Source organism: Elephas maximus, chromosome 7, assembly GCF_024166365.1.
Source record: "Elephas maximus indicus isolate mEleMax1 chromosome 7, mEleMax1 primary haplotype, whole genome shotgun sequence".
Classification (NCBI taxonomy): domain Eukaryota; kingdom Metazoa; phylum Chordata; class Mammalia; order Proboscidea; family Elephantidae; genus Elephas; species Elephas maximus.
Window position 1 is genome coordinate 110,579,594 of NC_064825.1, and position 72,089 is coordinate 110,651,682.

Genomic DNA, 72,089 nt, shown 5'->3' on the forward strand with positions numbered 1-72,089 from the left:
ACAGTTCTACTCTGTTTTATAGGGTCGCTATACTTCTGAATTGACTAGGTGGCAATTTTTTTTTAATGTTTATTATATATTCTCATGTGTATTTGTTTCTTCCATTTACATCATCAGATCTCACTATTTATGCACAATATCAAAAACAAACAAACAAAAAACAAAACAAATCCTTGAAACTCATAGCGACCCTACAGGAAAAAGTAGAACTGCCCCATAGGGTTTCCAAGGAGCAGCTGGTAAATTTGAACAGCTGAAATTTGTGACTAACAGCTGCAGTCTTAACCATTGGCCACCAAGGCTCCACATGCACAATAAAATCCTGTGCAAATTATGGGACTTTAGAATTCCCTTTTAGTTTAATTACTTCTGGGAAGGGCACCTACTGTAGCTCAGGCCTGACTGGGATTTCACCCCACTGTTGTGCTCTGTCACACCTTATTCCCATGGGAGGCCTTGCTCACCACTCACTCTTCCCACTCTCCATGTATTCAAGGTTGTAATTCCTAACACCTTCCAATTAACTTCCCTAATCACCATTTGTGATTATAATATTATAAAGTTTCCCTCTCTTGGAGACAGAAAGATAGATAGGTGATAGATAGATAGATAGATAGATGATGATAGATAGATAGATGATAGATGGATGGATAGATAGATAGATGATAGATGATAGATAGATAGATAGATAGATAGATAGATAGATAGATAGATAGATAGATAGATAGATAGATAGATAGATAGATAGATAGATAGATAGATAGATAGATAGATAGATAGATAGATAGATAGATAGATAGATAGATAGACAGATAGACAGATAGATAGATAGATAGATAGATAGATAGATTAGACAGACAGACAGATAATAGGTTTATAGGTAGGTAGGTAGATAGATAGGTAGATAGATGAATGGATAGATGGAGAGATAGATAGATGGTAGATAGATACTATATACAACTTTCAGGTTAGTGTTGGGAACATATATATATTTCATTACTAATCTCAAATTCTTGCTCTAAGTTTAGAGGATGTAAAGTTTTTATTAATGAAGATCAGAGACTAAAGTCTCCAGTATGGATTATACCTCAACATTAGGAAACAAAAATCCTCACAACTAGACAAATGAGCAACAGCACAATAAACGGAGAAAAGAACGAATTTGTCAAAGACTTCATTTTACATGGATCTAAAATCAACACGGGAACCCTGGTGGCGTAGTGGTTAAGTGCTATGGCTGCTAACCAAATCCACCAGGCACTCCTTGGAAGCTATGTTGGGCAGGTCTACTCTGACCTATAGGGTTGCTATGAGTCAGAATTAACGGCAACGGGTGTGTGTGTGTGAAAATCAACACCCATTAAAGCAGCAGCCCAGAAATCAAAAAACGTATTCCATTGAGCAAACCTGCTGTGAAAGACCTCTTCCAGTTAAAAAAGCAAAGATGTCACTTTGAAGACTAATGTGCACCTGACCCAACCCATGGTGTTTTTAATCACCTCACATGCATGCGAAAGCTGGACAATGAATAAGGAGTCAAAGAAGAATTGACACTTTTGAATTACGGTATTGATGAAGAACACTGAATATCCTATGGACTGCCAAAAGAACGAACAAATCTGTCTTGGAAGATGTACAAACAGAATGCTCCTTAGAAGCTAGGATGCCAAGAATATGTCTCACATACTTTGGACATGTTATCAGGAACAATCAGTCTCTGGAGAAGGACATCATGCTTGGTAGAGGGTCAGTGAAAAAGAGGAAGACACTCAACAAGATTGATTGGCTCAGTGACTGCAACAATGGGCTCAAGTATAACTACTGTGAGGATGGCGCAGGGCAGGGCAGTGTTTTGTTCTGTTGTACACAGTGTTGCTATGAGTTGGAACTGACTCGATGGCACCTAACAACAACAACAAAAACATCTAACCTCAAGGATGGAGGGAATTATAATCTCTTGAAATAACTACTTACTAAATGATAGTAGGAAACTCTGGTGGTGTAGTGGTTAAATGCTGTGGCTGCTAACCAAAAGGCCGGCAGTTGGAACCCAACAGTTTGTTAGTTGTTAGGTGCCGTTGAGTTGGTTTCGACTCATAGTAACCCTATGCACAACAGAATGAAACACTGCCCGGTCATGAGCCATCCTTAAAATCATTGTTATGCTTGAACTCATTGTTGCAGCCACTGTGTCAATATACCTCGTTGAGGGTCTTCCTCTTTTCTGCTGACCCTGTACTTTGCCAAGCATTATGTCCTTCTCCAGGGATTGATCTCTTCTGACAACATGTCCAAAGTATATAAGACGCAGTCTCCCCATCCTTGCTTCTAAGGAGCATTCTGGTTGTACTTCTTCCAAGACAGGTTTATTCATTATTTTGGGAGTCCATAGTATACTCAATAATCTTTGTCAACACCAAAATTCAAAGGAGTCAATTCTTCTTCTGTCTTCCTTATTCATTGTCCACCTTTCACATGCATAAAATGCAATTGAAAATACCATGGGTTGTGTCAGGTTCACCTTAGTCTTCAGGGTGACATCTTTGCTCTTCAACACTTTAAAGAGGTCATTTGCACTAGACTTACCGAATGTAATGGATCTTTTGATTTCTTGACTGCTGCTTCCATAGCTGTTGATTGTGGATCCAAGTAAAATGAAATCCTTGACAACTTCAATCTTTTCTCCATTTATCATGATGTTGCTCATTGGTCCAGTTGTGAGGATTTTTTTCTTTATATTGAGGTGCAATCTGTACTGAAGGCTATGGTCCTTGATCTTAATTAGCAAGTGCTACAAGTCCTTTTCACTTTCAGCAAGTAAGGTTGTGTCGTCTGCATAACACAGGTTGTTAATGAGTCTTCCTCCAATCCTGATCCCCCGTTCTTCTTCATATAGCCCAGCTTTTCAGACTATTTGCTCAGCATACAGATTGAATAGGTATGGTGAAAAAGTACAACCCTGACACACGCATTTCCTGACTTTAAACCAATCAATATCCCCTTGTTCTGTCCGAACAACTGCCTCTTGCTCTATGTAAAGGTTTCACATGAGTGCAATTAAGTGTCCTGGAATTCCCGTTCTTGGCAATATTATCCATAATTTGTTATGATCCACACAGTCGAATGTCTTTGCATAGTCAATAAAACACAGGTAAACATCTTTCTGGTATCCTCTGCTTTCAGCCAAGATCCATCTGACATCAGCAATGATATCCCTGGCTCCACGTCCTCTTCTGAAATAGGCCTAAATTTCTGGCAGTTCCTGTGGATACACTGGTGGAGCCATTTTTGAATGATCTTCAGCAGAATTTTGCTTGTGTGTGATATTAATGATATTGTTCTATAATGTCTACATTCAGTTGGATCACCTATCTTGGGAATAGACATAAATTATGTATCTCTTCCTGTCATTTGTCAAGGGAGCTGTCTTCCATATTTCTTGGCATAGACGAGTTAGTACCTCCAGAGCTGCATCTGTTTGTTGAAACATCTCAATTGATATTCTGTCAATTCCTTGAGTCTTGTTTTTCACCAATGCCTTCAGAGAAGCTTGGACTTCTTCCTCCAGTACCATCGGTTCCTAATCATATGCTCCCTCTTGAAATGGTTGAACATTAACTAATCCTCTTTGGTGTAACGGCTCTGTATATTCCTTCCATCCTCTTTTGATGCTCCCAGCGTTGTTTAATATTTTCTCCATAGAATCCTTCACTATTGCAACTCGAGGCTTGAATTTTTTCTTTAGTTCTTTCAGTTTGAGTAACACCGAGCGTGTTCCTCCCTTTTGGGTTTCTATCTCTAGCTCTTTGCAAATGTTGTTATAATACTTTGTCTTCTCGAGCCACCCTTTGAAATCTTCTGCTCAGTTTGTTTACTTCATCAATTCTTCCTTTTGCTTTAGCTGCTCGATGTTCGAGAGCAAGTTTCAGAGTCTCCTCTGACATCCATCTTGGTCTTTTCTTTCTTTACTGTGTTTTCAATGACCTCTTCTTGCTTTCTTCATGTCTGATGTCCTTGATGGCACTCCGGAATTCGTCTGGTCTTAAGACACTAGTGTTCTTTGCATCAAATGTATTCTTCAGATGGTCTCTAAAATCAGGTGGGGTATACTCAAGGCGATATTTTGGTTCCCATGGACTTGCTTTGATTTTCTTCAATTTCAGCTTGAACTTGCATATGAGCTATTGATGGTCTGTTCCACTGTCAGCCCCTGGCCTTGTACTGACTGATGATATTGAGCTTTTCATCGTCTCTTTCCACAGATGTAGTAGATTTGATTTCTGTGTGTTCCATCTGGCGAGGTCCATTTGTATAGTCACCGTTTACGTTGGTGAAAGAAGATATTTGCAATGAAGAAGTTGTTGGTCTTGAAAAATTCTATCATTCAGTCTCTGGCATTGTTTCTGTCACCAAGGCCATATTTCCAACTACTGACTCTTCTTCTTTGTTTCCAACTTTCACATTCCGATCACCAGTAATTATAAATGCATCTTGATTGCATTTTGGATCAATTTCAGACTCCAGCAGCTGATGAAAATCTTCTGTTTCTTATTCTTTGGCCCTAGTGATTGGTGCATAAATCTGAGTAATAGTCGTATTAACTGGTCTTCCTTGTAGGCATGTGGATATTATCCTATCACTGACAGCATTGTACTTCAGGCTAGATCTTGAAATATTCTTTTTGACGATGAATGCAACACCAATCCTCTTCAAGTTGTCTTTCCCAGAGCAGTAAACTATATGATTGTCCGATTCAAAACGGCCAATACCGGTCCATTTCAGCTCACTAATGCCTAAGGCATCAATGTTTATGAGTTCCATTTCATTTTTGATGATTTCCAATTTTCCTAGTTTCATACTTCGTAAATTCCAGGTTCTGATTATTAATGGATGTTTGCAGCTGTTTCTTCTCATTTTGAGTCAAGCCACATCAGGAAATGAAGATCCTGAAAGCTTTACTCCATCCACGTCATTAAGTTGACTCTACTTTGAGGAGGCAGTTCTTCCCCAGCCATCCTTTGAGTGCCTTCCAACCTGGGGACTCATTTTCCAGCACTATATCAGACAATATTCCCCTGCTATTCATAGGATGTGTGTCAGTTTGTCGTACTGTGGGGGCTTGCATGTTGCTGTGATTCAGGAAGCTATGCCCCCGTATTCAAATACCAGCAGTGTCATCCATGGAGGTCAGGTTTCAGGTGTGCTTTCAGACTAAGGCAGACTAGGAAGAAGGACCCAGCAGTCTACTTCTGAAGAGCAGAGCATTAGCCAGTGAAAAATCCACCAAGAGCTCCTTGCAAACCAAATGGGGCATTTCTACTCTGCCCTATAAGGTCACCATGAATCAGAATTGACTTGACGGCAATGGGTTTGGTTTTGGTTTTAAATCTTAGTAAGTAACATCCCATTTTCACAAAGGGAAATTTAGCTTCAAGCCAATATTCTTAAACTACCTGCCTTAGGATGAATTCTCTAGAAAAGCAAAAACAGAGAAGCATTTTGTCTTAGTCATTGATTACTGCTATAAAATAAATGCCACAAGTGGATGGCTTTAACAAAGAGAAATTTATTCTCTCATAGTCTAGTAGGTTACAAGTCCAAATTCAGGGTCTCAGCTCCAAGGGAATCTTTCTCTCCCTGGCAGCTCTGGAGGAAGGTCCTTGTCATCAATCTTTCCCTGGTTGAGGACTGTCTCAGGCACAGGAACCCCAGGCCCAAAGGACGTGCTCTGCTCCCGTCCTGCTTTCTTGGTGGTATGAAGTCCCCAACTCTGCTTGCTTCCCTTTCCTTTTATCTTTTGAGAGACAAAAGGTGGTACAGGCCACACCTCAGGCAAAATCCTGGGATGTGGCCTGAGCAAGGGTGTTGTATCCGACCCTAATCCTATTTAGCCACAGGCAGAGATTATGATTTCTAATACATAGGAAAATCACATAATGGAGGACAACCACACGTGGCCTAACCAAGTTGACACATATTTTTGGAGGACACAATTCAATCCATTATACATTTATTTTATATATATATACAGAGAGAGGTTTATCTCAAAAAAATGGTACACGAAGTTGTAGAGGCTAGCAAGTCCCAAGTTCATGGGTCAGACATTAGGGGCTGATAAACCCAAAATATGCAGGTCAGATGGCAGGCTGCTAGCTCACAGCTGTGAAGGCTGATGAATCTAAGATCAGCCGGTGAGACAGCAGGCTGCTGGCTCAAGTCCCAAGAGGAGAAGGTCAGATGCTGATGAGCCAAATGTAGGATCCAGGGCAGAGTAAAAGCCAGCCAGCTTTGCCAGGAAGTCTACATATATTGGATTCAGGCCACATCCCAACAAAACTCCCTTTAACCTGATTGGCTACTTACAGCAGATCCCATCATGGAGGTAATCACATTATACTAGATCTCATCATTATACCATTATACCATTATACCACTGCCAAAATAGAGTATAACTGCCAAACCACTGAAAATTATGATCCAGCCAAACCAACATGAAATCTTAATGATCACACTTCCTAGATGTGTCACTCAGATTTGAGGTCTTCAAGGGGAAATATTTTATAACAGTAGACTGACTAGTGTCCTGAAATCTTGCTTCTCTTCTCAGCTGGAATTATATCAGAATCATATTTTCTTTAAATGAAGTTCAATAGGATTCACACCTTAAAACTAGGCTCACAGATGGAATGAAGTTGAGGAAAGATGGTAGAATGCTGCAAGGAATAGAAAAAGTCCTCCTGTTGGGATTAATCTTGGGACACAAAACAAAACAAACCCTTTTGAACTATACTTAATATACCCAAAAGTCAGTTTTCCAAGGTAGTCTTGAGGAAATAAATTATATACTTTAAGATTTTTAAGGAAAAAAAATATTCTTTGTTATAAGAACATTTATTACAACCCTTATAGAGGCCAGCCCCAGAATTTGGATTAAGGCACCCATTTCAGAGGAGAAAATATGCAAAAAACTTCAGGGAAATGTGACAAGGGCTCAGTCTAACAGGAACAGTTGGTCCATATGAAGCAGTCATGATAGATAAGCTGAGAATTGGATTTGTGTCAGTTTTGGATGGCATCCAATGGCATTGCTCAGTTAAGGGCAATTCAGGACCCTATTCAAGTCTAAGAATTAAAACTGTCTGTTCATTCTATTCCATTGAGAGGCTGCAGGGGAAGAGTATTCTGGGTAAAGTGAGAGCTATCTGGGAAGATAATTAAATAAACCAAATCAGAGAGTGCCAAAGCGATTTAATTACAATTTTAACTGTGTTAGGTGGAAAAAGTCCCCGGGGGAGAGATAACTCTTTTGTATTTAGAGAGCATTCTATGTTCAAAATGAACATGCTGTTTTAAAGGTGGATTGACTAGCATTGATGCGACAAGTTGTTTCAGCCGAAGTAAATTAAATACTTAAATATGTAAGGCCTCTCCAGTGAGGAAGAAACAAGATTATCACAAACAAACCAAAACTCAAACCCACTGCTGTCACGTTGATTCGAACCAACAATGAGCCTTCAGGACAGGCCAGAGCTGTCCCATTGGGTTTCCAAGGCAATAAATCTTTAAGGAAGCTGACTGCCACAACTTTCTCACACGAAGCACATGGTAGGTTCTAACTACAGACCTTTTTGGATAGCAGCCGAGCACTTTAACCACTGAGCCACCAGGGATCCTATTTTCCAAAATAACAAAGGTAAATATGAAATGTTTTATATTAATACTCAAAGTTAGTACATATTAAACTTAACATTTCATAGGGAGTAGCAAGTCTGCTGTTTATTAAAGCAGCTCCTTTATATTTCTGACTCTATTAAATATACTTTACCCTAAACAATGAATTTCAATAGTGATTTAAATTACTTTGAAACAATGCAAATTTGAAAAACTTGTTTTTTAAGAATGCTAAATAATATTATAGGAAAACTTCATTTCTAGCAAAGGTTTTGTAGCAAAAAAGCATTATATTTATATTACTTCTGATATTTTAAAAAGATATTTAAAGTAAAATAATTCATGAAATAAGTTTATAATCACTGAGCAATCCAAGAGGCATTTACATAAAAAAAAGTACTTTCACTTTAGAGAATTTACAAGATAATATAAAATTTTAAGTTCATGTTGTTTCTCAAGTTAATTTCAGAGATTATGTTTTCAATTTTTATCAAAAATACAAGCATAGCTGAGGTTTAGCTAGATTGGGGACATTGACCATGAGTAATATCTATCTGAATCAGAATACTGTTAACCAAAAGCAAACTCATTGCCCTCCAGTGGATTCTGACTCATAATTACCCTGCAGGATAGGGTAGAACTGCCTCATAGAGTTTCCAAGTCTGTAAATCCTTATCGAAGCCACCTTTCATATCTTCCTCCCACAGAGTGGTTGATGGGTTTGATCCACTGACCTTTTGGTTAGCATCTATGCACTCAACCACTGTACCCACCAAGACTCCTTCAGAATATTATTGCACATTCTTTAATCATTTGAATTTTTTCCAGGGAATGGATGCTTAGATTTGAAATAAAAGTATGATAACATTAAGTTTTATATATCTAAAGGTAATAAGAACTTAGACATTTTAAAGAAAGAAGAATAATATAGTTTTGGGAGGACACACAGGGTAAATCTCTGCTCTTTCTACCCTGTTCTCTGGAGAAAAACATAGACAAACCTTACGTATTTAGTGTTATACCTAGATAATTTTTATCATCAAAAAGATTGTTCATACAATTAGAAATGCTATTTCACTTAGCATTCAGAGTCATTTTATTCAATTAAAACAATTTACTTTTTTTATTAAATGCTGTAATTCCTAAAATCACACATAAAGATTTAGCTCTTTTGTCCTCTTCTGGGTCTTAATTCTTCTCACCCTCTTAAAAGTGATGTTTGCATTTTAATAATGTCTATTCCTTCAAATTTTTTAATTTTTTTATTCCTTTATTTCAGTTCAGAACCAAATCCTGAGTACCACATTAGGTGAACACCCATTTTCTGGGATCTATATTAAATTCAAGTAGGAATATAGTCACTGCCTTTACCTCTCAGATCATTTAGTATCAATAAAAGAAAATGCATACAAGGAATATTACCCTAAATGCAATTCCAAGTGCTGAGCAATGATGGGTAATATAGGTGTTACAGCCCACAAAGTAGAGACAATCATAGAAACACAAAAGTTAGCAGAAAATTCATGGAGAAATTGCAAGTTGAGATTTGAATATTTTTTGGAGATTTGTTACACTTTGGTAATTGATTTTAAGATCTTACTTCATTCCCATGATAATCCTGTGATGCAAAGAAAAATAAATTATTTTTCCTGTCGATTAGCAAACTGTGCAAAATTCAGAAGAGTAAATTAAAAAAATAGATGGATGATAATAATAAGTAGCTGTTAATAGAAAAAAAAATTTTGTATAATAATAATAAATAACAAAAATGATAGTCTTATAAATATCAGAACTTCAAGTCATTTTATTTATATTAAATGATTTAATTCATACAGCAAAACTATATGTTGGTATAAAAAAAAAAGTTGCTAAAAATTTTACAGCTGAGCAAACTGTGTAAGTGGAAAGATTAATTTAACCTGGATGAAGTTCTCACACAGCTAGATGTTGTAGAGCTTAATTCAATTCTAGTCCATCTGGGAAATACTGTTCTTTAACCATGATCACTCGACTCTACGGCAGTGGTCTTGGTAGTGGTTAACCATGATCACGGTGCACTAGTGACACAATGGTTAAGCCCTCAGCTGTTAACCAAAAGGCCAGTGGTTCAAACCAACCAGGTGCTCCTTGGAAAAAAGATCTGTCAGTTGACTTCCCTAAAGATATAGAGTTTAGGAAACCCTGTGGGGCAGTACTACTCTGCCCTATAGGGTCACTGTGACTTGGAATTGACTCCTCGGCAACATTTTTTTTTTTTTTTTAACTGTGACACCATACTTCTGCTCTGCTTAGTAGACAGGGTACAAATCAATTAGGATGGAAAGATGAATAGCAGGGTGAGGCAAGAGGCACCTTGTGTCTTTCAAAATTTAAGAAGGCACTCACTTTCAGGATTGTGCAAGTGCAAGGATGGCCCTGAACCTATCCTTAAATTTTACACCTCATTAGTTTCAGTGATTAGTCCTTTTCCTGACCCTGATAAAAGGGAATGGTTAGAAAAATAATGCCAACAAAGGATCTCAGAACCACTTCATCAAATACCGATTTTACTATGCAATCTGTTAAATCCTAGGGCTACAGGCTTAAGGAACATACAATCATAATCATAGTTATAGAACCATAACTAAAGTGTAAACAGCTTAAAATTGGTAGGTAAATGATAGATTTTACCAATATTATCTCATTTAGCTCTCACAAACAAATACATGTTAGAAACCTTAAATAATTGCTTAATATCACAAAGATAATAAATCATGGAGATAAGAGTCAAACTCAAGTCCATTAAAGAAAAAAAAAAAAAGGCACTGATGTGCAGTCACAAAACCTGTGTGCAATTGGCCGAATTGTCCACATGTAGTGAGTCTCAATGTCCTCAAATCTAAAGAAAAGTCAGTCTAGAAACAGTTATCTGAAGTGGTAATTTTTGAGTAACAACAAAAACAATGGTGGGTGAACACAACACAACGAGTAGAACATAAAATCCAGTATTTTTCCTCATCCTTTCCCACACACACACAGGTAATGAATACCTTCCATTCTACCCCTGTTTTTCCAGGATGACTGCGTTTATTGTTTGTATCTGAATCAACGTTCCCAGGCTAATTTTGCTGAATAAAATCCTCCTTTTCTACAGACTTAATATCCTACAAAAAGATATTTGTTTTATCCCTCTATGCAAAATGAAATAGTCCCTGAATTTTCTTTTTAATCTAATATGACCTGTGTAATAGAAAGCTATATGCTTAAAATTCTCAAGTGATGGGAGAACGAAGCATTAAAATATGCAGTTGAAAACATATGTTAGAAGAGAGTTTATGATTTAGTGTTTGGGAAGCTTGACTGAGAAAACGCACAGAGAAATACAATAGATTGTCAAGACGTGTAATTAATGTAAAGTGAGATTAGATGGCAAAGCTCAGAGTCATCTCCAGAAGTTGTCAGCTGCTCCAGTGCCTGTGCTGAGTGAGATATAGCTTGATCTATCCTGGGCTGTGCTCCGAAAGTGTAAGGAAATGATCTTATTTTATTTTTTTTTTTTGAGGAGACTGTTCATTGTGATTTAATAGGAAGGGAAGGGGCATACATAACTAGTATCATTCTTAAATGATCATAAAATCCAATAAAATACAATTTGGAGAAGAGGCAAAGAGATACAGGAAGGTAAAGGAAGTTTACATGTAAATTTTCCTTTTCTATAGATGAATCGTCAAGAAAAACCTCCAGTAGATAATCGAACTGAACTGATGGAATTTGTTCTCTTGGGCTTTGCTGACATGCCCCATCTCCAGGGGTTTCTTTTTGGATTATTTTTAATCATCTATATCATTATCCTGATGAGCAATGGCACCATATTTTTAATAATAAAAATGGATCCTGCTCTCCAGAGCCCTATGTATTTTTTCCTGGCAAATTTTTCCTTCTTGGAAATCTGCTATGTATCAACTACTCTCCCCAGAATGCTGATGAATCTAGGGACACAGAGAAGAAGAATTTCCCTAGTTGCCTGTGCTATGCAGATGTGCTTTGTCCTTATATTTGGAGGGACAGTGTTTGCTCCTGGCAGTGATGGCCTATGACCGCTATGTGGCCATTTGTAACCCTCTGCACTATCCTCTAGTCATGAGCAACAGGGTCTGTATCCCGTTGGCGACTGGGTCCTGGACCATTGGAATCCGAGTGATGATAGGGCATACCTATCAGATTTTCTCCCTATCTTTTTGTAGATCTAAACAAATTAACCACTTCTTCTGTGACATTCCCCCAATACTCAAGCTGGCTTGTGGGGACACTTTTGTAAATGAGGCTTTGGTGTACATAGTTGCTGTGTTATTTGTAATGGTTCCATTTCTGTTGATACTTGGCTCCTACAGTAAAATCGTCTCCATCATCCTTAAGTTGCCATCAGCCACAAATCGAGCCAAAGCCTTCTCCACCTGCTCATCTCATCTTATGGTTGTTAAGTTATTCTTTGGATCAGGCATTACTGCATACTTAAGACCCAACAGCAGACACTCAGAGGAAACTGACAAAGTTCTATCTCTTTTCTACGCTATCCTAACTCCTATGCTTAATCCCATGATATATAGTCTAAGGAACAAGGATGTCATAATGGCACTGAGAAAATTGCTATGTAAATAAGTCACCAGTAAAGAATGAGTTAAATGTATAAGAAAGACTTTCTCACACATTTTTAGTCCAATTTTAATAGATGTAAAGCTTTAGCTATACCTTGTCTTTCCTATAGGGTCACTATGAGCCAGAAGGGTTGTTGGTTTTGGTGGGTTGTCTTTCATACTGTGGCAATTATTTCCAAATTAAAAATCACTTGTAACGTTGTCAGGACTTTCTGTTCAAGTTATATAAGTAATATATGTGTCATCTGATAGAAAATTATTCCATTAGTAATTCTAAAATTTCATTGTACACTGTTTTCCCTCAATAAGAACTTTTGCAGTGGCCGATTTAATCTAGTTATTTGTAATGTATAATCTTTTATATCACTTATTGGAAAACAATTAATTCATTTCCATGATTGTCCATACACTTGTGACACACATTTTAAAAACCAGGTTGGTGATAAGCATTAATCAAAACTATACAGTGGTCCCTCGATAGCCACTGGGAATTGGTTCCAGGATGCTGATGAATACCAAAATCTGTGAGTGCTCAAGTCTCTCATATAAAGTGCTTAATATTTTCATATAACCTATGCACGACCTCCCATATGCTTTAAATCACCTCTATATCACTTATAATACCTAATACAGTGTGAAGACTGTGTAAATTGTTCTTATACAGTATAGTTTAGGGAATAGTGACAAGATGCAAGGCAAAAAACGTTCAAACAACAAGTGCTAGAGAGACTGAGGATCTGTGAAATGGTGAGAGGCTACAGCAGGGTATGCCTACAAATCACTTCATTTGCTTGGATTCAGTGTGATGCTTGGCAGAACAATAAAAATAATATAATCTCTGTGATAAACCTGGAAAGACTTATCTGAAGAAGTAATATTTGAGCTGAGTCCTAAATAGTTAGAAGGAGTAACTAAAGAACATTCTACACAGATGAAAAAGCAAAGGACGACCCTTAAGGTTTACGTTTTTGAAGCCTAAAGAACTGATTGCCTACAGAAAAATGTCTTAACAGATGAGGTTGGAAATATACAGCAGTTTTGATTTCCTGAAAGGAAATTTGAATTACTCCAAGTACAATGGGAATCCATGAAAGTGTTTTAAGATTTTTGAAGGAGAACACTTTAGCAGTTCAAATCCACCAGCTACTCCTTGGAAACCCTATGGGGCAGTTCTACTCTGTCCTATAGGGTAGTTATGAATTTGAATCAAAACAGCAAGGAGTTTGTTTTTTGTTTGTGTATTTTTTATGGAGAGCACTTAAATAATTTAAAATTCAAACACCTCAGAAAAATATTGTAGAGGGTGATGGATGTGGTAATGAATTTTTCAAGGATTTAAATCACTTAAAATTGTAAACCCAGCCTTGAAACATGAATCATATGAGATGAGAAGCATATTAAGCAGCAATCTACTGCATTGTATGATGGTATTTGATTATATATATATATAGTGAGAGAGAGAGAGTCATCCCTTGGTATCTACAGTAGATTGGTTCCAGGACACACCCAGAGACAAAATGGCATAGTGTTTGAATATAATATACACACATTCTCCCATATACTTTAAATCATCTGTAGATAATACCTAATACAAAGTAAAAGCTATGTAAATAGTTATTATACACTAGTGTATTGTTTAGGGAATAATGGCAAGATGCAGTGTGAAAAATGCTCAAACAACAAGTAGGGGAGAGAGACTGAGGATCTGTGAAATAGTGGGAGGCTACATAAAGGTATGCTTACACATTGTTTCATTTAGCATGGATTCAGCATAGTGCTACACTTGTGGCAAATTCAAGTTTTCTTTTTCAGAAATCTCTTTTTTTCCTCTAAATATTTTCAATCTGCAGTTGGTTGAATCTGTGAATTCAGAACCCACACCTATGGAGGGCCAAATGTATAGACGCAAATACACATGCACAGACACACACTCATATATGTATAAATAATATAAGATATATAATATATAATACATAATAAACACACTATATATTATTAATTATAAATGATATTTGATTATATATCTATGTGTACGTGTGTGTGTGTGGTCTCTATGAGTCAGAATTGGCATGATGACTGTTGCTTTGGTATTAGAATATAATATATATATTTATTTATATATGTATATAAAGTGTTAATATTCTCACATTATTTTATAGATGAAAAATCAGATACTCAAAGAATCTTATTTCATAATCTCCTGTAAACCATTAATCCCATATTATATACAAGGATTTTAAAGAAAATTAGAGAAATAATTTATTTCACTTCTTAATTTAAAAATACCCAATTGTTTTATAACGCATTAAGGACAAAAATCTAACTCCTCACAAAATGTAGAAAGTGCCCAACTCTCATGCTTCATGTTTTTTGTATTAAAATATATATAACAGGAAGGGTGGAGCAAGATGGTGAAGTGAGAGGATGCTCCCATTTACTTCTCCAGCAACTAAAACACTGAGCAATGAATAAAAACAAGCACAAAAACAAGCACATACTGAGAACTCAGAACCCAGGACTGCAGCTGATGTGTTGGAGAGTCGAGGTGAGTCCACAAGCAAAAGAGAGAGAGATGAGGGATGGCACAGAAGCTGGGAGAACATACTTGCTACCATAGGAGGCACTTGATCATTGCAGTCATTTTGAGACAGGACTGGGCAACAGCCCAAACAGGGAACACAGAAAGGGAGCTAATTTTAGGAAGATGTAGCTAGATTTTCTAAGGAAACACAAACTGGCTATAGGAGTTCTTGGACCATGCAATTGCAAGAGAGTGCTGTTGAATCTCACTGAGGTCTGAGACAAATGGGCACTAGTACCAGGAGGAACTGAACGAGCAGTAGGACAAGGGAAATACTTCTGACTGACAGGCAACACAGAGGGAAACAGTTGGTTCCCTGCCCACAGTGGGACACTGTGGGAGCATCTGTGCAGAACATCCATGAGAGAGAGACATAGACAGCCCTCAACTATGTCAATGGAAAGTTGAGGCCCACTATTTACGTCAGGGTCTGCAAACAGATAGCACTTCCTCTCCCATGCATGCCTAATGAATACCAAAAACAATGATTCAGAATTCCTGAATACGCACTGAAAAAAATGTAAGGATGAGTACCCTGTAGTGGCTTTGAGGAGAAGACTCTAAGTTCACTGCTGCTGGATTGATTTGGACTCATAGTGACTCTGTGGGGTGAAGTGAAGCTGCCCTAAGTTGTCTCCAGTGCTGTGAGTCCTTATGCAGGCAGAATTCTTCATCTTTCTTCCATGAAGCCACTTGTGGGTGGAGATGCCAGACTTTTGACTGTCAGCTGGGTGCATGGCCACTGCAACAACAGGGTGCCCAATTAGAAAACTTTATCACAAAAACCAGAATCTAACTTAAAAAAAGACATAATAATAATAAAAGCCTCAAGTTAAACAGAAATAGTAAAACACACAAACTCACATGATAAGAAGAACCATTCAAGCAAAACATGAAGAAGAGGAAATTCCTCCTGTGGAGGTCAGACTAAAGCAAAGAATTAGTAATGTTCAGACTGTGGTGCTAAATATGCTTAAAGAGATAAAAGCACACAGAATACAAACTCGCAGAGTTCAGAAAAAGATAGAGGAACAAAATAAGATTCAACAATGAAATTGAAAATATACAAAAATGAAACAAAACAAAAAACAAATAGAACTATTCAAATCAAAGAATAAAGCAAGAGAAACACTTAACAATGGAATTGAACAGACAGACGATAGAATAAAGTAGAAGACAAAAATAACTGAACTTACCAAGCTGGAAGAAAAACAAAAGAAAAGAATGAAGAAAAGCAAACAAATCCCCAAAACAAATATGGGATTCAATTAAGAAATCTGAAACTAGAATTACTGGAATCCCAGAGCTCCACAAAAACAATGAAAACATAGAAATGATTTTACAAGATATAATCAGAGTTTCTCAAACCTGAACAGAGAATCAAGCCTGATACTATAGGAAGCTACACAAATCCTAATCAGAAGAGACACAAAAAGATCAACTCCAAGCCATAACCTAATCAAATTCAGGTTCGATGTTGTTTTGGGCACTAACCTACAGGTTGGTTGTTTAAACCCACCTCGCAACACAGAAGAAAGGTGTGGGATATGCTTCTGTTAATAGTCAAGAAAACCATATAAAGAAATTCTACTCTGTAACAGATGGGGTGTCCATGATTCAGAATAGATTTGACATCAATGGTTTTTTGTTTTGTTTAGTCTTCGAATCAATAAAACATGCACACATATGAAATTATCCAATAAATCTATATGCAACATTGTTTGTAATTGTAAAAGATTGCAAGCCAATTAAATGTGATTCATTAGGTTGTTTGTCTTTCTTGATGTTATGAGTTCTCATTATAATATTCTCATCAGAATTTTTTATCTTCCACAGCTACAGGATGCGTCTTAATATAATTTTTGAAAAATGTATCCAGAGGTGGGACCAAGACAGTGGAGTAGTCAGACGCTTCTGGTGTTCCCTCTAACAACAAAGACCCGAAAAAAAAAAAAAAAAAAAAGTGAATCCATTACAGATACAATAAGCTAGGAGCACTGAACCTCAAACGCAAAGTTAAGAAATTTGACTGAGCGGCTGGGAGAGGGAGAGACAGTTCAGAAGCAATGAGGAGTTGCCGGTTCTGACGTGGCAGGAACCAGCCCCCCTCAGCCCCGATCCCCAATGTGACCACAGCGGGGCTGGCAGTAGCATTAGGAAGATGCAGTTACTTCAGTGAAAGAAGACTAGTGTATGGCTCAGGCCCAATCCCCTGGTGCAAAGTCATGGGGGAAGGTGGTAGCATTTGGGATGCAGCTTCCATAGCCACAGAGTGCTAGCAGCACAGAATCTACTCATGTCTCCAGAATCATCGAGAAATAGAGCTCTCGGCATAAGTTACTGTCTCTAATTTACTGTGCAGATCTAAGAGTTCCCCTTGTGAAAGAGTTCTCTCTCATTTAACTGACCCCTCTGCCCCCTCCCCCAAGCAGGCTTCAGTGACAGTTGATTTCCCTGGGCCTGAGATAGATTCTGCTGCACACACTCAGACATTCTCCCAGGCTTGAAGAAGGAACAAATTAAGAAATGGGGAAAAAAAGGATCTGCTGGCTCCTCTAAACTGGGAACTTAGGGCAGAAGTGGCTCCTGTCCAGACACAAGCGGCCCACAGATTTTGAATGCCTTTCACCCCTGCATGTACCCGTGTGGCCCCATTTTAGGAGCTAGGCCCTTGTTGTTACATCATAAGGGCATATGTGCCTCAGGTCTGGCTTTAACTGTTTCGGCTATGTGGTGGAGAGGCAGCTTTTTGACGTTTGACACTGCTCTGCCTATTAAGCAGGGTCCTCACCTACTCAAATCAGGGACTTGAGAACTGGTGGCTCCACCCAAGCCATTTAGCCACCCTTGACAGCACTCCAAGGATAAGTAGTGCGTCCGAGTCCATACAGTTAAAAGCATTAGGTGCCTATGGTATGGCTTCTGAGTCCACCCACCTGTGCACTCTAGAGAATAGGGACACGCCTTCCTCCCAGACACTGGGGAGAAGGTTGTCAGCCCACTGTCTGCTCAGGGTGTGACCTCCTGCAGCAACCAGAGACCTGTGCATATACCAATCTCCACTCCTACTCTAAGACAGTAGGTGAGAGCCTGCACCACACACTTAGTGACTGACTACCTGGATACCTGAGTTGAACCCGTACAAGAAAAGTGAATGGAGTCCTAAGCTCATATACCTGGTAACAGCTCTACCCAACTGATGACAGGACATTAGAGCTTCAAAGGCTCCAATAATAATAAAGTTAGCCCACTTGAGTAGCCTATTTGGGTATATCAAAACAAAACAAAGCAAGAAGCTAGGACACAGTAAGCAAACATAAAATAAATAAATACAATGATATATAGATGGCTCAGAGACAACAGTTGATATCAAATTACATAAAGAAGAATACCAAGATCTCTTCAACAAACTCCCAAAACAAAGGATCAGGGAACCTTTCAGATGAAGGTATATTCCTGGAATTACCAGAGGTAGGATACAAAAGATTAATATACAGATCTCTTCAAAAGATCAGGAAGGAGATCAGACAAAATGCAGAACAAGTCAAGGAACACACAGATAAAGCAGTTAAGGAAATTAAGAAGGATATTCAAGAGCACAATGATAAATTTAATAGGCTGCAAGAATCCATTGATAGGCCAAAAACCTAGGCAGCAATCATAAATTTAGAAGATTTAAAACAAAATTTCAGAATTAGACAGCTCAATATAAAGCCAGAGGAACAGAATTGGGAAAATGCAAGTCAGAATTTGTGAAATTGATGATAAAATACTTGGGATCAGTATTTTTGTAGAAAAATCAGATTAAAGAATTTTAAAAAATGGAGAAAACCTAAGAATCCTGTGGGACTCTACCAAGAGAAATAACCTACGAGTAATAATAGGACTATCAGAACAGGGAAGGAGAACAGAAAATACAAAGAGAATTGTTGGATATATGTTAGCAGAAAATTTCCCTGATATCATGAAAGATGAGAAGTTATCTATCCAAGATGCTCATTGAACCCCATACAAGGTAGATCCCAAAAGAAAGTCACCAAGAGATTATAATCAAACTTGCCAAAACCAAAAATAAAGAGATTATTTTAAGAGCAGCTAAGGATAAATAAAAACTCACCTACAAAGGAGAGTCACTAAGACAAAGCTCAGACTATTCAGCAGAAACCATGCAAGCAAGAAGACAATGGGATGACATATATAAAGCCATGGAAGAAAAAAAAAATTGCCAGCCAAGAATCTTATATCCAGGAAAACTGTCTCTCAAATATGAAGGCAAAATTAGGACATTTCCACATAAACAAAGTTTAAGGTAATTTGCAAAAACCAAACAAAAACTACAAGAAATAATAAAGGGACTTTTCTGGTTAGAAAATCAATAATGTCAGATAAGAACCCAAAACTGGAACACAGGACCAGGAAACCAGATATCAACCCAGATAGAGAAATCACACAAAAAAATCAAGATTAAAAACAAAACAAAACAAAAAAAAACCACTTAAAACAGGGAACAGAAATATCATTCTGTAAAAGATGACAACATTAAATTGGTGGGAGACTAAAAGATATATTCATAGATCCTTCATAAAGAGAGGAAGCCAAGGTGATATAGAGAGATACAAGTTTGATTTAAACTTGGAAAGATAGGAGGAAATAAGAAGGTAACCACAAAGGAGACTAACAAACCAATACATCAAAAAAAAAAAAAAAAAAAAATCAAGAATGGAAAAGAGGAAAATACGATTTATAAAGAAAAACTACTCAACACAAAAAAATCAATTGGAAAAAAGAGACTGTCAACAACACACCAAAAAAAGACACGAAAATGACAGCACAAAACTCGTATCTATATGTAATTATGCTGAATGTAAATGGACTAAATGCACCAAAAAATAGACAGAGAGTTGTAGAATGGATAAAAAAACATGATCCTTCAATATATGCTGCCTACAGAAGACAAACCTTAGACTAAAAAACACAAAGTAAAACTTAACGGATGGAAAAAATACATCAAGCAAACAACAATCAAAAAAGAGCAGGAGTAGACATACTAATTTCTGACAAAATAGATTTTAAAGTGGAATTTGCCACAAAAGATAAGGAAGGACACAATGTAATGATTAGAGGGGCAATATGTCAAGAGGATATTAACATATTAAATATTTACACACTCAATGACAGGGCTCCAAGATATATAAAACAAACACTAACAGCATTGAAAAATGAGATAGATGGCTCCCTCCACAATAATGGTAGGAGAATTCAATATACCACTTTCAGTGAAGGACAGAACATCCAGAAAGAAGCTGAATAAAGACAAGGAAGATCTAAATGCCACAGTCAATGAACTTGATCTCATAGACATATAGAAAACACTTCACCCAACAGCCACCAAGTGTATTTTCTTTTCCAGTGCATATAGAGCATTCTCTAGAATAGACCCCATGAAGAAAGCCTTAACAGAACCCTAAGCATTGAAATCTTACAAATCATCTTCTCTGAACATAAAGACATAAAACGAACAATCAATGACAGAAAAAAAGCAAGGAGAAAAATCAAACACGTGGAAACTGACCAATACCTTGCTCAGAAATGATTGGATTATAGAAGAAATTAAGGACAGAATAATGATATTCATAGAATCAAATAAGAATGGAAACACTTCCTATCAGAATCTTGGAGACACAGCTAAAGCTGTGCTCAGAGGTCAATTTATAGAAATAAATAAATGTACACATCCAAAAAGAAGAAAGGACCAAAATCAAAGAATTATCCCTACAACTTGAAGAAATAGAAAGACAGTAACAAGAGAAACTCTTGGGCACTAGAAGAGAGCAAATAATAAAAATTGGACCAGAATTAAATGAAATAGAGGACAGAAAAAACATTCAAAGTGTTTAAAAGACCAAAAGATGGTTCTTTGAAAAAATTAACAAAATCAATAAATCATTTGCCAGACTGATAAAAGAAAAACAAGAAAGGAGGAAAATAATATGACTAAGAAATGAGACTGGTGATATTACAACAGAACCAACTGAAATTAAAAGAATTATATCAGATTACTCTAACAAATTTGAAAACCTGGAAGAAATAGACAAATTTCTAGAAACACATGACCTACCTAAAGTAAAACATACAGAGGTAGAACAACTAATTAAACGCATAACAAAGGAAGAGATTGAAAAGGTAATTAACAAACTGCCAACGAAAAAAAGCCCTGACCCTGACAGCTTTGTTAGAGATTCTACCAAACTTTCAGAGAAGAGTTACCACCACTAATATCAAAGGTATTTCAGAGTATAGAAAAGGATGGAATACTCCCAAACTCATTCTATGAAGCCAGCATTTCATGATACCAAAACCAAGAAAACAGCACAAAAAAAGAAATTTACACACCTATAGCCCTCATGAACTGAGATGTGAAAATCCTCAACAAAATTCTAGCCAATAGAATTCAACAACATATCAAAACATAATTCACCATGACCAAGTGGGATTCATACCAGTTATGCAGGGATGGTTCAATATTAGGAAAACAATTAACGTAATCCATCACATAAATAAAACAAAAGACAAGAATCACATGATTTTATCAATTGATGCAGAAAAGGCATTTGACAAATTTCAACACCCATTAATGGTAAAAACTCAGCAAAATAGGAATAGGAGAAAAATTCCTCAACATAATAAAGGGCATTTATACAAAGCCAAAAGCCATCATCATCCTAAATGGAGAGAGCCTGAAAGCATTCCCCTTTAGATCAGGAACCAGACAAGGATGCCCTTTCTCACCACTCTTATTCAACATTGTGCTGGAGGTCCTAGCCAGAGCAATTAGGTTAGATAAAGAAATAAAGGGCATCCAGACTGGCAAGGAAGAAGTCAAAGTATCTCTATTTGTAGATGACATGATCTTATACACAGAAAACCCTAAGGAATCCTCAAGAAAACTACTAAAACTAATAGAAGAGTTCAGCAGAATATCAGGATACAAGATAAACATACAAAATCAGTTGGATTCATCCACACCAACAAAAAGAACATCGAAGAGGAACTCAAATCAACACCATTTACAGTAGCCTCCAAGAAGATAAAATACTTAGGAATAAATCTTACCAGAGATGTAAAAGACTTATACAAAGAAAACTACAATACACTTCTGCAAGAATCCAAAAGAGACCTACGTAAGTGGAAAAACATACCTTGCTCATGGATAAGAAGACTTAACATTATAAAAATGTCTATTCTACCAAAAGCGATCTATACATTTAAAGCAATTCCAATCCAAATTCCAACAACATTCTTTAATGAGATGGAGAAACAAATCAGCTACTTCATATGGAAGGGAAAGAGGCCCTGGATAAGTAAAGCATTACTGAAAATGAAGAACAAAGTAGGAGGCTTCACACTACCTGATCTTAGAGCATATTATACCACCACAGTAGTCAAAACAGCCTGGTACTGGTACAACAACAGATACACAGACCAATAGAACAGAATTGAGAATCCAGACATGAATCAATCCATATATGAGCAGCTGATAATTGACAAAGTCCCAAAGTCAGTTAAATGGGGGAAAAGACAGTTTTTTAACAAATGGCGCTGGAATAACTGGATAACTGTATGCAAAAAAATGAAACAAGGCCCATACCTCATACCATGCACAAAAACTAACTCAAAATGGATCAAAGACCTAAATATAAAATTTAAAACAATAAAGATCTTGGAAGAAAAAATAGGGACAATACTAGGAGCCCTAATACATGGCATAAACAGTATACAAAACATAACTAACTCTGCAGAAGAGAAACTAGATTACTGGGAGCTCCTGAAAATCAAACACCTATGCTCATCCAAAGACTTCACCAAAAGAGTTAAAAGGTTACCTACAGACTGGCAAAAAGGTTTTAGCTATGATATTTCTGATGAGCATCTGATCTCTAAAATCTACATGATACTGCAAAAACTCAACTACAAAAAGACAAATAACCAATTAAAAAATGGGCAAAGGATATGAATAGGCACTTCATTAAAGGAAATATTTAGGTAGCTGTCAGATTCATGAGGAAATGCTCACAATCATCAGCCATTAGAAAAATGCAAATAAAAACTACAATGAGATACCATCTCATCCCATCAAGGCTAGCATTAATTCAAAAAATATAAAATAATAAATTTTGGAGAGGTTGTGGAGAGATTGGAACACTCATACACTGCTGATGGGAATATCAAATTGTACAACCACTTTGGAAATTGATTTGACAGTTCCTTAAAAAGCTAGAAAGAGAACTACCATATGATCAAGCAATCCCACTCCTTGGAATGTATCCTAGAGTAATAAGAGCCTTCACACAATCAGGTATATGCACACCCGTGTTCATTGCAGCAATGTTTACAACAGAAAAAAAGATGTAAGCAACCAAGGTGCCCATCAATGGATGGATGGACAAAGAAATTATGATATATTCACATAATGAAATACTATACAACAATTAAGAACAAAGATGAATCCATGAAACATTTCATAACATGGAGGAATTTGGAAGGCATTAGTCTGAGTGAAATGAGTCAGTTGCAAAAGGACAAATATTGTATGCCACCACTATTATAAGTATTTTAGGAAAAGTTTAAACAGAGAAGAAAATATCTTTGATGGTTATGAGAGTGGGGAGGGAGGGAGAGAGGTATCCACTAATTAGATAGTAGACATGAACTGTTTTAGGTGAAGGGAAAGACAATACACAATACAAGAGAGGTCAGCACAACTGGACTAAACCAAAAGCAAAGCAGTTTCCTGAATAAAATGAGTGCTTCAAAGGGCAGAGTAGCAGGGGCGGGGGTTTGGGGACCATGGTTTCTGGAGACATCTAGGTCAATTGGCATAACAAAATGTGTTAAGAAAACCTTCTGCATCCCGCATTGGAGAGAGGCATCTGGGATTTAAATGCTAGAAGTGGCCATCTAAGATGCATCAATTGGTCTCAACCCAACTGGAGGAAGGAGAATGAAAAACACCAAAGGCATATGGTAAAAATGAGCCCAAGAGACAGTAACGAACACACACCAGAGACTACATCAGCCTGAGATCAGAAGAACTAGACAGTACCCACCTGCCACTGATGACTGCCCTGACAGGGAACACAACAGAGACTTCTGATGGAGCAGGAGAACAGTGGGATGCCTATCTCAAATTCTCATAAAACAGACCAGACTTAATGGTCTGACTGGACCCTTTGGTAGCCCAAGATTGGAACCATTCCTAAAGCCAACTCTTTCAACAGGAATTGGACTGGACTATATATAAGAAAGAAAATGATGCTGGTGAGGAGTGAGCTTCTTGGCTTGAGGAGACACATGAGACTATGTGGGTAACTCCTGTCTGGAGGTGACACAAGAAGACGGCGGGGGACAAGGGCTGGTTGAATGGACACGGGGAATATAAGGTGGAGAGGAGAAATGGGCTGTCTCATTAGGGGGAGAGTAGCTAGGAGTACATAGCAAGGTGTGTATAACTTTTTGTATGAGAGACTGACTTGATTTGTAATCTTTTACTTATAGCACAATAAATTAGAAAAGAAAATGTTCTATATCCCACGTTCGTGAGTGGTGCCTGGGGTCTTAAAAGCTTGTGAGTGGCTGTCTAACATACATGAATCGATCCCAAACCATTTGAAGCAAAGGATAATGAAGAATACTTTGTTTTACACGTTGGAAACTATGTGATCTGGTTTTAAGTCTACTCACTCATAAACATTTTGGTTTATTTCTTCAAATCGGTTTTTATGACTAAATTAAGATTTAGAATGCTATTTATCAAAGGAAATTTAAGAGTGAAATATAAAGCTAATGAATGGAAAAATAGTTTTAGGATATATAACTGTCAAAGAGATTATATCCTGAATATAAAAGAAAATGTCAAGTAAGTAATAATAAAGACAAATAATTCAAAAGAAAATTCATCAATTGATACCTGAAGGCAAAAGAGAAAAAAACATAAACATATTAAAATGTGACCTACTTCAATAATAATAAATATTCATATTGGAACTACAATGACATATTTTATAAAGATGCAATGACATTTTACCAAGCTAATGAGTAAAAATCAAAAAGAACGTTAATATTGAGTGCTGGTCAGGAAGTAAAACATCACATTGGTACTTTCAAACGTTGCTATTACAAGTATAAAATGATACATCCAATCCGAAAGCTTATTTGAGAGTGAAATAAATTATTGCTACTTCTAGGTAGAAGCTCCCTTCTAATGAGTTCTTCTGTGCAAAAGCAACAGTGCCCATGTCCCAAAATGGGAACATCCCAAATGTCCACCACAGTAGAATGAATTTTTAAGAACTCTGAATGTTTATACCTGAAATAATAGGAACAAAACTGAACAAACTCTAAGTATATGTAATAACACAAATGATTTTTAAAATACAGTGTTCACTGACAAAATTAAAATATATAGAATGCACTCTGCATGACTTTTACATAAAGCTTGCAAAGAGAGAATATTAATTTGTATTTTTTCATAGGCATAGTTACATAGTGAAAATACATAGGAGGTGAAGTGAATGATTATAATAGAAATCAAATTTGTGTTTATTGCTGGGATGGGGGGTGGTGTTACCAGGGCATGGTTGGTAATTGACTTCTACAGTGCTGGTGATGTTCTATGAACAAATTTACTCTGGAATTGCATGAGTGCCTTTTAAAAATTAATTTGCAATATTCATTTTTTTAGTAATATTTTATCAAGTTTTTATCAAAAGTTTACCCAGCAAGTTACATCCCCATTTGAGAATTTCCTCAAAACTTGTTCAGTGACATTAGTTACATTTATCACAATAACTTGTCAACATTCCCTTTAATTGTGTTCTTTTTATTCCATTTTCAGTACTGTAATTTCCCTGCCACCACATGTCTGTCAGTTTGTCACACTGTGGGGGCTTGCATGTTGCTGCGATGCTGGAAGCTATGTCACTAGTATTCAAATACTGGCAGGGTCAGCCATGGCAGACAGGTTTCAGCTGAACTTCCAGACTAAGACAGACTTGGAAGGACAGGGCTGTTGACTTCTAAAAAGATTTACCCAGTGAAAACCTTATGAATAGGAGCAGAGCACTGTTTGATATAGTGCCAGAAGATGAGCTCCTCAGGTTGGAAGGCACTCAAAAGAGCTACCTCCTCAAAATACAGTCAACCTTAATGAAGTGAATGGAGTCAAGCTTTCAGAACCTTCATTTGCTGCTGTGGCATGACTCAAATTGAGAAGAAAGAGGTCCAAACATCCATTAATAATCAGAACATGAGAATGTATGAAGTATGAATCTAGGAAAATTGGAAGTCATTAAAAATGAAAGGGAACACATACACATTGATATCCTAGGCATAGTGAGCTGAAAAGGACTGGTATTAGCCATTTTGAATCACACAATCATTTGGTCTGCTATGCCGGGAATCATAGCTAGAAGAGGAATGGCGTTGCATTCATCATCTAAAAGAACATTTCAAGATCTATCCTGAAGTACAACGCTGTCAGTGATAGGAGAATATCCATACACCTACGAGGAAGACCAGTTAATACAACTCTTATTCATATTTACGCCCCAGCCACTAAGGCCAAAGATGAAGCAATTGAAGATTTTCACCAACTTCTGCAGTCTGAAATTGATTGGACATACAGTTAGGATACATTGATAATTACTGGAGTTGGAATGCAAAAGTTGGAAACAAAGAAGAAGAATAGTTTAAAATATGGCCTTGGTGATAGAACTGATGCCAGAGATCACATGATAGAATTTTGGAAGACCAACAACTTCTTCTTTGAAAATAACTTTCTTTGCCAACATAAACGGCGATTATATACATGGACCCTACCAGATGGAATACACAAGAATCAAATCCACTACAACTGTGGGAAGAGACAAGGGAAAAGCTCAATATCATCAGTCAGAACAAGGCCAGGGGCTGACTCTCAAACAGATCATCAATTGGTCATATACAAGTTCAAGCTGAAACTGAAGAAAATTAGAACAAGTCCACGAGAGCCAAGTATGACCTTGAGTATATCCCACCTGAATTTAGAGACCATTTCAAAAATAGATTTGACATGCTGAATACTAATGACCGAAGACCAGATGAGTTGTGGAGTGACATGAAGGACACCATACATGAAGAAAGCAAGAGGTCATTAGAAAGACAGGAAAGAAAGAAAAGACCAGAATGGATGTCCAAAGAGACTGAAACTTGCTCTTGAACATGGAGTAGCTAAAGTGAAAGGAAAAAATGATGAACTAAAAGAACCGAAGAGAAGCTTTCGAAGAGCAGCTGAAGAAGACAAAGTAAAGTATTATAATGACATGTGCCAAGACCTGGAGCTGGAAAACCAAAAGGGAAGAACATGCTCAGCATTTCTCAAGCGGAAAGAACTGAAGAAAAAATCCAAGCCTCGATTTTTGATATTGAAGGATTCTATGGGTAAAATATTAAACAATTCGGAAAGCATCAAAAGAAGATGGAAGGAATACACAGATTCACTATACCAAAAAGGATTGGTCAACATCCAAACATTTCAGGACGTACCATATGAGCAGGAACCAATGGTACTGAAGGAAGAAGTCCAAACTGCACTGAAGGCATTGTCTACAAACAATTGATGGAATACAAATTGAGATGTTTCAACTAAAGGATGCAACACTGGAAGTCCTCATTAATCTATACCATGGAAGTTGGAAGACAGCTACCTGGCCAACCAAGTGGGAGAGATCTATATTTATGCCTATTCCCCAGAAAAGTGATCCCACCGAACGCAGAAATTATCAAACAATACATTAATATCACACACAAGTAAGATTTTGCTGAAGATCATTCAAAAGCTGCTGCAGCAGTATATTGACAAGGAACTGCCAGAAATTCAGGCTAGATTCAGAAGAGCACATGGAACCAGATATATCATCATTGATGTCAGATGCATCCTGGCTGAAAGCAGAGAATATCATGGATACTGTATGATTTAAAGTCAGAGGGGTGTGTGTCAGGGTTGTATCCTTTCACCATATTACTCAATCTGTATGCTGAGCAAATAATCTGAGAAGATGGACTTTATGAAGAGAAAGGGGCATAGGATTGGAGGAAGACTCATTAACAACTTACGTTATGCAGATGACACAACCTTGCTTGCTGAAAGTGAACAGGACTTGAAGAGCTTAATGATGAAGATAAAAGTCTGCAGTCTTCAGTGTGGGTTACACCTGAACATAAAGAAAAGGAAAAATCCTCACAACTTGACCAAGAAATGACATCATAATAAACATAGAAAAGATTGAAATTGTCAAGGATTTCATTTTACTTGAATCCACAATCAACACCCATGGAAGCAACAGTCAAGAAACCAAAGAACTCATTGCATTGGGCAAATTTGTTGAGAAAGATCTCTTTAAAGTGTTAAAAAGCAAAGATGTCACCTTGAAGACTTAGGTGTGCCTGACCCAGGCCGTGGTGTTTTCAATCACCTCATATGCCTGCGAAAGCTGAACAACAAACAAGGAAGACCAAAGAAGAATTAAATCCTTTGAATTGTGTTGTTGGTGAAGAATATTGAATATATCATGGACCACCAAATGAATGAAAACTCTGTCTTGGAAGACATACAACCAGAATGTTCCTTAGAGGCAGGGATGGCAAGACTTCCTCTCACATACTTTGGACATGTTATCAGGAGGGATCAGTCCCTGGAGAAAGACAGCATGCTTGGTAAAGTAGAGGGTCAGCAAAAGAGAGGAAGGCCCTCAAAGAGATGGATTGACACAGTGCTTGCAACAATGGGCTCCATCATAACAATGATTGTGATGATGGTGCAGGACTGGGCAGTTTTCATTTTGTTGTACTTAGGTTTTCTATGAGTTGGAACTGACCTGACAGCACTTAAGGTCAACAACTATGGACAACTGATTTTACATGTAATATATATAAAAGCCAGAGAGACTGGCAGTAGAGGACAGAGGATTCCCTTAGACTATAACCCAGAGACACTCTTTAAAGGTAGAACTAAGCCTTTCCCCTGAGGTCACCTATTACCTAGCTTTCCTGTCCCCTCCTGCCCCTTCTTCCTATTCCTTGTCCCTGGGCTGGTGTGCTCTTTTGGTCTTGTTTTGTTTTATGAGCCCCTCCAATCTTTGGATGAAGATCAAACATCAGGAGTGGCTTCTTTACTGTGCTAAAATGGTGTCCAGGGGCCATATTCTCCAGCCTATGTCAGGCCAGTAAGTCTGAGTTAGAGTTTTATTGTGAGTTAGAATTTTGTCGTACATTTTTCTCCAGCTCTGTTGTGATTCCTGACAGAGCAGTCAGTGGTGGTAGCTGGGCACCATCTGGTTGTACTGGACTCAGTCTGGTGGAGGCCCTAGTAGATGTGGTCCATTAGTCCTCTAGACTAATCTTTCCCTTGTATCTTCAGTTTTCATTCTCCCTTGCTAACAAAGGAGTGAGACCAGGGGAGTATCTTAGATGGCCGCTCACAGAATATTAAGATCCCGGACACTACTCACCAAAGTAGAATGTAGACATTTTCTTTATAAACTATGTTATGCCAATTGAGCTAGATGTTCCCCGAGACCATGGTCCCCACAGCCCTCAGCCCAACAATTCCATCCCTCAGGGAGTTTGGATGTGTCTATGGAGCTTCCATGATGATGCCTTGTAGAAGTTGTGCTGGCGTCCCCAGAATTGTGTACTGTAATACCCTTCACCACAGTTACCATTTATCTATTATCTATTTAGTGTCTTTCCATCCTCACCCTTCTCCTCCCTGGTAACCATCAAAGATTGTTTTTTTGTGTGTGTGTAAACCTTTTCATGAGTTATTACAGCACTGGTCTCATACAACATTTGTCCTTTTGTGATTGACTTATTTCACTCAGCATAATGCCCTCCAGATTCATCCATGTTATGAGATTCTTCACAGATTCATCATTGTTCTTTATTGTTGCTTAGTGCTCCATTGTGTGTATGTACCAAAGTTTGTTTATCCACTCATCTGATGATGAGCATCTAGTTTATTTCCATCCTTTTGCTATTGCGAACTATGCTGGAATGAACATGGGTGTTCATATGTCTATTGATGTGACGACTCTTATTTCTCTAGGATATATTCCCAGGAGTGGGATTGCTGGATCAAATGGTATTTCTATTTCGAGCTTTCTAAGGAAGAGCCATATGGTTGTATCATTTTGCATTTGCATCAGCAGTGCATCAGAGTTGTGATCTCCCTGCAGTCTCTCCAACATATATTATTTTCTGTTTTTTTGATTCCTGCCGGTAATGCCAGGGTAAGATGGTATTTCATTGTGGTTTTGATTTGCATTTTTTTTTTTTTAATGGCTAGTAATTGTGAGCATTTCCTCACTTGTCTTTAAGCGGCTTGAATGTCTTATTTGGTGAAGTGTCTGTTCATTTCTTTTGCCCATTTTGTAATTGGATTATTCATCTTTTTATTGTAGAGGTGTTGAATTTTCCTGTAGATTTTAGAAATTAGACCTTTGTTGGATCTGTCGTAGGCAAATTTTTTTTCCTAGTATGTAATTCCTCTTTTTTTTTTTTTAAGTCCTCTTTTTACTCTTTTGTTGAAGTATTTTGATGAACATAAGAGATTTTTAGAAATACTAGTTATTTAGCTTCTCTTCTGCAGCTTGTGGGCTGTTAGTTATGGTTTGTATCCTGTTAATGCAGTATATTAGCGTTTGATCCTATTTTTCTTCTATGATCCTTAGAGTTTTGGGCTTTATATTTAGATCTTTGATCCATTTTGAATTAGTTTTTTTTTATGGTGTGAGGTATGGATCTTGTTTCATTTTTTGGAGATGGACATCCAGTCTTGCCAGTGTCATTTGTTAAAAAGACTGTCTTTTCCCCATTTGGTGGACTTTGGGCCCTTGTCAAAGATCAGGTGACCATAGGCGATGGATTTACCTCTGGGTTCTCAATTCTGTTCCATTGGTCAATGTATCTAGCATTGCACCAGTATCAGACTGTCTTGACCACTGTAGCTGTATAGTAGGTTCTGAAGTCTGGTAGTGCGAGTCTTCCTACTTTATTCTCTTCTTCAATAGTGCTTTACTTATCCAAGGCTTATTCCCTTTCCATATAAAATTAATGATTAGTTTATCCATCTCTTTGAAGAATGTTGTTGGTATTTGAATCGGGATTGCATTATATTTGTAAATTGTTTTGGGTAGAATTGTCATTTTCACAATGTTGAGTCTACCTGTGCGTGAGCATGTTATGTTTTTCCATTTATGTAGATCTCTTTTGGTTTCTTGCAATAGCGTTTTGTAGTTTTCTTTGCATAGTCTTTTTACTAAAAATAGTGTTTTGTAGTTTTCTTTGCATAATCCCTGGTTAGATTTGTTCCTAAGTATTTTATTTTTTTTAGGGACTATTATCAATGGTATTGTTTTCCTAATATCTTTCTTCATCATTCTCTTTATTGGTGTTTAGGAATTCAACTGATTTTTGTGTGTTTATCTTGTATCCTGCTTCTCTCCTGACACTTTCTGTAAGTTCCAGCAGTTTTCTTGTGAAATCTTTTGTATTTTCTAGGTACAGTATCATATCATCCCCAAATAGGGACAGTTTTACTTCTTCACTACCAATTTGGATGCCCTTTCTTTCCTTCTTGCTGTATTGCTGTAGGTAGGACTTCCAGCACAATGTTAAATAGTAGTGGTGATAAAGGACATTCTTGTCTTGTTCCTAGTCTCAAGGGGAATGTTTTCAGCCTCTCTCCATTAAGAATGATGTTGGTCGTTACTTTTATATTGATGCCCTTTATTATGTTGAAGAATTTTCCTTCTATACATATTTTATTGAGGGTTTTTATCAGGAGTGGGTATTGGACTTTGCTGAACGCCTTTTCTAAGTCAACTGAGAGGATCGTGTGATTCTTTTCTTTTCTTTTACGTATGTGGTGGATTATGTACATTGATTTTCTAATGTTGAACCACCGTTGCATACCCGGTATGAATCCTACTTGGTTGTGGTGTATTTTTTTTTTTTTTTTTTTTTGATATGATGCTGAATTCTATTGACTTGAATTTTGTTGAGAATTTTTGCATCTATATTCATGAGAGATATTGGTCTGTATTTTTCACTTTTTTATTGGTGTCTTTGCCTCAAAAAAATTATTATTATTATTTTTTTGCCTCATTTTGGTATCATGTTTATGCCAGCTTCATAGAATAAATTTGAAAGTATCCCTTCCTTTTTTAAGTTCTGAAATAGTTTGAGTAGTACGGGAGTAAGCTTTTCTGTGAATGTCTGGTAGAATTCTCCAGTGAAGCCATCTGGGTCAGGTTCCCCCCAACCTCGGTTTTTTTTTTTTTTTTACCTTTTCAATCTCTTGTTATAGTTCTGTTCAGTTTTTCAACATCATTTTGTGTTAGTTTGGGTAGGTAGTGTGTTTCTAAAAATTTGTCTATTTCCACGAGGTTTTCATAATACTCTGTTATGATTCTTTTTATTTCACTTGAGTCTGTTGTATTGTCCTCCATTTCATTTCTTCTGTTTTTCTTTTGTCAGTTTGACCAGTGCTTTGCCGATTTTGTTGATCCTTTCAAAGGACAACTTTTGGTTTTAATGATTCTTTCTATTGTTTTTCAATTCTCTATTTCATTTATTTCTGTTCTGATATTTATTATTTCCCTTCTTCTCTTGGCTGTGGGCTTCTTTGCTGTTTTCTTTCTATTTGCTCGAGTTGTGTAGCTAATGTTTTGATTTTGTCCCTTTCTTCTTTTTTGATGTGTGCATCTATTGCTATAAATTGACCTCTGAGGACTACCTTTTTTGTGTCCCAAAAGTTTTGGTATGAACAGTTTTCATTCTCGTTTGATTCTAGGAATTTTTCTGTTCCAACTTTGATTTCATCTATTGTCCAGTGGTTTTTAAGCAGGATATTATGCAGTTTCCATGTACTTGATTTTTTCCTTTGCTTTTCCTGTTGTTAATTTCTACTCTGATGGTGTTGTGATCAGAGAAGTTACTTTGTATTATTTCAATGTTTTGAATTTTGTTGATGGTTGTTTTGTGTCCTAAGATGTGGTCTATTCTGGAGAATGTTCCATGAGCATTGGAAAAGAATGTGTGCTTTGCAGCTGTTGGATGGAGTTTGTATATATGTCTATGAGGTCAAGTTGTTTGATTGTTTTCTTTATATTTCCTATATCTTTGTTGAGTTGCTTTCTAGAAGGTCTGTGCTTTACCAAGAATGGTGTGTTGAAGTCGCCTACTATTATGGTGGAACTGCTAATTTCTCTTTTCAGTGCTGTTAGAGTTTGTTTTGTGTATTTTGGAGCCCTGTCATGAGGGCATAAATGTTTATTATGATTATGTCTTCATGATGGATCATCTCTTTAATCATTATATAGTGCCCTTCTTTGTCTTTTATGGTGGATTTTGTTTTAAAATCTGTGGTATCTGAGAGCGCTATTGCCACTTCTGCTTTTTTTTTGGTTGGTGTTTGCTTAATGTATTTTTTCCAACCTTCGATCTATAATTAATTTATGTCTTTATGTCTAAGGTGTGTCTCATAGACAGCAGAATAATGGATCCTGTTTTCTTATCCATTCTGTCACTCTCTGTCTCTTTATGGGTGCATTTTGGCCTTATTCAGTCAGTGTAATTATTGAGTTTACTGCTGTCATTTTATAGGTTTTTTTTTTTTTATTATTATTTATTTCTGTGGTGCAGACATTTTCTTTGTTCCTCTTATTCTCATGTGCTGAATTTTGAGGATTTTTTTTTCATTTCTTTTGTTTTCATAGATTTTGTTTTTACTAAGACTTTATGTTTTTCTTCATTTTGATGAGTAGATCTGTAAACTTTCTTTGTAATTTTTTTCAAATTTACCCTTGTCTTCCTAAGTTTGAATAAATCTATTATTACTTGGTATTGCCTTGCCTTCCTCTCCATTAAGAAGTTCTATACCTACACAATTTATTCTGTATTTTATTGTTCTGACATTGTTGCAATTCACAGATTAACCTATCTGGTTCTCTGTTGTGTATCTGTTGGTTTTGAATTGTCCTTGAGAGTTCATTCCTAGCTTGGTATCTGGCTGGTATGATCTTGCATCCCAGATTCAGGCTGATCTCTCCTTGCTCTCTGTGCTTTGTCAGTTTCTTATTTCATTTGGTGCTTGGTTAAGTTCTTTATCTCTTCATTTGATGCTCAGGGTTCCAGGATTGATATGTGTCTCTATTTTACTTTGTTTTTCCAGTCTTTGTTGTAGAGGGATGTTGTGCTGCCATGTCATCTCCACCCTCTGGAGCCTAAATTTTAATTTAGTCAAATAAACCAATTTGAAGAAACAAACCAAAATGTTATGAATGAACACTTAAAATCAAATCACGTAAAGTTGCCAACATTGAAAACAAAGAAAGAACTTCTATTTCCAGTTAAAATTCAATGTGTCAGAGCAAGCCAATGTTCCTGCTTCAACCATTTGAAAAATCTGGATACCTTTTTTAAAAAGTATTTTTAGAGGCATCAAATAGCTGTGAAAAAGAAAAGAATGATGAGAATATAAAAATGAAAACTCATTAAGTCAGAGAAACACAATCCACTTAATGACTAACACTTAACTGACTTATAATCTTTTGCAATTACAAACTATACTGGAATATAGTTTATTGTATAAATTCATATGTGCGCATGTTTTATTCCTTCAAAGACTAAACATCCCCCCAAAATATTGCTGTCAAATCGATTCCAACTCAAGGAGACCCCATGTGTTACAGAGTTGGACCTCTCTATAGGGTTTTCTTGACTGTATTCTTAACAGAAGCATATCACCAGATCTCTGTTGCGCTGTGTTGCAGGTGGCTTTGAACTGCCAGCCTTTAAGTTAGTACCCCAAACAGCACCAAACCCTTCACCAATCAGTCAATTTCAATATATAGTGACCATACAGGACACAGTAGAACTGTGCTGAGCTCTTATCCACTGCGCCACCAGAGATCTTTATGTTAGGAGTAGAGTACAAATAATTTGTGCCACCAAAGACTAGATACAATTGTGATATCAGTCAATGGTATCCAATTCCTTTCCACAGAACTTGAACCTTTGTACAGTTTTCTAAGCTGTATATAAAAAACATATTTTCCCAAGCAGTTTAAAATTTCATTCTTTTTTATAATGATGAATGTATTTTCATATGTTTTAGGGATGATTTTACTCCCTTTTTATGGGAAGTGTTAACTTACATATTTGGTCCATTTTTCTATTCGCATTTTTCACTTCTTCATACTTAAGAATAATGTATTTATAAGGGAAATTAGCACTTTCTCTGAGATATGATTTATAATTATTTTCCCACACTTTATTAATTACTTTTTGACAGTAGTTTGGTGCCTGTTTATTTTTAACTATGCACAATTATTTATTTTTACACAGTTGAATTTTATCAATCATTTGTGTCCTACATTCTGAATTTTTAGTTGTAAGTAGAAATCTTTATTACTCCAAAATCATATTCTAAAAAATATTAATCTTAGATTTATTCTATTGTTTATTTTTCTAAAATATCTGAACTAGTGTACCATTTGGAGTCTTTCCTGCTGAAGTATGAAATATTCATAAAAATTTATCTTTTTTTCCTCAAAGACTTCTCAAGTATCCAAATAACAATTATCTTAAAAGTCCAGTTTTCATCTATTCATTTGCTATCTTTATTCTATGATCAATTCTAATTTGTATTTGAGTCTTCCATTTATGGCATTAGAAGATCCTGCTATTTATGCACAATATAATCCTGATTATGTTGTGAGACTTTAGAATTTCCTTTTATCTGAATTACTCCTGGGATATGCATCTACGGTAGCTCAGGCCTGGCTGGCATTGCACCCCCTGCTGTGCTCTGCCACACCTGATTCCCACGAGAGGCCTTGTTTACCACATACTCTTAACTAACCTTCCATGTTTTCAAGGTCATAGTTCCAGACACCCTTCAATTAACTTCCCTAATAATTCTTTGTTATTATAATATTATAGGGTTTTTCTCTGTCCTGGAGATCGATAGATACTTTTTATGACCATTAGATTAGTAATGGAAATATATATAATCCACTGCTAATCTCAAGATTGGTGGTAATTATAAACCCTTAGAAATCACTGTTTACAAATAATAGGAAGTAACATCCTATTTTCACAAGTGGAAATTTAGCTTCAAGCCAATGTTCTTAAACTACTGTCACACAGATTTAAAGTCTTGAAGCAGAAGTATTTTATAACAGTAGACAGACTAGTGTCCTGGAATTTTGCCTCTCATCTCCATTGGAATTATATCAGAATCTTATCTTCTCCTAAGTGAAGTTTAATAGGATTCACATCTTAAAAATGGGTTCACAGAAGGAATGAAGTTGGGGAGAGGAGAGAATGCTGCAAGGAAAAGAAAAAGTCCCCGTTTTGGGATTAATCTAGGGGAAAAAAAATATATTTTTGACTTAGATTTAATATATCCAAAAATCAGTTCTCAGTTTTCCCAGGTAGTCTTGAAGAAACAAATTATATGTTATGTACTTTATAGGTATATATTTTACCTATAAAGTACATAACATATATATATATACATACATACGCATATATATTAGTTTGTTTTCAGAATGTTTATTACAACTTTTACACAAAAGCCAGCTCCTGAATGGGGATCAAGGAACCCATTTCAGAGGAGAAAACAAGCAAAATAACTTCAGGGAAATGTGAAAGGAATTCAGTCAAGTAGCAACAGAGGGTCCATATGAAGCAACCGTAATAGGTAAGAGGAAAATTGGATTTGTGTCAATTTTGCATGGCCTCCAATGGTATTGCTCAGTTAAGGGTAGTCCAGGACTCTATTCAAGTCTAAGAAATAAAACTTTCTGCTCACTCTAGTTCACTGAGAGGCTGCATAGGAAAAGTATTCTGTGTAGAGTGAAAGCTCTCTGGGAAAATAAATAAATAAACCAAATCAGAGAGTGCCAAACCTGCATCAGGTGGAAGAGATCCCAGGGGGTAGAGATTACTATTTTTTATTTAAAGAGCATTCCCTGTTCCAAAAGAACTAACTGCTTTAAGAGTGGATTGAATATCTATGATGAAATGATGAAATAAATTATTTCAGTGAAAGTAATTTAAATACTTAAGCGTTAAAAACTCTCTTCAGTGAGGGAAAAACAAGATTATACCAAAAAAACCAAAACTGAAACCCACTCCCACTGGGTTAATTTAAACTCATATCGACCCTACAGGACAGAGTAGAAGAGGCTGCAAATCTTCTTGGAAGCTGACTGCCTCATCTTTTCCCTGCAGCTTGGCTGGTAGATTTGAACTGCCAGCCTTTCGTTAGCAGTGGAGCACTTTAACAGCTTCACCACCAGGGCTGTTATAATCCCAAATGAGAAGGGTAAATATGAAATGTTTTATGTTAATATTCAACTTTAAAATATTCAATATTCAACTTTAGATCATGGTATTATTAGAATTAATATTTAATATAGAGTAGCTGGAAACCCTGGTGGTGTAGTGGTTAAGTGTTATGGCTGCTAACCAAAGGGTTGACAGTTCAAATCTGCCAGGTGCTCCTTGGAAACTCTACGGGGCAGTTCTACTCTGTCCAATAGGGTTGCTATGAGTCAGAATCGACTCGACGGCACTGGGTTTGGTTTTTTGGTTGGTATAGGGTAGCAACTGTGATGTTTTATTAAAGCACCCCCTTAATATTTCTGACTGTATTAAATATAATTTATGGTAAACAATGATTTTAAATAATAATGTTATTGTTTCCGGAAAATACTAAATATTATAGGAAAACTGCATTTCTAGTAAAGACATTGTAGCGAATAAGTATTATATTTATGTATTTTAGTGCCAATATTTTAATAAGATATTAAAAGTAAAACAATCCATTAAACAAATTTACAACCACTGAGAAATCCAGCAAATATTTATTTCAAAGAAAGTAATATTTTTTAAGTTAGAGAATTTATAAAAAAATAAAGTTTGAGGTTCATATTGTTTTTCAATTTAATTTCAGGGTTTAAGTTTCTAATTTATGTCAAAGATACAAGCGTAGTGAGAGGTTTGGTAGACTGGGGACATTGATAATGTCTAACATCTTAAGTGAAACAAAGCATTGCTAACCAAAGCCAAATCCATTCCCTTCAAGTGGCTTCTGACTCCTAAGGACCCTGTAGGATAGAGTAGGACTGCTTCACAATGTTCCCAAGGCTGTAATTCTTTACAGAAGCAGACTGCCACATCTTCTTCCCACAGAGTGGCTCCTGTGTTTGAAGCACGGACCTTTTGGTTAGAAATCGATTGCTTAACCACTGTGCAACCAGGACTCTGTCAGAATATTGTTAAGCATTCCTTAACCATTCAGATTTCTTCCAGGGAATTCATGTTTAGATTTCAAATAAAAATATGATAACTTTAATTTTATTTTCCTTAAGTAAAAAGAACAAACATTTTCAAGAAAGGAGAGTTAATATAGATAGTTTTGGGAGAATACACAGGGTAAATCTCTGCTCTTTCTATCCTGTTGTCTTGAGAAAAAATAAAGGCACATCTTATATATTTAAGATGTGTCTTTATTTTTTCTCAAGAAACATGGATAATTTCAAAATCAAAAAGGTTGAGTTTGTATAATTGTATTCAATTAATAAAAATTTAATTATTTTTTAATTAAATGCTGTCATTTGTAAAACAATACCTAAAGATGTGTCTTTTTTGTCCTTTCATGAGTCTTAATTCTTCTCTTGTAAGAGTTCACTCCTTTTAAGAGTGATGCTTTCATTTTAACAATATCTATTCCTCCATTTGTCTATTTCAACTTGTCTACTAACCAAAAGGTCAGCAGTTCCAATCCACCAGCCGCTCCTTGGAAACCGTATGGAGTAGGTCTCCTCTGTCCTATAGAGTTGTTATGAGTTAGAATTGACTTGATGACAACAGTTCCTGTTTCTTTGTTTGTTTGTTTTATTCCTTTATTTCAGTCCAGAATTAAATCCTGAGTACAGTATTAGATGTACACCCAGTTTTTAGAATCTATATTGATTTCTAGTGACAGCCTTTTCCTCTCAGACCATTTAGTATCAGTAAATACCACACAGACAATACAGGCATAGCTTGGACATATCGTAGGTTCAGTTCCAGACTACCACAATAAAACAAATAATGCAACAGAGCAAGTCACACAAATTTTTTGGTTCCCCAGTGCATATAAAAGTTAAGATAACACTATGCTGTAGTCTATTAAGTGTGCAATAGCATTATGTTTAAAAAAATAAGTACATGCCTTAATTAAAAAAATACTTTATTGCTAACAAATGCTAACCATCACTAAGCCTTTGGCAAGTTGTAATTTTTTTATGGGTGGAGGGTCTTGCCTCAGTGTTGATGGCTGCTGACTGATCAGGGTGGTGGTTGCTGAAGGTTGAGGTGACTGTGGCAACTTCTTAAAATAAGACAACAGTGAAGCTTGCCACGTCAACTGACTCTTCCTTTCACAAAAGATTTTTTCTGTAGCCTGCAATGCTGTTTGATAACCTTTTACCCACAGTAGAAATTATTTCAAAATTGGAGTCAATCCTCTCAAATCCTGGTGCTGCTTTATCACCTAAGTTTATGTAATATTCTAAATCTCTTGTGGCCGTTTTAACAACGTTCACAGCATCTTCACCAAGAGTAGATTCCATCTCAAGAAACCACATTCTTAATTCACCCCTAAGAAGTGACTCCTCATCCATTAAAGTTTTATCATGAGATTGCAGCAATACAGCCACATCTTCAAGGTCCACTTCTAATTCTAGTTCTATTGCTATTTCCACCACATCTGCAGTTACTTGCTCCACTGAAGTCTTGAAACACTCAAAGCCATCCATGAGGGTTGGAATTGACTTCTTCCAAATGTTGATATTTTGACCTCCTCCCATGAATCACCAATGTTGCTAACAGCTTCTAGAATGGTGAATCCTTTCTGGAAGATTTTCAATTTACTTTGCCTAGATTCATCAGAGGAATCACTGTCTATGACAGCTTTAGCCTTACAAAATCTGTTTCTTAAATACTAAGACTTTAAAGTTGAAATTACTCCTTGATCCATGGGCTGCAGAATGGATGTTGTGCTAGCTAGCACAAAAACATTAATCCCCTTGTACATCTCCATTAGAGCTCTTGGGTGGCCAGATGCCTTGTCAAAGAGCAGTACAATTTTTTTTTTTTTTTTAGATAACTTTTATTAAGCTTCAAGTGAACGTTTACAAATCCAATCAGTCTGTCACATATAAGTTTACATACATCTCACTCCCTACTCCCACTTGCTCTCCCCCTCTTGAGTCAGTCCTTTCAGTCTCTCCTTTCTTGACAATTTTGCCGGCTTCCCTCTCTCTCTAACCTCCCATCGTCCCTCCAGACAAGAGTTGCCAACACAATCTCAAGTGTCCACCTGATATAATTAGCTCACTCTTCATCAGCGTCTCTCTCCCACCCGCTGACCAGTCCCTTTCATTTCTGATGAGTTGTCTTCGGGGATGGTTCCTGTCCTGTGTCAACTGAAGGTCTGGGGAGCATGGCCACTGGGATTCCTCCAGTCTCAGTCAGACCATTAAGTTTGGTCTTTTTATGAGAATTTGGGGTCTGTATCCCACTGATCTCCTGCTCCCTCAGGGGTCCTCTGCTGTGCTCCCTGTCAGGGCAGTCATCGATTGTGGCCGGGCACCAACTAGTTCTTCTGGTCTCAGGATGATGTAGGTCTCTGGTTCGTGTGGCCCTTTCTGTCTCTTGAGCTCTTAGTTGTCGTGTGGCCTTGGTGTTCTTCATTTTCCTTTGCTCCAGGTGGGTTGAGACCAATTGATGCATCTTAGATGGCCGCTTGTTAGCATTTAAGACCCCAGACGCCACATTTCAAAGTGGGATGCAGAATAATTTCATAATAGAATTGTTTTGCCAATTGACTTAGAAGTCCCCGCAAACCATGTTCCCCAGACCCCCGCACTTGCTCCGCTGACCTTTGAAGCATTCATTTTATCCCAGAAACTTCTTTGCTTTTGGTCCAGTCCAATTGAGCTGACCTTCCGTGTATTGAGTGTTGTCTTTCCCTTCACCTAAAGCAGTTCTTATCTACTGATTAATCAATAAAAAACCCTCTCCCACCCTCCCTCCCTCCCCACCTCGTAACCACAAAAGTATGTGTTCTTCTCAGGTTTACTATTTCTCAAGATCTTCTAATAGTGGTCTTATACAATATTTGTCCTTTTGCCTCTGACTCATTTCGCTCAGCATAATGCCTTCCAGGTTCCTCCATGTTATGAAATGTTTCAGAGATTCGTCACTGTTCTTTATCGATGAGTAGTATTCCATTGTGTGAATATACCACAATTTATTACCCATTCATCCGTTGATGGACACCTTGGTTGCTTCCAACTTTTTGCTATTGTAAACGGAGCTGCAATAAACATGGGTGTGCATATATCTGTTTGTATGAAGGCTCTTGTATCTCTAGGGTATATTCCTAGGAGTGGGATTTCTGGGTTGTATGGTAGTTCTATTTCTAACTGTTTAAGATAACGCCAGATGGATTTCCAAAGTGGTTGTACCATTTTACATTCCCACCAGCAGTGTATGAGAGTTCCAATCTCTCCGCAGCCTCTCCAACATTTATTATTTTGTGTTTTTTGGATTAATGCCAGCCTTGCTGGTGTGAGATGGAATCTCATCGTAGTTTTAATTTGCATTTCTCTAGTGGCTAATGATCGAGAGCATTTTCTCATGTATCTGTTGGCTGCCTGAATATCTTCTTTAGTGAAATGTGTGTTCATATCCTTTGCCCACTTCTTGATTGGGTTGTTTGTCTTTTTGTGGTTGAGTTTTGACAGAATCATGTAGATTTTAGAGATCAGGCTCTGGTCGGAGATGTCATAGCTGAAAATTCTTTCCCAGTCTGTAGGTGGTCTTTTTACTCTTTTGGAGAAGTCTTTAGATGAGCATTGGTGTTTGATTTTTAGGAGCTCCCAGTTATCGTGTTTCTCTTCATCATTTTTGGTAATGTTTTGTATTCTGTTTATGCCTTGTATTAGGGCTCTTAGGGTTGTCCCAATTTTTTCTTCCATGATGTTTATCGTTTTAGTCTTTATGTTTATGTCTTTGATCCACTTGGAGTTAGTTTTTGTGCATGGTGTGAGGTATGGGTCCTGTTTCATTTTTTTGCAAATGGATATCCAGTTATGCCAGCACCATTTGTTAAAAAGGCTATCTTTTCCCCAGTTAATTGACACTGGTCCTTTGTCAAATATCAGCTGCTCATACGTGGATGGATCTATGTCTGGGTTCTCAATTCTGTTCCATTGGTCTATGTGTCTGTTGTTGTACCAATACCAGGCTGTTTTGACTACTGTGTCTGTATAACAGGTTCTGAAGTCAGGTAAGGTGAGGCCTCCCACTTTCTTCTTCTTTTTCAGTAGTGCTTTGCTTATCCGGGGCTTCTTTCCCTTCCATATGAAATTGGTGATTTGTTTCTCTATCCCCTTAAAATATGACATTGGAATTTGGATCGGAAGTGCGTTAAATGTATAGATGGCTTTTGGTAGAATAGACATTTTTACTATGTTAAGTCTTCCTATCCATGAGCAGGGTATGTTTTTCCACTTAAGTATGTCCTTTTGAATTTCTTGTAGTAGAGCTTTGTAGTTTTCTTTGTATAGGTCTTTTACATCCTTGGTAAGATTTATTCCTAAGTATCTTATCTTCTTGGGGGCTACTGTGAATGGTATTGATTTGGTTATTTCCTCTTCGGTGTTCTTTTTGTTGATGTAGAGGAATCCAAGTGATTTTTGTATGTTTATTTTATAACCTGAGACTCTGCCAAACTCTTCTATTAGTTTCAGTAGTTTTCTGGAGGATTCCTTAGGGTTTCTGTGTATATAATCATGTCATCTGCAAGTAGTGATAACTTTACTTCTTCCTTGCCAATCCGGATACCTTTTATTTCTTTGTCTAGCCTAATTGCCCTGGCTAAGACTTCCAACACGATGTTGAATAAGAGCGGTGATGAAGGGCATCCTTGTCTGGTTCCCGTTCTCAAGGGAAATGCTTTCAGGTTCTCTCCATTTAGAGTGACATTGGCTGTTGGCTTTGCATAGATGCCCTTTATTAGGTTGAGGAATTTTCCTTCAATTCCTATTTTGGTAAAAGTTTTTATCATGAATGGGTGTTGGACTTTGTCAAATGCCTTTTCTGCATCAATTGATAAGATCATGTGGTTTTTGTCTTTTGTTTTATTTATGTGATGGATTACATTAATGTTTTTTCTGATATTAAACCAGCCTTGCATACCTGGTATAAATCCCACTTGATCATGGTGAATTATTTTTTTGATATGTTGTTGGATTCTATTGGCTAGAATTTTGTTGAGGATTTTTGCATCAATGTTCATGAGGGATATAGGTCTATAATTTTCTTTTTTTGTAATGTCTTTACCTGGTTTTGGTATCAGGGAGATGGTGGCTTCATAGAATGAGTTGGGTAGTATTCCGTCATTTTCTATGCTTTGGAATACCTTTAGTAGTAGTGGTGTTAACTCTTCTCTGAAAGTTTGGTAGAACTCTGCAGTGAAGCCGTCCGGGCCAGGGCTTTTTTTTGTTGGGAGTTTTTTGATTACCGTTTCAATCACTTTTTTTGTTATGGGTCTATTTAGTTGTTCTACTTCTGAATGTGTTAGTTTAGGTAGGTAGTGTTTTTCCAGGAATTCATCCATTTCTTCTAGGTTTTCAAATTTGTTAGAGTACAATTTTTCATAATAATCTGAAATGATTCTTTTAATTTCATTTGGTTCTGTTGCGATGTGGTCCTTCTCATTTCTTATTCGGGTTATTTGTATCCTCTCCTGTATTTCTTTAGTCAGTCTAGCCAATGGTTTATCAATTTTGTTAATTTTTTCAAAGAACCAGCTTTTGGCTTTGTTAATTCTTTCAATTGTGTTTCTGTTCTCTAATTCATTTAGTTCAGCTCTAATTTTTATTATTTGTTTTCTTCTGGTGCCTGATGGATTCTTTTGTTGCTCAGTTTCTATTTGTTCAAGTTGTAGGGACAGTTCTCTGCTTTTGGCTCTTTCTTCTTTTTGTATGTGTGCATTTATTGATATAAATTGGCCTCTGAGCACTGCTTTTGCTGTGTCCCAGAGGTTTTGATAGGAAGTATTTTCATTCTCGTTGCTTTCTATGAATTTCCTTATTCCCTCCTTGATGTCTTCTATAACCCAGTCTTTTTTCAGGATGGTATTGTTCATTTTCCAAGTATTTGATTTCTTTTCCCTAGTTTTTCTGTTATTGATCTCTAGTTTTATTGCCTTGTGGTCTGAGAAGATGCTTTGTAATATTTCGATGTTTTGGACTCTGCAAAGGTTTGTTTTATGACCTAATATGTGGTCTATTCTAGAGAATGTTCCATGTGCGCTAGAAAAAAAAGTATATTTTGTAGCACTTGGGTGGAGAGTTCTGTATAAGTCAGTGAGGTCAAGTTGGTTGATTGTTGTAATTAGATCTTCCGTGTCTCTGTTGAGCTTCTTACTGGATGTCCTGTCCTTCTCTGAAAGTGGTGTGTTGAAGTATCCTACTATAATTGTGGAGGTATCTATCTCGCTTTTCAATTCTGTTAAAATTTGATTTATGTATCTTGCAGCCCTGTCATTGGGTGCATAAATATTTAATACGGTTATGTCTTCCTAATCAATTGTCCCTTTTATCATTATATAGTGTCCTTCTTTATCCTTTGTGGTGGATTTAAGTCTAAAGTCTATTTTGTCAGAAATTAATATTGCTACTCCTCTTCTTTTTTGCTTATTGTTTCCTTGATATACTTTTTTCCATCCTTTGAGTTTTAGTTTGTTTGTGTCTCTAAGTCTAAGGTGTGTCTCTTGTAGGCAGCATATAGATGGATCGTGTTTCTTTATCCAGTCTGTGACTCTCTGTCTCTTTATTGGTGCATTTAGTCCATTTACATTCAGGGTAATTATAGATAAATAAGTTTTTAGTGCTGTCATTTTGATGCCTTTTTATGTGTGTTGTTGACAATTTCATTTTTCCACATACTTTTTTGTGCTGAGGCGTTTTTCTTAGTAAATTGTGAGATCCTCATTTTCATAGTGCTTGACTTTATGTTAGTTGAGTCGTTACGTTTTTCTTGGTTTTTATCTTGAGTTATAGAGTTGTTATACCTTTTTGTGGTTATTATTTACCCCTATTTTTCTAAGTAAAAACCTAACTTGTATTGTTCTATATCGCCTTGTATCACTCTCCATATAGCAGTTCAATGCCTCCTGTATTTAGTCCCTCTTTTGGATTATTGTGATCTTTTACCTATTGACTTCCATGATTCCCTGTTATGTGTATTTTTTTTTTTTTAATTAATCTTAATTTGTTTGTTTTTGTGCTTTCCCTATTGAGTTGATATCGGGACGTTCTGTTTTGTGACCTTGTGTTGTGCTGATATCTGATATTATTGGTTCTCTGACCAAACAATATCCTTTAGTATTTCTTGTAGCTTTGGTTTGGTTTTTGCAAATTCTCTAAACTTGTGTTTGTCTGTAAATATCTTAATTTCGCCTTCATATTTCAGAGAGAGTTTTGCTGGATATATCATCCTTGGCTGGCAGTTTTTCTCCTTCAGTGTTCTGTATATGTCGTCCCATTCCCTTCTTGCCTGCATGGTTTCTGCTGAGTAGTCAGAACATATTCTTATTGATTCTCCCTTGAAGGAAACCTTTCTTTTCTCCCGGCTGCTTTTAAAATTTTCTGTTTATCTTTGGTTTTGGTGAGTTTGATGATAATATGTCTTGGTGTTTTTCTTTTTGTATCAGTCTTAAATGGGGTTCGATGAGCATCTTGGATAGATATCCTTTCGTCTTTCATGATGTCAGGGAAGTTTTGTGTCAGGAGTTCTTCAACTATTTTCTCTGTGTTTTCTGTCCCCCCTCCCTGTTCTGGGACTCCAATCACCCGCAGGTTATCCTTCTTGATAGAGTCCCACATGATTCTTAGGGTTTCTTCATTTTTTTTTAATTCTTTTATCTGATTTTTTTTCAGCTATGTTGGTGTTGATTCCCTGGTCCTCCAGATGTCCCAGTCTGCATTCTAATTGCTCGAGTCTGCTCCTCTGACTTCCTAGTGCATTGTCTAATTCTGTTATTTTATTGTTAGTCTTTTGGATTTCTACATGTTGTCTCTCTATGGATTCTTGCAACTTATTAATTTTTCCAGTATGTTCTTGAATAATCTTTTTGAGTTCTTCAACAGTTTTATCAGTGTGTTCCTTGGCTTTTTCTGCAGTTATCCTAATTTCATTTGTGATATCATTAAGCATTCTGTAATTAGTTTTTTATATTCTGTATCTGATAATTCCAAGATTGTATGTTCATTTGGGAAAGATTTTGATTCTTTTGTTTGGGGGGGTTGGAGAAGCTGTCATGGTCTGCTTCTTTAAGTGGTTTGATATGGATTGTTGTCTCTGAGCCATCACTGGGAAACTAGTTTTTCCAGAAAATCCGCTAAAAAAAAAATGCAGTCAGGTCCCTATCAGAGTTCTCCCTCTGGCTCAGGCTATTCAGATGTTAATGAAGCCACCTGGAGAGGGTGGGGGAGGGAACAGAGAGATAGGAGAGTAGCACCTCAGAATATAGCCAGAGTTGCTTGTCTTGCTTGGAATGACTATTATATCTGAGATTCCTGCGGGCGCGTCGCCTATGTGTGCTGGCTGTGTGGAGATTGCCGCCGGGGGGTCTGGCCCGCTGGAGTCACGGTCAGATCCTCCGCTTCCAGCCCCACGCCCAGCATCAAGGCTCCCCTACTGGGACGGTGCACTCTCGACTCCAAAATCAGTAGCTGCCTCCTGGGGACTTCTCGTCCCTCCAGCCACGTGGCCGTGCCGCCTCCGCAAACCAGGTGGGCCCCCTCCCGGGGTTAGTTCAGATGGGTGGAGCTGCTCCCCGCACTTGTGCCGTGACCGAGTGTCCCGGCTGGGACGCTGTTCTCCCCGCTCCAATACCAGTCGCTGCCTCCCGGGGACTTCTCCTACCGGCTGCGTCCCACGCCGCCCGCGCGACCCGGCTGGGCCCCTTCCCCGGGTTAGTTCAGGGGGGTGGAGCAACTCTCCGTGTTTATGCCGTACCTGCGTCCAGTCCAAATCCCTGTGGGACGGTTCCCCGGCTCGGACGCTGCTCTTTCTGCTCCAAGACCTGTCACTGCCTCCCGGGGACTTTTCCTACCGGCTGCGTCCCATGCCGCCCGCCCGTGGAACCGGCTAGTCCCCCTCCCGGGGTTAGTTCAGGGGGGTGGAGCAGCTCTCTGTGCTTGTGCCGTACCTGACTGGTACGCTGGCTCCAGGCTCTGGAAACAATCACTGCTTCCCCGTATTAGTTCGTTCTCCGTCTCTAAATCTGTGTTTGTTGTTCAGGGTTCGTAGATTGTTATGTATGTGATCGATTCACTTGTTTTTCCGTGTCTTTGTTGTAAGAGGGATCCGAAGTAGCATCTGCCTAGTCCTCCATCTTGGCTCCACCCCCTCCAGAGCAGTACAATTTTGAAAGGACCCTTTTTTTTTCTGAGCAACAGGTCTATAACAGTAGTCTTAAAATATTCAGTGAGCCATGTTGTAAACAGATGTGCTGTCATCAGGCTTTGTTGTTCCATTTATAGAGCACAGGAAAGTAGATTTAGCATAATTTTAAAGGGCTCTAGGATTTTTGGAATGGCAAATCAACCTAAAGTCAGCAGCTGCGTTATAACCTCCCAAGAGACTTAGTCCATCCTTTGAATCGTCAAAAAAAAAAAAAAAAAAAGCCAGGCATTAATTTCTCTCTAGCTATGAAAGCCTGACTGGCATCATCTTCCAACATAAGGCTGTTTTGTCTCCATGGAAAATCTGTTGTTTAGTGTAGCCGCCTTCATCAGTTATCTTCCGGATAACTTGCTGCAGTTTCTACATCAGCATTTGCTGTTTCATCTTGTATTTTTATGTTACAGAGATGGCTTCTTTCCTTAAACCTCGTTAGCCAACCTTTGCTAGCTTGAAAATTTTCTTCAGCAGCTTTCTCATCACTCTCAGCCTTCACAGAATTTAAAGAATTACGGCCTGTCTCTGGATTAGGCTTTGGCTTAAGGTAATGTTGTGGGTGGTTTGATCTTCTATTCAGGCCACTAAAATATCCTCCTTATCAGCAATATATGCCTATTTCACTTTCTCATTGTTCATGAGTACACTGGAGTAGAAATTTTTAATTTCCTTCTGCAACTTTTCCTTAGCATTCACAACATGGCTAACTGGTGCTAGACGCCTAGCTTTAGTTCTTTCTCAGATTTCAACATACCTTCCTTATTAACTTAATAATTTCTAACTTTTGATTTAAAGTAAGAGACCTGTGAGTCTTCCTTTCACTTGAACACTTAGAGGCCATTGTAACATTATTAATAGGCTTAATTTCAATATTGTCATGTCTCAGGGAATAGGGAGGCCTGAGGAGAGGGAGACAGATGGGAGAATGGAGGGTTGGCGGAACAGTCAGAACACATGATGAAATTCACTGTCTTGTATGGGTGCAGTTTGTTACCCCAAACCTATTACCATAGTAACATCGAAGATCACTGATCACCGTAACAGATCTAAAATCACAAAAAAAAAAATTGAAATAATGCGAGATATACCCAAATATGACACAGAGGCACAAAGAGAGCACATGCTGTTGGAAAAATCGCACAGCTAGTGTTGCTGGATGCAGGGTTGTTACACGCTTTCAGTTTGTAAAAAAAAATGCAGTATCCACAAAGGGTCATAAAGCAAAGTACAATAAAACGAGGTATGCCTGCAAATCATGGAGATAGGAGTCAAACTCAAGTCCATTAAAAAAGGAAAATAGATACTGACTTGCACTCACAAATCCTATGTGCAATTGGTCAAGTTATTCACACTTAATGAGTCTCAATACCCTTATAGCTAAGGAAAAGTGAGTTTAGAAACATTTATCTGAAGTGTTGCTTTTTGAGGAACAACAAAAATAAAGATGGGCATATGCACCCCAGTGAGTGTAACATATCAGCTAATATTTTTCCTTCCTCTGACCCATACACACACACATTGGTAAAAATACCCCCCACACTATCCCAGTTTTTCCAAGATGACTACAATTTATTGTTTGTATATGAATCAATGTACATAGGCCAATTACCCTGAATTAAATCCTCTTATCTTACCCACTTCATATCCTACCAAAAGATATTTGTTTTATTCTTCCATGTAAAATGAGATATTCCTTCAATTTTCTTTCTAAACTACCTACTATGAACAGTGTAATATGAACCTATATGCTTAAAATCATCAAGTGATAGGAGAATAAAGTGTTGGAATAGACAGTTGAAAAAGTATGTCGGAAGACAGTTTATGGTATAGTGTTTGAGAAAACGACTGAAAAAATGCATAGGGAAGTACAATAGGATTGTCAAGATGTGAAATTAATTTAAAGTGGGGCTAGATGTAAAAGCTGAGTTTCAATCTCCACCAGTTCCCAATTGTCCCACTGCCTTTGCTGAGTCAGGTATAGCTTGATCTATCCTGGGCTGTGCTCTGAAAGTGGAGTGAAATGATCTTAAAATAAATGTGAAGGGACTATTTACTCTGATTTAACAGGAAGATGTGGGACATAAATAAATAGTATCATTCTTAAAGTGCAAACAATTGTAGTAGTCATAAAATCCAACCCGGAGGACACCTCAATACAATTAACAGAAGAGACAAAGAGATATAAGAAGGTAAAGAAAAATGCACATGTAAATTTCCCTTTTCCACAGATGAGTCATCAAGAAAAACCACCAGGAGAAAATCTAACTGAATTGATTGAATTTGTTCTCTTGGGCTTTGCTGACATGCCCCATCTCCAGTGGTTTCTTTTTGGATTGTTTTTAATCATCTATATCATTATCCTGATGAGCAATGGCACCATATTTCTGATAACAAAAATGGATCCTGCTCTCCAGAGCCCTATGTATTTTTTCCTGGCAAATTTTTCCTTCTTGGAAATCTGCTATGTATCAACTACTCTCCCCAGATTGCTGATGAATCTTGGGACCCAGAGAAGAAGAATTTCCTTGGTTGCCTGTGCTACACAGATGTGCTTTGTCTTTGTGTTTGCAGTCACAGAGTGTTTGCTCCTGGCAGTGATGGCCTATGACTGCTATGTAGCCCTTTGCAACCCTCTTCAGTATCCTGTAGCCATGAACCACAGGGTCTGTATCCAGTTGGTGACTTGCGCCTGGACCATTGGAATCCCAGTTCAGATAGGGCAGACATGTCAGATTTTCTCTCTGCCTTTTTGTGGATCTAACCTAATCAACCATTTCTTCTGTGATATTTTCCCAATGCTCAAGCTAGCTTGTGGGGACATATTTGTAAATGAGATGTTGGTCTACACAGTTGCTGTGTTATTTGGCATGGTTCCATTCCTGCTCGTACTTGGCTCCTACAGTAAAATCATCTCCATCATCCTGAAGTTGCCATCAGCCTCAAGTCGAGCCAAAGCCTTCTCTACCTGCTTTTCTCATCTTATGGTTGTGGCATTATTCTTTGGATCAGCCATTATTACATACTTAAGACCCAATACCAGACATTCAGAGGGAACTGACAAAGTGCTTTCTCTTTTCTACACTATCCTAACTCCTATGTTTAATCCCATAATATATAGTCTAAGGAACAAAGATGTCATAATGGCACTAAGAAAATTGCTATGTAAATAATTCACTTCGTTAAAGAAACAGTTAAATGTATAAGAATTGCTTTCTTACATATTTTTAATTCAATTTCAATAGATGTATAATTTTAACTATTCCTTGTGATATAGATTGGATTGTTTCCCCAAACATGTGAGCCAACTTGGCTAGGCCATGATTCCCAGTGTTGTGTGATTGTTCATTCAATCTCTTTTGAAATAAAAGAGACAAGTGAGCAGAGAGACTGGGGGAACTCCTATCACCAAGAATGAAGAATCAGGAGGGGAGTGCTACCTTTGGACCTGGGTCTCTGCACGGAGAAACAATTAGACCAGGGGAAGATTGTTGACAAGGACTTTCTCCAGAGACAATAGAAAGAGAAAGCTTTCTTGAGCTGTCACCCTGAATTTGAACTTGTACCTCTTAGACTGTGAGAATAAGTTTCACTTTGTTAAGCTATACACTTGTGGTATTTTTGGTATAGTGGCACTGTATTACTAAGACATCTTGCATTTCCATACAGTGACAGTTATTTTCAAGTTAAAAATCACTTGTAATGTTGTCAGAGCTTTCTGTTCAAATTATATAAGTAACGTATGTATCAGCATATATACACGTGTCTGTCAGTTTGTCATACTGTGGGGGCTTCTGTGTTGCTGTGATGCTGGAAGCTATGCCACTGGTATTCAGATACCTGCAGGGTCACCCATGGAGGACAGGTTTCAGCTGAGCTTCCAGACTAAGACAGACTAGGAAGAAGGACCCGGCAGTCTACTTCTGAAAATCATTAGCCAGTGAAAACCTTATGAATAGCAGCAGAACATTGTCTGATATACTGCTGGAAGATAAGCCCCCCGGTTGGAAAGCACTGAATAGAAGACTGGGGAAGAGCTGCCTCCTCAAAGTAGAGTCGACCTTAATGACATGGATGGAGTAAAGCTTTTGGGACCTTCATTTGCTGATGTGGCACGACTCAAAATGAGAAGAAACAGCTGCAAACATCCATTAATAATCGAAACCTGGAATGTATGAAGTATGACTCTAGGAAAATTGGAAATCGTCATAAATGAAATGGAACACATAAACATCAATATTCTAGGCATTAATGAGCTGAAATGGACTGGTACTGGCCATTTTGAATTGGACAATCATATAGCCTACTATGCTGGGAATGACAACTCGAAGAGGAATGGTGTTGCATTCATTGTCAAAGAGAATGTTTCAAGATCTATCCTGAAGTACAACACTGTCAGTGATAGGATAATATCCATACGCCTACTAGGAAGACCAGTTAATATGACTATTAATTAAATTTACACACCAACCACTTGGGCCGAAGATGAAGAAATAGAAGATTTTTATCAGCTGCTGAAGTCTGAAATTGATCAAACATGCAATCAAGATGCATTGATAATTACTGGCAATTGGAATGTGAAAATTGGAAACAAAGAAGAAGGATCAGCCGTTGGAAAATATGGCCTTGGTAATAGAAACAATGCCGCAGATCGAATGATAGAATTTCGCAAGACCAATGACTTCTTCATTGCAAATACCTTCTTTCACCAACATAAACGATGACTATACACATGGACCTCACCAAATGGAACACACAGAAATCAAATTGACTGCATCTGTGGAAAGAGACGATGGAAACCTCAACATCATCAGTCAGAACAAGGCCAGGGGCCAACTGTGGAACAGACCATCAATTGCTCATATGCAAGTTCATGCTGAAACTGAAGAAAATCAGAGCAAGTCCATGAAAGCCAAAATATGACCTTGAATATATCACACCTGAATTTAGAGACCGTCTCAAAAATAGATTTGATGCATTGAACACTAGTGACCGAAGATCAAACGAGTTGTGGAATGACATCAAGGACATCATATATGAAGACAGCAAGAGGTCACTGAAAAGACAGGAAAGAAAGAAAAGACCAAGGTGGATGTCAGAGGAGACTCTGAAACTTGCTCTTGAGCATCAAACAGCTAAAATAAAAGGAAGAATTCATGAAGTAAAAGAACTGAACAGAAGATTTCAAAGGGCCTCTCGAGAAGACAAAGTAAAATATTATAATGACGTGCGCAAATAGCTGGAGATGGAAAACCAAAAGGGATGAACATGCTCGATGTTTCTCAAGCTGAAAGAACTGAAGAAAAAATTCAAGCCTCGAGTTGCAATAGTGAAGGACTCTGTGGGAAAAATATTAATGATGCAAGAAACATCAAAAGAAGATGGAAGGAATACAGAGAGTCATTATACCAAAAAGAATTAGTCGATGTTCACCCATTTCAAGAGGTGGCATATGATGATACTGAAGGAAGAAGTTCAAGCTGCTCTGAAGGCATTGGTGAAAAACAAGTCTCCAGGAATTGATGGAATATCAATTGAGATGTTTCAACAAACAGATGCAGTGCTGGAGGTGCTCACTCATCTATGCCACGAAATACGGAAGACAGCTTCCTGGCCAACTGACTGGAAGAGATCCCTATTTATGCCTATTCCTAAGAAAGGTGATCCAACTGAATGTGGAAATTATAGAACAATATCATTAATATTACACACAAGCAAAATTCTGCTCAAGATCATTCAAAAACGGCTGCAGCAGTATATCAACAGGGAACTGCCAGAAATTCAGGCTGGTTTCAGAATAGGGTATGGAACCAGGGATATCATTGCTGATGTCAGATGGATCCTTGCTGAAAACAAAGAATACAAGCAGGATGTTTACCTGTGTTTTATTGATTATGCAAAGGCATTTGACTGTGTGGATCATAACAAACTATGGATAACACTGGGAAGAATGGGAATTCCAGAACACTTAACTGTGCTCATGAGGAACCTTTACATAGATCAAAGAGGCAGTTGTTCAGACAGAACAAGAGGATACTGATTGGTTTAAAGTTAGGAAAGGTGTGCGTGAGGGTTGTATTCTTTCACCATACCTATTTAATCTGTATGCTGAACAAATAATCTGAGAAGCTGGACTATATGAAGAAGAATGGGGCATCAGGATTTGAGGAAGACTCATTAACAGCCTGAGTTATGCAGATGACACAACCTTGCTTGCTGAAAGTGAAGAGGACTTGAAGCACTTACTAATGAAGATCAAAGACCACAGCCTTCAGTATGGATTACACCTCAACATAAAGAAAACAAAAATCCTCACAAGTGGACCAATGAGCAACATCATGATAAACGGAGAAAATATTGAAGCTGTCGAGGATTTCATTTTACTTGGATCCACAATCAACAGCCATGGAAACAGCAGTCAAGAAATCAAAAGACACATTGCATTGGGCAAATCTGCTGCAAAGGACCTCTTCAAAGTGTTGAAGAGCAAAGATGTCACCCTGAAGACTAAGCTGTGCCTGACCCAAGCCATGGTATTTTCAATCACATCATATGCATGTGAAAGCTGGACAATGAATAAGGAAGACCGAAGAAGAATTGACGCCTTTGAATTGTGGTGTTGGCAAAGAATATTGAATATACCATGGACTGCCAAAAGAATGAACAAATCTGCCTTGGAAGAAGTACAACCAGAACGCTCCTTAGAAGCAAGGATGGCGAGACTGCGTCTTACATACTTTGGCCATGTTGTCAGGAGGGATCAATCCCTGGAGAAGGACATCATGCTTGGCAGAGTACAGGGTCAGCAGAAAAGAGGAAGACCCTCAAAAAGGTAGATTGACACAGTGGCTGCAACAATGAGCTCAAGCATAACAACGATTGTAAGGGTGGCGCAGGACCGGGCAATGTTTCGTTCTTTCGTGCATATGGTTGCTATGAGTCGAAACCTACTCGACGGCAACTAATAACAACAACAACAAAATGTATCAGCAGATAGCAAATTATTCCATTAGCAATTCTATCATTTCATTTTTCAATGTCCTCCCTCAATTAGAACTTTTGCTTGGGCTGATTTAATTTAGTCGTTTGTAATGTATAATCTGTCACTTATCCTAAACCATACCAGCCATTTCCATGAGTGTCCACACAGTTGTGGCACTCATTTTAAAATACCAGGTTTGCAATATACATGAATTAAAACTATGCATTGTTCCGTCAACATCCATGGGGGATTGGTTCCAGGACCCCAAAATACCAAAACATGTTCCTTATATAAAATAGCACAATATTTGTATATAATCTATACACGAACTCCTGTACAATTTTTAATCATCTGTAGATTACTTATAATACCTAATACAATGTAAATGCTATGTAAATAGTTGTTATAAAGTACTGTTTAGGCAATAGTAGCAAGACATGAGGCAATCAATGCTCAAACAAGTGCTGGAGAGAGAGACTGAGGATCTGTGAAATGGCAGGAGGCTACTGCTGGGTATGCCTACACATCATTTCATTTGCGAAGATTCTCGGTAGTGCTTGGCACAATATCAACAATAATAAGCTCAATGATAAACCTAGAGAGGCCTCTCTGAAGAAGTAACATTTGAACTGAGTCCTAAATAACTCGAAGTAGTAACTACGTAAAGAATATTCTAGAAAGATGAAAAAGCAATGGAAGACCCTTAAGGTTTACATTCTTAGAAGTCTAGAGAACTGATTGCCTGGGGAAAATATGTGTTAAGAGATGAGTTTGGAAATAAAGGTAGAGGCCAAGTTACGTAACACTTTTCAATTCCTGGGAAGACATTTGAATTATTTTAACTACGATGGAAATCCATAAAAGCACTTAAGTTTTTTGTGGAGAACACTTTGAGCTTGAATCCACCAGCCCCTCCTTGGAGACCCTATGGGGCAGTTCTATTCCACCCTATAGCATCGCTATGAGCCAGAATCAACTCAATGGCAAGAAATTTGTTTTTACTTATTAATTTATTTTTAATAGAGAACACTTAAGAAATAATTAAAAATGCAAATTCCATAGAAAAATACTGTAGAGCCTGGTGGAAGCAGTAACGAATCTTTGAAGTGTTTAAATCACTTAAAATTTTAAGCTCAGCCTTGAAACAAGAATCAGATGAGACAGGAAACCTATTAAGTAGCAATCTACTGCATTCAATGACGGTGTTGGATTTTATGTCTGTATACATATATATAAACTCATAACATTGCTGTCGAGTTGATTCTGACTCATAGTGGCCCTACAGAACAGACTAGAACTGCCCCATAGAGTTCCCAAGGAGCACCTGGTGGATTCAAACTGCTGAACTTTGGTTAGCAGCCATAGAACTTAACCACTACGCCCCTGGGGCCACGAGGGTTTCCATATACCTGTATGTATAGTGGTCTGTTGGTATCTGCAGGAGTTTCCAGGACCCTGTTTGACAGAAAAACCTGAGGATATTCAAGCCCATTAAATAAATTGGCAGAGTATTTTGGTTTATTTGTATATCACATAGGTACTTCCTCCCATATACTTTAATTCAATTCTAGATTACTTACAATTACTTACAGTGCCTAATACAATGTAAATAATTGTTATGCATTACTGTATCGTTTAGGGAATACTGTCGAAACAAGACGCGAACAACGCTCAGACCTCATGTGCTAGAGAGGGGCTGAGGACCTGTGAAACTGTGGGAGGCTACATCGAGGAATGCCTACACATCAATTCATTTGTTTGGATTCAGCGTGGCGCTCAGAGTGCGCCCATTTCAAGTTTTGCTTTTGAAACTTTCTTATTTTTTTCTTTTCCTAATACTGCTGATCTCGGTTAAAACTGTGGATGTGAAACGTGCAGATACGGCCAGCCAACTGTGTATGCGTATATATATATGTACGTATATATGTAATAAATATGTACTTTATAATATTAACTTCACATGGTAATTATATATGATGTTTGATTCTATATGTACCTATGTGCAATCTCTGTGTATATATATGTCTGTATGTGTATATATGAGCCCTATTAGTACAGTGGTTAAAGCACTCTGGGGCTAACAAAAAAAGTTCAGCAGTTCGAACCCACCAGCCATTCTGCAGGAATATGACGTAGCAATCTGCTTTTGTAAAAATTTATAGCCTTGGAAATCATATGGGCAAGTTCTACTTAGTCCTGCAGAGTTTCTATGAGTTGGAATTGACTAGATGGCTGTCCTCTTGATTTTGGAGATTTCCTGGGAAAAAAGGAAATTCCAGAGGAATTAATTGTGCTCATGAGGAGCCTACTGATAGCCAAAGAAGCTATGGTTCAAAGAGAACTAGGGTATACTGCGTAACTCAAAGTCAGTAAAGTTGTATGTCATCATGCTTATTCAATCTGTATAATGAGCAAGTTACTTGAAAAGCTGGACTATATGAAGAAGAATGTGGGAACAGGTTTGAAAGTACTCATTAACAGACTGCAATATGCAGGTTACACAACCGGGCTCTGAAAGTGAAGAGGACCTGAAGCACTTACTAAAGATCCATCAAACACTACAATCTTTAGTATGGATGGCACATCAACATAAAACAAAAATCCTTAAACTGGACTAATAAGCAACAATGTGATAAACAGAGAAAAGTTGAAAGCTGTCAAGGATTTCATTTTACTTGGATCCACAGTCAATATCCGTGTAAGCAGCAGTAAAGAAATCAAACCTCATACTACTGGATTGGGCTAATCTGCCGAAAAAGGCCTCTTTAAGGCGATGAGAAGCAAAGATGACACTTTGAGGGTACCTACATGTATGGAAACCCTGGTGGCATAGTGATTAAATATTCAGCTGCTAACCAAAAGGCTGGCATTTGGAATCCACAAGGCATTCCTTAGAAACCCTGTGGGGCAGTTCTAATGCTCTCAAATAAGTTTATAGATTAAAACAAAACAAAACAGAAACACAGAGTTTCATAATTTTTCCTACTTCATATATGTGCAAGGATTTTAACTCACTACCCGTGTTCTGGATGCCGGGTGAAGCAGTGGTTAGGAGCTATGGCTGCTAATGAAAAGGTCAGCAGTTTGAATCCGCCAGCCACTACTGGGAAAAGCTACAGGGCGGTTCTACTCTGTCCTGTAGGGTCATTATGGATCAGAATTGGCTTGACTGCAACACATTTTGGGGGGGGGGCGGTTTACCCGTGTTCTATTTGTAGACCTGAGTTTGATCTAGGCCTTCACCACTTAAGTTTTTGTTTGACTTGGAAAATTATTTAAACCTTCAATGTAACTTTTTTATATTTGACTGAAAATAAATATGAACTTTCCAGTTTATTTGAGAATTAATCTATTTTAAAGAGTAGGAGTTCTTTGTATTTAGTTTATCATATGACATTCTTATACTCTGTAATAGTGATGACATTTGTGGCTAAGGAATTTCCTTAATATTTTCCCTTATCTACAGCCTTAGGAACAAAGATATTGTGGAGACAATTAGGAAATTAATTAATCATCAACAAACTGCTTTCACACTAAATGAAATCCAAATAAGTTTTTCTTCATTTATGCCTATTTCCAAACACTTTTCACATAACTTTTCACTCTTTCTTGAGTGTGGTCTAAGTCAATTGTTGTTATCATTGGCGTTAGCTGCCATCGAGTCACAGCCCAAGTAAAGGCAAATCCATGTGTTACAGAGTGGAGCTGGGCTCCATAGGGTTTTTATCAGCCATAATCTTTACAGAAGCAGATAGCCAGGCCTTATCTGCAGAGCCACTGGATGGGTTCAATCTGCCAACCTTTCTTCTAGCAGCCGATTACAAACCACTTAAGCTCTCTAGGTTTCTTCTTAAATCAATTAAACACTGCCTATCCAATTATTTTGAATCTTTTGCATGCTTTACAATCATTTATGGCTTAATGTAGAAATGATGCATTCAGATTCACTTGCTGTCAGGTGGTGTCAGAAAAATATTTTTAAAAACCTCCCTTGGACAATATTTCATTCAGGATGGAGAAGTGGAGGTCTATATTTAGGGACTCAGTACTTTTATTATTGTTCGACTTTAAGTTGTGGTAATAATAGAAGAACTGCAAACACAGAACACAACTGCCTTTACTGTATACTCACAACTATTGCTTTTGATTCAGAAAATTTATAAAGCAAAATTTTTTACTTCCCTTCAACAACTTTATTTTGTTTCAAGTAATGGAAAATTTGAGGTTTGAATTATGGAAATGTTATCAGATTCTTAAGGAGGAAAATGTTAAAAAAGATTAGCTACTGTCCATATATACATCCTCAACTAAGTGTTGAAAACAACACTGTATTTCAAGAAAAGTTCAGTTGACTTCAAGTCTTGTATCCAAAATAATTTTCCAAGAGGTAATCAGAGAGAATTTTCCACACCTGAACACAGAATCAAGCTATAGGAAGCTTCACCAACCCCATTCAGGAAAGACTCGCACTACCTGACCTCAGAACCTACTATACAGCTACAATAGTCAAAATGGCCTTGTACTGGTACAATGACAGACACATTGACCAATGGAACAGAATTGAGAACCCAGATGTAAATCCATCCACCTATGGTCACCTGATCTTTGACAAGGGCCCAAAGTCCATCTAATGGGGAAAAGACAGTCTTTTTAATAAATGGTGCTGGCAAAACTGGATGTCCATCTGCAAAAAAATGAAACAGGACCCATATCTCACACCATATACAAAAACTATCTCAAAATGAGTCAAAGACTTAAATAGAAAGCCATAAACCATGAAGTTCATAGAAGAAAAAATAGGATCAAGGCTAAAGGCCCTAGTACATGGCGTTAAGAGTATACAAACCACAACCAACAACACACAAGCTCCAGAGAATAAGCTAGATAATTGAGATCTTCTAAAAATTAAACAGTTAAACACTCATCAAAAGACTTCACCAAAAGAGGAAAAAAGAGAACCTACAGGCTGGGAAATAATTTCTGGCTATTACAAATCAGACAAAAGTCTAATCCCTAAAATCTACAAGAAAATCCAACTCCTCTACAACAAAAAGACAAATCAGTTAAAAAATGAGCAAAGGAAATGAACAGACACTTCATCAAAGAACACATTCAAGAAGCCAACAGACACATGAGGGAATGGTCATTATCTGTACCCATTAGGGAAATGCAAATCAAAGTCACAATGAGATACCATCTCACCCCAGCATTACTAGCACAGATCAATTAACCAGGAAATAACAAATGTTGGAGAGGCTACAGGGAGATTGGAACTATTATGCACTGCTGGTAGGAATACAAAATGATACAACCATTTTGGAAAATGATGACGATTCCTTAGAAAGCTAGGAATAGAAATACCATATGACCTAGTAATCCCACTCCTAGGAATATATCCTAGAGAAATAAGGGTCGTCACATGAACAGATATATGTACACCCATGTTCATTGCAGCATTATTCACAATAGCAAACAGACGGAATCAAACTAGATGTCCAACAACAGATACACGCATAAACTGTGCTACATACACACAATGTAGTATTATGAAATGTTAAATAACAATGATGAATCTATGAAGCCTCTCATAACATGGATGAACCTGGAGGCCATTATGCTGAGTGAAATAAGTCAATCACAAAAGGACAAACATTGTTTGAGACCACTGCTGTAAATACTTATGAAAAGGTTTACATACAAAAAGAAAGCATCTTTGATAGTTACGAGGGAGAGGAGAGGTGGGGATGTAAAAACACTTAATAGACAATAGATAAGTGGTAACCTTTGTGAAGTGTAAGACAGTACACAATACTGAGGAAGCTAGAACAACCTGTACAAGGCAAGGTCATGGTGGCTCCACAGACATATCCAATCTCCCTGAGGGACCTAATTTCTGGACTGAGGGCTGCGGGAACCATGATCTCGGAGAATATCTAGCTCAACTGGCATAACATGGTTTATAAGGAATATGTTCTACATTTTACTTTGGTGAGTAGGGTCTGGGGTCTTAAAATCCTATGAGCGGCCATCTAGGATACTCCACTGGTCTCACCCCTTTGGGAGCAAGGAAGAATGAGGAAAACTAAAGACATAAGTAAAATATTAGTCCAAAAGACTAAGGGACCACAACTACCACAGCTTCCACCAGACTGAGTCTAGAACAATGAGATGGTGCCCGGCTACCACCACTGACTGCCATGACAGGGATCACAAAAGAGGGTCCCAGACAGAGATGGAGAAAAATGTAGAACAATGTTTTAACTCAAAAAGAAAGACCAGACTTGGTGGCCTGACAGATACTGGACAAACCCTGAGAATATGGCTCGGGGACACACTTTCAGCTCAGTAATGCGGTCACCCTTGAGGTTCACCCTTCAGCCAAAGATTGCACAGGCCCATGGAACAAAAGAAGACTAAAAGGGTGCACCAGCCCTGGGGCAGGGACTGGAAGGCAGGAAGGAACAGGAAAGCTGGTAATAGGGAACCCAGGGCTGAGTAGGGAGAGTGATGACATGTCTTGGGGTTGTTATCAATGTCATAGCACAATGTGTGTACTAACTGTTTGATGAGAAACTCATTTGTTCTGTAAACCTTCATGTAAAGTACAATTAAAATAAAAGTGAGGGGGAAATCAACGCATTATGAAAGTAACAGAAGCTTTGGGAATTTGCCACATCCAGAGAAGCTTCCCAAGTTTTAATCAAGTGAGAACTCCAAATGGAAAGGAAAGAGCATTAAATAAATATGTTTATCTATACAAGAGACAAAATAAATAAATAATAAGACAGAGGAAGAAAGATCTCCAAAAATGCAATAACGGGGCATTTACAAGGACCAAGTATGTGATATTTTCAAGGAATAAATACAATAATTAAATAACTCAAAAAATACTACATTAAGTTTCAAAGAAATAAGCACAAAGTAACCTTATCAAATATAGGTTGAATATTGATGTTAATGAAGATATACCAACAGAAACGAGGGAGGGAGGAGCATATTAGGAATAGGTTTATTTTGTTAAGGCTGTATGTTAGCTGTTGCTCATATTTTAAACGTTGTTGCAATTGTAAGTGGTTTAATGCTGAAGATTATTCAAAAGTGGCTGTAGCAGAATAACGACAGGGAACTGCCAGACATTCAGGCCAGTTTCAGAAGAGGGCGTGGAGCCAGGGATATCATTGCTGATGATAGATGGATCCTGGCCGAAAGCAGAGAATACCAGAAGGATGTTTACCTGAATTTTATTGACTATGCAAAGGCATTCGACTGTGTGGACCATAACAAATTATGGATAACATTGCAAAGAATGGGAATTCCAGAACACTTAATTGTATTTATGAGGAACCTTTACATAGATCAAGATGCAGTTGTTCAGATGGAACAAGGGGATACTGATTGGTTTAAAGTCAGAAAAGTTGTCCGTCGGGGTTGTATCGTTTCACCATACCCATTCAATCTACATGCAGAGCAAATAATCCAAGAAGCTGGACTGTACAAAGACGGGGGCATAGGATTGGAGGAAGACTCATTAACAACCTGCATTATGCAGCTGATACAATCTTGTTTGCTGAAAGTGAAAAGGACTTGAAGGGCTTACTAATGAAGATCAAAGACCACAGCCTTCAGTATGGATTGCACCTCAACATAAAGAAAAGAAAAAATCCTCACAAGTGGGCCAAAGAGTAACATCATGATAAATGGAGAAAAGATTGATGCTGTCAAGGATTTCATTTTACTTGGATCTGTAATCAACAGCCATGGAAGCAGCAGTCACAAAATCAAACAATGCATTGCATTGGGTAAATCTCCTGCAAAGGACCTCTTTAAAGTGTTGAAAAGCAAAGATATTACCTTGAAGGATAAGGTGCACCTGACCCAAGCTATGTGTTTTTCTTTGCATCATATGCATGTGAAAGCTGGACAGTGAATAAGGAAGACTGAAGAAGAATTGATGCCTTTGAATTGTGGTGTTGGTGAAAAATATTGAATAAACCATGGACTGCCATAAGAATGAACAAATCTGTCTTGGAAGAAGTACAGCCAGAATGTTCCTTAGAAGTAAGGTTGGTGAGACTGAGTTTTACATACTTTAGACATGTTGTCAGGAGGGATCAGTCCCTGGAGAAGGATATCATGCTTGGCAAAGCACAGGGTCAGCGGAAAAGAGGAAGACCCTCAATGAGGTGGATTGACACAGTGGGTGCAGCAACCAGCTCAAGCATAACAACAATTGTGAGGGTGGTGCAGGACCGGGCAGTGTTTTGTTCTGTTGTGCATGGGGTCGCAATGATTCGGAACCTACTCAATTGCACCTAACAACAACAACATGGTCTATTCTGGAAAATAATCCATATGCGCTGGAGAAGAATGTGCATTGTTCCGATCCTGGGTGGAGTGTTCTATATATGCCCATTAGGTCCAATTGGTTTACTGTTTTATTTAAGTTCTTAGTGTCCTTAGTGATGTTCTTTCAGATGTTCTGTCTATAATCAACCCTACTATTATTGTGGAGTGGCCTATTTTCCTTTTCCAGTCAGTATTTGTTTCATGTGTATTGGTGTATTGCTATTAACTATATATATATTTATAATTGTTATGTCTTCTTGTTGAACTGACCCTTTCATTATTTTGTAATATCATTTTGTCCACATGCTAGGACAAAATAAGTCTCAACAAATTTTAGCAAAAAATTGAAATCATACAAAGCATCTCCTCTGACTATGACAATATGAAGCTAGAAAACAACAACAGAAAAAGGGAGAGTGAAAAAAAAAAGTAAAAACTAAATAATACAGTACTAAAAATTATTGGGCCATAGAAGAAATCATAAATGAAATTACAAAATTCCTAGAATCAAATGAAAATAAAAACACAATATATCAAAATTTTTGTTATGCAACAAAAACCATACTTCGCAGGAAATTCATACCAATAAATTCCTATATTTAAATAAAAAGAAAGGTCCAAAATCATTAACTTAAATGGACAACTTTAACAAATGGAAAAGAGAGAGCAAATGAAGCCTAAAGCTAAGAGGAAAAAAAAAAAAAAAACACCAGGAATAATAAAGATCACAGCAGAAATAAACTAAATAGAAAATAGAAAGAATAATAATAAAAAAAAAAAACAGAAATTGTTTCTTGAACGGATCGATAAAATAGAAAAAAACACTAGCTAGATTGAAAAGGGGGTAAAACAACAAACAAACAGAAGAGAAAAGGTAGAAAAACCAAATTCAAAAATGAAATTGATACATAGCAATCTATCCCACAGAGGTGAAGATGATCCTAAGTGGTATGAGAAATTGTAGCCCAACAAATCTGAAAACCTAGATGATATGGACAGATTCCTAGAAACACACTACCAACACAAACTAACACAAACAGAAGTAGAATATTTACAGAATCCGATTACAAAGGAAGAAGTTGAAGACATCATCAAAACACTACCAACAACAGCAAAAAGAGGAGGAGCAGATGGCTACACTGGATAATTCTACCAAATATTCAGAGAAGAGTTAACATCAATCCTACTCAATCACTTCAAAAACACAAAAGAGAGGGATACCTCAAGCCCTTTCTATGAAGCCAGCATAATGCTGATGCCTAAACCAGGCAAAGACATTAAGAAAAAAAGAAAATTACAAACCAATATCCCTTATGAACATAGATGCCAACACTTTCAATTAAATGCTAACCAACAGACTTCAGCCACATATAAAACAATCATATACCATAATCAAGTGGATTCATACCAAGATTACAAGGGTGATTCGAATTTAGAAAACCATTTAATCCATTACATAATAGAAGAATGACATGATCCTATCAGTTGATGCAGAAAATGCATTCAATAAAATTCAGCACCCTCTCCGGATAAAAACCCTCAGTAAAATAGGTATAGAAGGGAAATTTCTCAATATGATTAAGAGCATTTATGGAAAAGCAATAGTCGACATTACACTCAACTGAGAAAGGCTGAGAGCCTTCTCTTTCAGAACAGGACCAAGACAAAGACGCCCATTATCACTGCTCGTATTCAACAGTGAACTGGAAGTACCAGCCATAGAAAAAGAATAGAAAGAGAAATAAAAGGTATCCAGGTCAGAAAGGAAGATTGAGAGCTACCTATATTTGCAGATGACATGATCCTATACATAGAAAACTATTCCATGAGAAAACTGCCACAACTAATGGGAGAATTTAGCAACTTTGCACGATACAAGATCAACACATAAAAATCAGTTGCTTTCCTCTACACTAACAAAGGTGGCTCCAAAAAAGAAATCGAGCAAACGATTCCATTTGCCATAAACCCCAAGATGACAAATTACCTAGGAATTAACCTAACCAGGGACATAAAAGATTATACAATGAAAATTATAAAACAGTACTACAAGAGACTAAAAGAAATTTACAAAAATGGAAATACACCCAGTGCTAATGTAATGTTGGATTTAATATAGTGGAAATGTCAATTCTATCGAAAGCAATCTTCAGATATGTTACAAACCCAATTTAAACCCCAACAACATTTTTTTTAATGAAATGGGATAACTAATGACCAACATCATACGGAAAGGAAAGAAACCCCTGATGGACAAAGCAATATCGAAAAGAAAGAACAAAGCAGGAGGCCTCACACTTCTCAATGTTAAAACACACTTTGCAGCCACTATAATCAAAACAGCGTAGTATGTGTTCAATGATAGAAACACAGAGCAGTGGAATAGAACTGAGGACTTAGAATTAAACTCAGCCATCTACGGAAAACTGACTTTCAACAAGGGGAGAAAATCAATTCAGTGGGGCAGAAACAGTCTCCTTAATGAATGGTGCTGACAAGTCTGCATATTCACCTGCAGAAAATTGAAAATGGATGCATACTTCACACCATACACAAAAAACTAGCTCAGAATGGGTCAAAGACCTAAATGATAACCTTATAATAATGAAATTTTGTGGAAGAACACATAGGTGGAAAACTGTGGGACCTACACTTTTGTAAAAACAGAATAACAAACATAACAACAAATGCACACACACACACACAACGAACAAAATAGATAAATGGTACCTCATAAAAATTAAAAACATGTACTTTATTAAGAGAGTGAATAGAGAGCTGACAGATGGCAAAAAAAAAATCTTCAGAAATGACTTTTCTGATAAGGGTTTAACTTCTAAAATCTGTAGAAAGTTGCGACAAGTCATCCACAGAAAGACAAGCAACACATTCACAAATTGGGCAAAGGAGATGAGCAGAAGGTTCACCAAAGAGTTCACCCAAGCAGGTAAAAAACATGAGAGAAGATATTCACATTAGATGTTAGAGACATGCAACTCAAAAGTGCAATGAGATAAGATTTTCTCCAACTAAAATGGTGCTGATTGAAAAAAAAAAATGGGTAACAAGTAACAAATATTGGAACTCACAGGGAAATTGGAACCCATATCCATAGCTGATGGGAATGTAAACTGGTACACTCACTATGGAAAATGGTATGGCCCTTTCTCAAAAATGTAGAAATAGAGCTACCCTATGATCCAGCAATCCCACTCCTAGGAACATACCCTACACCCTTTGCAGTGTAGTCCCTTCCAACACAAAGCTACTCAATGAGACAGAGTAGAACTGCCCCATAAGGTTTCTAAGGAAAGGCTGGTGAATTCCAACTGCTAGTTTTTTCATTAGCAGCTGAGATCTTAACTACCACACTACCAGGGCTCCAGGTATATACCCTAGAGACCTAAAATAATGACGTGAACAGATATATGCACACCTATGTTCATTGCTGCTTTATTTGCAATAGCAAATAAATGGAAACAACAGAAGTGCCCATGAACAGATGAATGGATAAGCAAATTTTAGTATATACAAACAATGGAATACTGTACAACCATAGAGAAAAAAAAAGATGAGACCACAAAACATAATATAACATGGATGGACCTAGAGGGCATAATGCTAAGTGAGCATAGTCAAGCATATAAGGACAAATATTGTATGATTTTTTTTGGGTTTTTGTACCTCTTTTAAAGAACACAAGAATAAATATATTCTCATTGATGTTCATTGGTGGTAACCAGGGGTAAATGGTAAGTATATCTTAGATCTAAGAGAATTGTAAATCATTTTTGGTGATGGGAAAACCAACACCGAATGTTGATGTAGTGAGCACAACACAACCAAATTAGAAACAAATGTTTGAACACATATGGAGGGGAATAGTCATATTGGCATATGGGTAGGTACAAGTGTGCACGTAGGTGAGAGAAGGCAGAAGAATCTATTAAAAAAAAATGTCTTCGAGTTGATTCTGATACAGAGTGACCCGAAAGGACAGAGTAGAACTGTCCTATAGGGTTTCCAAGGAATGGCGAATGAATTATAGCTGCCAACCTTTTGGTTAGCAGTCTGAGCTCTTAACTGTTACTCCACCATGGCTCCAGAGGTATGTATAAGTCCAAATACGTGAGTATAGGCACATATGTTCATTGGAGAATACAAATACAGATACTCTATAGCTATAACCAAACTCCTTCCAAGACTGGTTTTCTGAATTTTAAAAGCTTAGGACCACAGTCTTACAGGACAACGCAGTAAACTGGTATAACATAGCTCACAACAATCATGATCTGCATCCTAGTGAAGGGAGTAGTATCTGCGGTCTTAACAAAAACTTGCAAGCAATATTATAAGGCACGATTAAGAGTCTCTACACACCAGGAGTAAGAAAGTAACCAAAACCTCAGAGAAGAAACAAGTCTATATGGGCCACAACCTCATCTATCCCAATACCAGAAGTATTAAATGGTTCTTGGGTCACAATCGATGGTTTTGGATAGAATGAGATTAAAATGTGGTGCAGAACTCTATTCTTATTTAGAAAGAAAAAGAAAAAGTCAGGCAAACTGAAATAGTAGAGAATGGACTCCCTGAGACTGTCACCCTAAGACACCCTTTCAACCTAGAGCCAAGCCTATCCCCTGAGATTAGCTTTTAGCAAAATAAGTAGAGTGGCACACACAATAAAAGATGTTACTTGTAAGATTGTTGCTCTGTTTAAAAACCACCAGTATGAGACCACAAGTTTAACAATTACACAGAAGCAAAGATGTGAAGCTAAAGGGGCAGGAAAAGTAGACTACTGGAAATGGAACCAACAGAACACAAAAACAATGTTGACATATTATTGTGATAAATGTAACTAATGTCACTGAACAATTTGTGTGGAAATTGTCAAATAGAAACCTAACTTGCTGTGTAAAATTTCTCCAAAAACCCAATAAAATATCATTTAAAATATATATATATTGCAAATCAATGAAAAATAATTAAACACCCATGTAACTCCCAAGTAGATTGATTCGTAGAACATAACTAGCACTGTAGAAGTCAATTACCAATCCTTTCCATATCTCCCAAGCCTCATATCCCAGCAATAACTACAAAAAAAAAAAAAAGGTTGACTTTTATTATAACTATGCTCAAGCTTTTCTTGGGAAGTTCCAAATCTCTGGGTCAGGCATTAGGGCATGAAGAACCCAAGATCCACATGTCAGATGGCAGGCTGCTGGCTCACAGCTGTGAAGGCCAACATTCAAGATCAGTAAGTGAGATGGCAGACTGCTGGCCCCAGTCCCAAGAACTGGAGATCAGACGATGATGAGCCAAATACTGGATCTAGGGCAGAGCTAAAGGCAGTGAGCTTTGCCAGAAAGTCAACATATGTTGGATACAGGTCACAACCCAAGAAAACTCCCTTTTAAATGATTGGCTACTCACAGCAGATCCCATCATGGAGATGATCACGTTGTATCAGATCTCATCATGGTGGTGATTACAACATTCTGTGACTGCCAAAGCACATCTTAGCTGCCAAGCCATGGACAATTGTGGCCCAGCCACATTGACATACAGTCTTAGAGATAACACTACCTAAGTGTTACTAAGATTTGAAGTCTTGAAGGGGAAGTATTTTATGACAACAGTCCAACAATTGACAATTGTTCTGGAATCTTGCCTCTAACCTAAGCTGGAATTCTATCAGAATCTTATTTTCTGCTAAGTGAAATTTAATAGGATTCTCAGCTGAGTAGTGGGTTTGCAGGGGGAATCAAGCAGGGAAAGGAAGAAAGAATGCTGTAAGGAAAAGAAAAAGTTCCCCTGTTGGGATTAACCTTGGGTGGGGGGGAAGGTTTGAACTAAATTCAGTATATTCAACAGCCAATCCTCAGTTTGTCCAGATAGTCCTGAAGAAATTACTTATATATTATATAATTTGTAGGTAAAAATATTCTTTGTTGTCAGAACATTTATTATAACTCTTACGGTGGCCAGCTCCAGAACTTGGATCGAGGCACCCATTTCAGAGGAGAAAATAAGCAAAAAACTTCAAGAAATGTGACAGGAGTTCAGCCTAAAAGGAACAGAGGGTCCATAGGAAGCAGTCATAACAGATAAGAGGAGAATTGGTTTGTGTCACTTTCGGATGGCCTCCAATGGCATTGCTCAGTTAAGGGCAATCAGGACCCTACTGAAGTCTAAGAAAGAAGAATTTCTGCACACTCTATTCCATTGAGAGGCTGCAGAGGAAGAGTATTCTGGGTAGAGTGAGAGCTATCTGGGCAAATAAATAAATAAACCAAATCAGAGAGTGCCAAAGAGATTTGTTTAATTAGAAATTTAACTGTGTCAAATGGAGGAGATCTCAGGGGAAGGGATAACTATTTTGTACATAGAGACCATTCCATGTTCAAAGTGAACAGACTGTTTTAAAGGTGTATTGAATACCATTGATGAAAAGTTGTTTCAGCCAAAGCAATTCGAACACTTAAATATACAAACCCTCTTCAGTGAGGAAGAAATAAGATTATCACAGACAAACCCAGACCCAAACCAACTACTGCCAAGTGCATTCTGACCAACAGTGACCCCTCAGGACAGAGTAGAACTGCCCCATCCAGTTTCCAAGGCTGTCAACCTTTAAGGAAGCTGACGGCCACAACTTTCTCCCATGGAGCAGATGGTGGATCCTAACTTCAGACCTCTTGGATAGCAGCCGAGCACTTTAACCACTGAGCCACCAAGCCTATTTTTCAAACTAAGAAAGGTAAATATGAAATGTTTTATATTAATATTTGACTTCAGGTCATATTATTAGAATCAATAATTAATATAAAGTATCAATTTTATTAAAGCATCTCCTATTTCTGACTATTAAATATAACTTACTTTGAGTTTAAATAGCAACATTAAATTACATTGCAACACTGAAAATTTGGAAAGCGCTCTTTTTTAAGAATACTAAATATTCGAGGAAAACATTTTTAGCAAAGACTTTGTGGCAAATTAGAATTATATTTGTGTATTTTGGCTCTGATGATATTTCAATATTTTAAAGTAAAATAATCCATGAAATAAATTTACAAACATTTAGGAGTCCAAGAAACATTTATTTTAAAGAAAATATTTTTATGTTACATAATTCATAAAATAAAGTTTTAAGTTCATATTATTATTAAAATTAATTTCAGGGTTTATGTTTTTAACTTCTATCAAAAATACAAATGTAGCTGAGCTTTAGGTAGGTTGGGGATATTGACAGTGATAAATATGTATCTGAATCAGAATATTGTCAACCAAAGTCAAACCTATTCCGTGCGAGTATAATCTGACTCATAAGGACCACATAGGATAGTGTAGAACTGTCTCACAGAGTTTCCACGGCTGTATATCTTTATGGAGACAGACCGCCACATCTTCCTCACACACAGTGGCTGTGTGGGTTTGAAGCACCTACATTTTGATTAGCAGCCCAGCATTTAACCCCTGTGCCACCAGGACCCCTTCAGAATATGATTACATATCCCTTAATCATTTGGATTTTTTCCAGGGAACAGATACTTAGATTTGAAATTTATATATATATATATATATATATATATATATATATACACACATATGAAAACATTAAGTTATATTTTACTTGAAGCAATAAGAAATTAAACATTTTCAAGAAAGAAGAGTAATATAGATAGTTTCAGGAGAACACACAGTAAATCTCTGCACTTTTTACCCTGTTCTCTTGAGAAAAACAGACAAACCTTACCTATTTAATGTTATACATGGATAATTTCTTCACCAAAAAAGTTGAGTGTGTAAAATTAGAAATTCTATTTCATCTAGCACTCAAAGTCATTTTATTCAATTAACAAGAATTTAATTTTTTTTTTTTATTAAATGCTGTCATTCATAAAGTAATGAATAAAGCTTTGGCTCTTTTGCTCTCTTGTGAGTCTGAATTCTTTTCTCCCTCTTAAGAGTGATGCTTTCATTTTAATAATATCTAATCCTTTGTTTCAGTTCAGAAACAAATCCTGAGTAACATATTAGATGTACACCCATTTTTTTTTATATTGATTTAAAGTAGGAAAATATTCACAGCCTTTAGCTCTCAGATCATTTAGTACCAGTGGAAAAAAAAAAAAAATGCATACAAAGGCTATTACCCTAATTGCAATTCTAGGGACTGAGCAGTGATGGGTACCATAGGTGTTAGAGCCCATAAAGTAGAAGTAAGGATATAAACCCAAATATTGACAGAATTCATGGTGAAATAGCAACTTGAGAGTTGAATGTTTTTTGAAGTTTTGTTACACTTCGATAATTGCTTTTAAGATCTCACTATACTCCCACAAAAATCCAGTGATACAAAGAAAAATAGGGAGTATTCCTCATGTGCTATAGCATACTGAGTAAAATTCAGAAGAATAAATTAGAATTAGTTTTAATAATAATAAATGGGTGATGATAATAAGTAACTTTAATAACAATAGATAACAATAATAATAACCTTTATAAATGTCAGGGTTTCTTCAAGGTTTTTTTTACTTATATTAAATGATTTACCCCGCGTAACAACACTAAATGTTGGTATAGTTGCTAGCCATTTAACAGCTGAGCAAACCGTGGCACTGGAAGGTTAACTTTTACAAAGTCCTCACACAGGTAGCTGTTGTTGGAGCTATAATTCGGCTCTACTCCATCTGGAAGTACTGTTTTTAACCATGGGCATATGCCCTGGTGCACAGTGGTTAAGCACTCGACTGCTAACCAAAAGGCCAGTGATTCAAACCAAACTGTTTTTTCTTGGAATGCAAACATGATAGTCTGCTTCCCTAAAAATTTACAGCCTTGGAAACAGTAGCGGGCAGTTCTAGTCTGTCCTATTCGGTCACTATGACTCGGGATTGACTCCTCAGCAATGGGCTTGGTAATTTTTAGCCTTGGCACAATACTCTTGCTTTGCTTAGTAAACGTTAGGACGGAGAGATGAAAAGCAGGGTGAGGCAAGAGGCACTTTGACTTTTACAATATTTAAGGAGGCCCTCGCTTTCAGGACTGTGCAACTGCAAGGATGGCCCTGAATGTCTCCTTAAATTTTGTACCTCAGGAGCTTCACTGACTAGTCCTTGTCCTGATCCTGATGAAGGGAATGGTTGGAAAAATAATTGCCAAAAAAGGCACTGACAACCACTTCATCAAATACCTATTTTACTAGGCAATTTGTTAAATCCTAGGGCTACAG

The 72,089-nt window shown here is 37.3% G+C and overlaps 1 protein-coding gene across 1 annotated transcript; it reads left to right on the forward strand.

Moving 5' to 3' along the window:
* The first annotated feature begins 11,736 nt into the window (after positions 1–11,736).
* On the forward strand, positions 11,737–50,687 carry LOC126080342 (olfactory receptor 10AG1-like). The gene is made up of 2 exons (XM_049891592.1): positions 11,737–12,301; positions 49,624–50,687. The coding sequence occupies exons 1-2, from the start codon at positions 11,737–11,739 to the stop codon at positions 50,685–50,687; spliced, it is 1,629 nt and encodes a 542-aa protein (XP_049747549.1).
* The last annotated feature ends 21,402 nt before the right edge of the window (positions 50,688–72,089 follow it).

Bases quoted from the DNA above. Each gene is read 5' to 3' on its own strand.
- LOC126080342 (XM_049891592.1), top strand. From the start codon at position 11,737: ATGGCCTATGACCGCTATGTGGCCATTTGTAACCCTCTGCACTATCCT. The intron at 12,302-49,623 runs GTAAATAAGTCA...TCATTCTTAAAG, and splicing joins GGCACTGAGAAAATTGCTAT to TGCAAACAATTGTAGTAGTC.